Source organism: Patiria miniata, unplaced genomic scaffold (genome assembly GCF_015706575.1).
Source record: "Patiria miniata isolate m_02_andy unplaced genomic scaffold, ASM1570657v1 HiC_scaffold_3, whole genome shotgun sequence".
NCBI classification, from domain to species: Eukaryota; Metazoa; Echinodermata; class Asteroidea; order Valvatida; family Asterinidae; genus Patiria; species Patiria miniata.
Window position 1 is genome coordinate 2,517,951 of NW_024037069.1, and position 63,450 is coordinate 2,581,400.

Here is a 63,450-nt window from a genome sequence, read left to right on the forward strand (position 1 = left end):
ATGGAAGAAATATAAATAAATAAAGCCGGTCGTTTTCAAACATGGCTGATGCTCAGGTGAACAGAGCAAAGTTTCTTAAGTTTTGTGAAGAAAAGTTCCCGTTGACTAATTCAACGAGCAAAACAATCCACAGGGACAAGGGTAGGAAAGTTATAGACTACCTCATCAATGGTACAAAGGGCAGCAATTATGCAATGCCCTACTGGGTAAAGAGAAGGAAGCTCAGCGTTCAGCAGTTCCCAAGCTCGGGACTGCACGATGTGCTCTGTCAGGAAATCAATGAGGTAAGAAAAACAAACGATGGGGTAGCCTATGCCTAAAACAGAACTGAAACTGTAGGCCAAGTATTAGTACGTGTAGTATAATGTGGCCCTTTTGAAGGTGTTTTATGGTAACACCTCGGTCATGTTGGTGGTGGGTTTTAGTGACGTGACAACGTGCGCATTTGTAATGTATCGTATCTGCATACATGTATATTTTTTTTTCTGAAAAAGTAAGTCCTCCTTTTACTTTAGCAGTAACTAGGGCAGGGCCCGTCGAAAATGTGCCTGTTCGGAAGGGGCACACGATTCAATGGTGTTGTTTTCACATGTTGAAAGCAAAGGTTTAAGTATCCAGGGGGTCAGGAGGTCAACGCTCATGCATATATAATTCAGGGTTCAAAGGGTTAAGGGCTCAAGGCTAGATGGCACATCTGTCACGGTTGGTGATCTCAACCGACTGAGAGACGTCAAAGATGTATCCGGTGAATGTATGGATTTCTTTATGAGGTTAGTTTTAGGTTCACAAATTGCACAGATGTGCAAGCTGTGGTCAAGGCTTTGCCCAATGCTACTCTGTAGCTCTGGATGAAATGAACTTTATGGAATGCATGTGGGTTTTGGATCAAGGCTTATGGTTTACAAGTGCAACACAAAAATAGGTTTAATCTGACAACACAAGCATATATCTATTGATTTTCTCAATGATTGTCTTTTAAAAAGTTATGAGCACCTGAAACCAAAGAACAAGACACTACTCTGGCACCCAGTTCAAAGGCACGTGTGGGGAGGGATGCAGATTGCAAAGGGAGGGAAATCATAAAGTAAAATTAGGACAGTACAAATGGGAAACAGAATGAAAATTCATTTTTATAATTGGCTATATATGTACCTGGCTATATATGAACCTGCCAACCTGCAGCCTATAGAAAGAACATACTGTATGTGTTGTTGACATCATAAGTGTGCATGTTTGGATTTTTTTGCCTTGCACAGTACGGTGTACATGTACCAATACTTTTTGTCTCTTTATAGAAATTTGATGATCACCCTGGAGCCTGACAAGTTGCCATACTTTGTTGGACAAGTACATGTACCCGGTAGCTGGATGAACGCTCTAAGAGAGAGCAATGAGCTACAGCAACGTATGTCACAACATTCGCGGCATGGTTTAGGCATGTCCGCCTCTTGCGAGGATGGCAAAACTTGTATACCCGGTACTTATACCTGTTTGCATTCAGTAAGTCTGTGCCAAATATACATAATTCTTCAAAATTGCAGAAAATACATGTAAACTATTGGAAATTATACTATTGGAAATCATACTAAAGAATAACAAGTTCAGCTGGAACAGTGATGAAGCGATGAGCAATAACCTCCACAAGGTGTTGTGTGTTCTTGTTAGTTTCTATTGCCCAAATTCTCACAAGATAAAGTCCTAGGTGCTGATCAAGTACATGTACCTAGGCAGAGAGGCCAAGCGGGAAGCCTGACGGCTGGAGAGGAGAGAGAGAATGCAGAGAGTGTCTTTGGCTGACTGCCATGACTGCTCGAGACATAAGGGGATAAGACACCAACGTCTGCTCTCCTATAGCAATTTCATGGCAGGAGTCAAACTTCAGGTGAGACCTTGAGGGAGTTCTCCCTCACTCTTCAAGAAATCCTAGCAAGGTTCAGATCCCGAGGCCATTATCCATCCAGACAGACTCCTGCGAGATCGTTTTGTCACAGGCCTCATTGAATATGACATCCAGAAACCTCTCCCCCAACCCACACAAGAAGGATTCAGTTAATCCAATTTCAGATCAAGTCATTTCGTGGAGGCAAGATTTAAGAACACATAAACTCACACTCGAGGATTACAAGGAGGAATTGAGCAGTCACCTCGTCGGTGATAAACAAGATAAATTTATTTCGAGAATATTGGAAGGTAAAAAAAAGACATGTAATTGAAAACACAAATCATGAAGACACAAAACACGATCTACTTTTATGAGAGTGAAAATATCATCATGTGTGTGACATTTTGTGATTTAACTTGTACTTTTTCTCATTTATAATTCAAGGTGAAGCTTTGTTCCACATAGTGAAGCGTGTGAGCTTTTCAAAGCTATGGGCACAGTACTGCCCCTTTGTCCTAACCACTCGTCCCAAGACTGACCTTTGCTGGGTATGTCAGCGTAACAACAGCTTGGTCTACCAAAGTGCCAATCAGCTTGTGGAGGAGAAACTGCAGCAGCTACAGCGACAAGAGGAACACCTGAGGGTTGTGAACATGGAGCACACCCTGTACCGCTCAATGGTAGCAGACTGCAAGGAAACCGCAACAGGTGAACACCTCGGCCCCTACGAAGCAGCATCACGTCCAGGAATAGTGCACTATTCATTTGACTTTGCTCAACAAGTTCATTTTTCCCACAATCCCAACCAGCCAGGGCCAATGTACTTCCCTCGGAAGTGCGGCATTTTTGGAGCTTGTTGTGAGGGCATACCGGAACAGGTAAGTTACCTTGTAGATGTGGGTATGTCATCATCAAGGGGTTCGAATGCCGTCATCAGCTATTTGAACCACTTCTTCAAGAACTATGCACTTGGCAAGGAACATGTCCAAAAACACTGCGATAATTGTTCTGGACAAAATAAAGACAATTTCTGGACAAAATAAAGAAAACTATGTCATGTGGTATTTGGCGAACAGTTCATGGCTACCATCACAAGGTTTCGGTAAACTTTCTCATAGCCGGTCACACCAAGTTTGCACTGGATGGGTGTTTTGGGCTGCTAAAACAACGATCGCAAAATGTGTGGCCAGTTGCCTGAAGGACCTTGACAGTGTGGTCAGAACAAGCATGACCAGTATCCCAAAGCATGTTGGAGAGGAAGGCGGCAAGTCTTACGTGCCGATTGTATGACTGGCAGTCTTTCCTAAAACTGTACATCTGTACTCTGCCTGCCACCAAAGGATACCATCACATGAGGTGATTTTCTTTGATGATTTTTTGAGTGTGCAAATCTTTATCTGTAGTATTAAACGTTAAATGTAGGCAACCACCAACTGTTTTGCTGAGTAATGCTTGGTCTTTTAACTCTCTTTGGTTTAGGGAAGTGGAGTCTTCTTACCACAGTCAGTGCTGAACCGATGCAACAAGTCTGATTTTAAACGTCTTACACGGGATCTCATGTGCGCACTATTTTCTCAAGAGGAGATGAGTGTGTGCAGTGTATTTGGAAGGAAAGGGGTTGGAGCTGCTAGAGAGCTGCAACAACCTCTTGATAGTGACAAGGTCAAGGGTATTACGGGTAAGTTGCTCTTGAAATGTTGACGATGCATATTTGTCATACCTATTCAGAAAGTGCTTGTAACAAAGATCAAAGTGCTGTTCAAAACTTCCACTATATCAAAAGAATCACTTTGTATGAGCTACCGGTACAGTGACAGGAGGAACGCCTGAGGGTTGTGAACATGCAGACACCCTGTACCACTCAATGGTAGCAGACTGCAAGGAAACCGCAACAGGTGAACACCTCGGCCCCTACGAAGCAGCATTGCGTCCAGGAATAATGCAATATTCATTTGACTTTGCTCAACAAGTTCATTTTCCCCACAATCCCAACCAGCCAGGGCCAATGTACTTTCTTTGCCCTCGGAAGTGCGGCATTTTTGGAGCTTGTTGTGAGGGCATACCGGAACAGGTAAATTACCTTGTAGATGTGGGTATGTCATCATCAAGGGGTTCGAATGCCGTCATCAGCTATTTGAACCACTTCTTCAAGAACTATGCACTTGGCAAGGAACATGTCCAAAAACACTGCGATAATTGTTCTGGACAAAATAAAGACAATTTCTGGACAAAATAAAGAAAAGGTATTTGGCGAACAGTTCATGGCTACCATCACAAGGTTTCGGTAAACTTTCTCATAGCCGGTCACACCAAGTTTGCACTGGATGGGTGTTTTGGGCTGCTAAAACAACGATCGCAAAATGTGTGGCCAGTTGCCTGAAGGACCTTGACAGTGTGGTCAGAACAAGCACGACCAGTGGCGTCAATATCTCACAGCATGTTGGAGAGGAAGGCGGAAAGTCTTACGTGCCGATTGTATGACTGGCAGTCTTTCTTGAAACTGTACATCTGTACTCTGCCTGCCATCAAAGGATACCATCACATTAGGTGATTTTCTTTGATGATTTTTTGAGTGTGCAAATCTTTATCTGTAGTATTAAACGTTAAATGTAGGCAACCACCAACTGTTTTGCTGAGTAATGCTTGGTCTTTTAACTCTCTTTGGTTTAGGGAAGTGGAGTCTTCTTACCACAGTCAGTGCTGAACCGATGCAACAAGTCTGATTTTAAACGTCTTACACGGGATCTCATGTGCGCACTATTTTCTCAAGAGGAGATGAGTGTGTGCAGTGTATTTGGAAGGAAAGGGGTTGGAGCTGCTAGAGAGCTGCAACAACCTCTTGATAGTGACAAGGTCAAGGGTATTACGGGTAAGTTGCTCTTGAAATGTTGACGATGCATATTTGTCATACCTATTCAGAAAGTGCTTGTAACAAAGATCAAAGTGCTGTTCAAAACTTCCACTATATCAAAAGAATCACTTTGTATGAGCTACCGGTACAGTGACAGGAGGAACGCCTGAGGGTTGTGAACATGCAGACACCCTGTACCACTCAATGGTAGCAGACTGCAAGGAAACCGCAACAGGTGAACACCTCGGCCCCTACGTAGCAGCATTGCGTCCAGGAATAATGCAATATTCATTTGACTTTGCTCAACAAGTTCATTTTCCCCACAATCCCAACCAGCCAGGGCCAATGTACTTTCTTTGCCCTCGGAAGTGCGGCATTTTTGGAGCTTGTTGTGAGGGCATACCGGAACAGGTAAATTACCTTGTAGATGTGGGTATGTCATCATCAAGGGGTTCGAATGCCGTCATCAGCTATTTGAACCACTTCTTCAAGAACTATGCACTTGGCAAGGAACATGTCCAAAAACACTGCGATAATTGTTCTGGACAAAATAAAGACAATTTCTGGACAAAATAAAGAAAAGGTATTTGGCGAACAGTTCATGGCTACCATCACAAGGTTTCGGTAAACTTTCTCATAGCCGGTCACACCAAGTTTGCACTGGATGGGTGTTTTGGGCTGCTAAAACAACGATCGCAAAATGTGTGGCCAGTTGCCTGAAGGACCTTGACAGTGTGGTCAGAACAAGCACGACCAGTGGCGTCAATATCTCACAGCATGTTGGAGAGGAAGGCGGAAAGTCTTACGTGCCGATTGTATGACTGGCAGTCTTTCTTGAAACTGTACATCTGTACTCTGCCTGCCATCAAAGGATACCATCACATTAGGTGATTTTCTTTGATGATTTTTTGAGTGTGCAAATCTTTATCTGTAGTATTAAACGTTAAATGTAGGCAACCACCAACTGTTTTGCTGAGTAATGCTTGGTCTTTTAACTCTCTTTGGTTTAGGGAAGTGGAGTCTTCTTACCACAGTCAGTGCTGAACCGATGCAACAAGTCTGATTTTAAACGTCTTACACGGGATCTCATGGGCGCACTATTTTCTCAAGAGGAGATGAGTGTGTGCAGTGTATTTGGAAGGAAAGGGGTTGGAGCTGCTAGAGAGCTGCAACAACCTCTTGATAGTGACAAGGTCAAGGGTATTACGGGTAAGTTGCTCTTGAAATGTTGACGATGCATATTTGTCATACCTATTCAGAAAGTGCTTGTAACAAAGATCAAAGTGCTGTTCAAAACTTCCACTATATCAAAAGAATCACTTTGTACGAGTGCCCAAATCCACTCTCTGGGCACTTTCCACTGCAGTCAACTTGGGAGTAGCTACAACAGGTCCTCAATCAAAATGTTTGATCCAAAATAAACTACACTGTATACATGTACATGTTGCATCATTTCAATCTGTTGACATTGATCTACATGTACATGTACAATCACTCTGGAACTGAGTTGTCATTAACACAGGTCAAAAACTTCAATGTACAAATAAGCCTTGCCTTCATTGCCCCTTCATGTAAGACATCCAGCTTCCATATATTTTGTGACAAAAAAAAAGTTTTATTTTTATTTATGATGGAACCCTTTTCTACCATTTTTATTTCACTTTACCATTTTCTACTTTTTGCTCCCAGAATATGTGAGGATGACCTTTCCCTCCATGGAGACGAGCCAGATCACTCAGACAATGGCATACAAGCTGAAAGATGTGAGGACTGCTAGTGGAAAAAACAATGTAAATTTCAAGGTTGTATAATAAGCGCTGTCGATTACAATAATCAAAGTATCGAAAAACCAATATCAAGAATATTCGATCGGTAAACTCCGGCCAAGTCATCGTACAACTCACCCTATCGCTCGTCAGTCTCAAATGCATTTCCATTGACATTTTTCAGAATCATCGACCAGGCCCCTACTCGGTTTTAGACCAGACATTTTATTACTGCGGAACAAACTATTTTTCCCATTCATTAATATCTTTTTGTAAGCACCTTAGTTTTAGAAAGTAGAATAGATTGAAACGTCCACCGTGCAGCAAGTTCTCATTTTCAGTCCACCAGTAAGCCCGCAGTATTAAACACTCTATACTTGTACTTAATTGTCCACACTTTCATGGATTTCTTACTTTTCACTCCTCCTAACAAATGCATCACAGATATTACTATTTGCTTTCCATTTTGACTCCATACATCAGGTAATCGATGAGATGCTGCAGCTTGTCCTGGACAAGTCAAACTACTTGTACAACCAACAACTGCCAACATCACATCAACTATTCTCTTATGTTCTGGCCGAGCAATCACCTAAAGAGCCATCTCCTCAGCCCCGAGAAACATTTGAAGCATCACATTCCAAGAATTCCTCAATGCCAAATCACAGCTCACCTCTTACGGCAAGACGATCAAAGTCAAGATTCCCCACTCCCAACCAGTAAAGGTCTTCCTCAAAAAATCTCCTACAACCGTAGCAAAGTTCACCACCGTCGGACAAGACACATACCGGTACATGTACACCGCCAAATTCAACATGCTCACTTACTCGCACATCAGTGCCAACATCTTAAACAAGGTAAACGACCAATAACAACTGCTTGAGAACTTTTTTGACATTTGATTCTTTGCCCATTATGACGACACATGATGGTACTGCTATTTTTATGATTGTTTTGTTTAACGTCATGATAAAATCATGTACGAAGCGAGGCTGTTTTCTTAATTTGTTTGCAGCTATGGATTATTAGTGTGCTTAAGTTAAACACCAAAGCTGAAGCCACAAAACAACCAATGTTTTTGGTCACGCTGTACATGTACACTCTTAACTGTATGTATTAATTATATGTATTAAATTGTGAATGTTGCGTGAGCGTCTTAAGATTTTTAAATTGACCCTAAAGAATTTTCAGAGATATTTTTTGTCAGGTCACAGTTTTTATAGGTGCAACATTTGAAACTGTCAAGAATTTGGGCAGTTATTCTTCCCTGCTTTAATGTACATGTACTTCAATTGATTGTAGGTCTACTGTTCGCCACAATAAAACTGAAAAGGAATCTGGGGGACACTAAGATAAGTGCCCCTATTGGTTTCACCAATGTAAAGCTTCCCAGCATTTACATGTGATGCTTTACAATGGTGAAACCAAGTGTCGAATAGCCAATCGCTTCATGGAGCATCTTCGTAGCGTTCGGCTTAAACAACCTGGCCTACATGTAGCTGTCATGCAACACTTCAACGTTCCACCACACTCTACCAAGTAAATTGCCGTGTGCGTCATCACCATGGCATCGTCAGACACGCAGCGCCGATCCTTGGAACAGCATGTGATGTTCCAAATGGGCACTAAGCTCCAACCTGACAGGATGAGTGTGGACTTCACTGCATTTGTTCTACCAGACAACAAGCCTCCGATGTTGTATTAGCACAGCTCAGTGCTTTTGAGTGGTTATTAAAAAGACAGGCTGGCTCATGGATTGGAAAGTGTGCCAAGCAGAGTGTTTGAACTGCCACTTTAGCTCATTACATTTTAACCTACCATTTGCTTGCTGCCTTTACAAACTATCCGGTTCGTTAGTGTGACGTCACCTCCAGCACTTTCTGCACGATTGGAACCGGAAGTTAACGCAGCTTGAGCGTTTGTAGCCAATGGGCGCTAGTAATCAGTGGTGCGCGTGCGTGTATGACATTTTTACTAACGAACCGGATATTACTGAACCAGTTACGGTTTCTGTATTTTAATATACTGCTTACTGCTAGTACATGTATGTACATGTATACTGACTTCAACCTAACTTGATGCTTTATTTACCTGTATGTAGAATCAAGCAACTGACTTGCAGGAGATTGTGTCTCTTAAGCGACGAGTAAGAGAGTTGGAGAGCCAATTGCGTGACAAAGATCAAATTATTATGCAGCTGAAGTCGGATCAAGCGACTGCTCATTCTGGGCATCCTTTCAGCATTGGTAAGATTTCTAAGTTTTTAATTTTTTTTGTGCTTGTATAACCAACAGTTGGTCATATACGAAAGTACATAAATGAAATTGCACATTCTTAATTGTGGACACGGTTGTATGCCACAGCCCAAGGTAGTCGATCACGTTTTATATCATTTGTTATTTCTTCAATGCTACGTATTACGAAAATATACGGAAATTAATTAAAGTTTTACAATTACAATCAGTTATTGTCTTCTGTATTTTGTTGTGCAGACATCACTCCTAAGAAAATAAGACTGATGAAAGAGTTGACCAGTATGGTTGAAGGAACAGCAGCACCACCGCCACCCCCACCATCACCACTTCCACAGACAGCACCGCCACCGACAAAGACATCACCCAGGGAAACTTCACGAAATAAAAGGTACTTCATAATCTTTTTTTTTAATTCCCCCACCCCCCCAAAAAAAAAAATTTGTCCAATAAAGTAATTAACATTACAAACTATATTACTGAACCAGTTACAGTTTCTGTATTTTAATATACTGCTAACTGCTAGTACATGTATGTACATGTACATGTACATGTATACTGACTTCAACCTAACTTGATGCTTTATTTACCTGTATGTAGAATCAAGCAACTGACTTGCAGGAGATTGTGTCTTTTAAGCGACGAGAAAGAGAGTTGGAGAGCCAACTGCGTGACAAAGAACAAATTATTACGCAGCTGAAGTCGGATCAAGCGACTGCTCATTCTGGGCATCCTTTCAGCATTGGTAAGATTTCTAACTTTTTAATTTTTTTGTGCTTGTATAACCAACAGTTGGTCATACATACGAATGTACATAAATGAAATTGCAAATTGCACATTCTTAATTGTGGACACGGTTGTATGCCACAGCCCAAGGTAATCGATCACGTTTTATATCATTTGTTATTTCTTCAATGCTACTTGATGGTAGTGCCTGTAACCGCCGACTAACCCTCTGGTCTGATCACCTCCAGACAATCCCGCACAAGCTCTCCTTCAGCCCCAAGGAATCCCTAACAGCAGGCTCAAGTGAGAAATGGCCCACCTGGTCATGCCTTAACCGTCTGAGGACAGGGACCGGACGCTGCAAAGCCCTGATGCAGAAATGGGGATATAATGAGGATGGTGAAACCGTATGTGACTGTGGGGCTGAACAGTCCATGGAACACCTGCTGGTCTGCCCCCACCTGCCAGAACCCTGCACCCACGAGGACCTAGAGAAGTTCAGCCCCCAAGCGAGATCCTGTGCTCAACACTGGGAGGGAGTGGTGTGATGACTCGAGAAGAAGAAGAATTAAAGTTTTACAATTACAATCAGTTATTGTCTTCTGTATTTTGTTGTGCAGACATCACTCCTAAGAAAATAAGACTGATGAAAGAGTTGACCAGTATGGTTGAAGGAACAGCAGCACCACCGCCATGTACCCCCACCATCACCACTTCCACAGACAGCACCGCCACTGACTGCTGACAAAGACATCACCGCTGCCACCACAAACAGCAACGCCACCACAAACGGCACCGCTACCGCAAACGGCACCGCCACCACAAACAGCACTGCCATCCCCAAGGACATCACTGCCGCTACCGCCGCCACCGGCACCATGGACTGCTTCAGCAACCCCAGTGGTAGCTGCACAGCCACCACCAGTGTCTACCAGCCCAAGTTTCCCTGCCTTGTCCAATAGGGTATTACCCTTTGTAAAGTCTTTTTTATGCTGATTGAAAATTAATTTGATTGTATAAAGAATACATAAGGCTTTCCTATCAGCATTTTAGATGGGAACTGTTGGAAATTGTCACCTTATTCATTTACACACCCAACAACATATCACCAAATTAAATCTTGCCAAAGTCATAATTTCAATGTCACAAAGTGTAGCTAGTATAATAAATTGTACAAAATACTCTGTGGTTTACATATCCACACAATGTACTACTAAATCACATTTGTAAGATTTCATTGGATTGGACCCCACATTGGAAATGTATAAGCTACATGTAGTGAGTAAAAAATAATTTAAAAAAAATGAACACATAGCAATATGTTTTAAAGGGAATATACATCATTTGCTTTTGCTGTAATTTTCAGAAATGGATGGAATTGGGGGGGTTGGAAATATAAAGCAAATATAGTTACACTGACTTTTTGGAGGTTTTGGGTTCGAAAATGCTATAAAAACCAAGAAAAACGATCATTTTCCTGTAGTCTGGTTCCCTGACTCCATATAAGAAGAAACAGAGCAGTTTACATACATTTGGGAATTGTAAGGTCAGGGAACCAGTCTAGCTGGCTCGTACCCGTTCATAGGTTTGTAATCGATTGCAAACAAGTGCAATGGTCAATTGGGGTCAGTATTTGAAAAAAAAAGCCAGTTGTTTCCAACGCTGATCGGCCGATCAGCGTTGGAAATTGATACAAAAATACCACTTTTCTTGAAAATGACAGTATACCAGGTGCCATAATTTTACAGGATGCTTTAGACTGTCATTTACCAACATCCTATTAAGGTATTTCGCAAAAACTTGGTAGTTTTATTTTTCGATGTTTGCAAATGTTGTATATTCCCTTTAACAATGTATGCATACTAATCATCATGTTCCCAAGTTGATGTTTTTGAGTTTTGCCCACAGCTTTCACCACTCTACACTGGAGGGATTCCGGTGATAACCGAGAGGGCCAAGAGGCTAGCATTCAACAAGGGCAAGTGCAAGGAGAGTTTGCTGTACAGCCTATTTCATTCGCCGGCACAGGCTCACTGACGAGCCAGCCGGCAGCAATTCCCGTTTTTTATTTCTCATCATCAATTTCCATATTTTTTTGTAAGAGTAATCGACTGTAAATGATTTGACATAACATTTGTGGCCCTTTTATTATAGCTTTCGTAGTGCAAATGGAACTGGTTCAGAGCATTTTGATTACAATTTGGAGGCCTTACGAAATTGAACCGCTGCGGTTGCGGGTGCGGCTTATACGCCCATGCGGCTTATACGCCGACTTTAAATCTTAATTTGCAGATTTTTGCATGCTGCGGCTTATACGCCGCGCGGCTTATATTCCGAAAATTACGGTACTACATTTTTGTGTGTAAATCACATTTGTAAGATTTCATTGGATTGGACCCCACATTGGAAATGTATAAGCTACATGTAGTGAGTAAAAATAATTTAAACAAATGAACACATAGCAATATGTTTTAACAATGTATGCATACTAATCATCATGTTCCCAAGTTGATGTTTTTGAGTTTTACCCACAGCTTTCACCACTCTACACTGGAGGGATTCTGGTGATAACCGAGAGGGCCAAGAGGCTAGCATTCAACAAGGGCAAGTACAAGGAGAGTTTGCTGTACAGCCTATTGGTCGACGTCTTTGGAGAAGAACGGCTTGCCCGAGGAAATGCCTGTGGGTCTCGGCAAGCTGTCAACCGCAAGGACACTGAAGAGTCCCACCCTCTGGACCCAGAGAAACTTCACGAAATAAAAGGTACTTCATAATCTTTTTTTTTAAGTCCCCCACCCTCCCCCCAAAAATGTGTCCAATAAAATAATAAACATTGTTTCTCATGTATGTAACTCATTTAAAATCAATTCCATGTTAAATTACATCTTTTTAATGGGAGCCCTTTTTAACTCACGTAGCCTGATGCATCACATTTATTGTTACATGTATTGAAGTTTGTGTATCATGACATGGCATTTCTTTTCTTCATTTGTCGTTTTGTTTTCAGAGTGTGTTCTACAACGTTTCAGACTACCAACAGGCCAACCATGTTTGTCTCCTAAGGAGTTCAACGAAAAAATCAATCAAAAGTGCGCTACTGTCAGACGGGCACTGAAGAAAAGAAATAAGTACATGTAGTGATTAAACTGTATGCTATGAAGCCCGGGAAGGGACAGGGTAGAATTTTTTGTGTAATTTGCTAATTTGTTCCCACGAATTACTAATTCGTTCGCATGAATTGCTAATTCGTTCGCACAAATTAGCAATTCGTTCCCACGAATTGCAGTTTTTTCCGTTTGCTCTTATAACGCGGGTCCTTGTGGATTACACATGCACTTTGGAAACACTTGTGGAAATTAAATTAGGAACGGCTACTTGTTTTGGGAAAAGTTTTCTTCGCCACCTGTGTGTACTTTTCGCGGCAGTTTTGATCATTTCGGCTTGAGCTTGAAAGTTGAGTACACGCGACCGGGACCCGCGTATAGGCAAGATGCCACGGCCAAAACGACAGGTGCGTCGCCCGGCCCGTCTTGACTCAATGCACGCCACCAGCAGAGGAATTCAGCGGGGCCGGGGAGGTCGGTCTGCTCAGGGTAGGAAATCCCGGACGGCAACAAGAGCCACTCGAGGTCGGCCTGCCACAGCCGGTGTTAATGTTCAGCCTGCCCATCCAGAGGTTGTACGATCCGTCGGCGGTCCAGCGGTAACATCGACATCGATCAGGTCTCAACCCGCAACACAGGCCGGTATTTGGCCGGCGCATTAACAGCCAGCGGGTCACCAGGAGTTCGGCCATCACGGGAGCGCCATGGGTCAGTTTCACGCGGGAGGCGGATTCATTCAATTAGAGAATGCTCTCCTGGCCGGGGTTCAATGGGTTTCCCCCGCACAGTCCGCACCCATTTTGGGGCAATCTGCCGTGCACGCGCAGGCCGGAGGGCCACAACAAGGGCAGCTGGAGACCGGAGTCGTAGGACAGCAACCTCTGGCGTCTTCGAGCGGCATGGCTGGTGAGTTAAGTACATGTTCCAGTGCTAATTCACCATCTTGCCATGCAAATGGGGTTCAATTATCTGGTAATAGTAGCACTGAGCAGAGTCAGCCAAATGTTAGTCAGGCTAGTTGCACTATTAACGCGGGGGCCGGGGATAATACATGTACCGACAGTACAGTGTCTGTTACAATGCCCATCATTGGTTCAGTCATGCCAGGTCCTTGTACCGATTTGGCGGCAATTGATAGACCCACCCCGATACCTTCCCTTCAGTCCGTCCCGTTTCTTGGGTTACATCTGAAGAAATCTACCAACACCATATCGGGAGAATCCTCATGAAAATGACGTCGAGGAGCAGACGTAGAGGAAGTGACACAGTTTATCCATGTAAAGACAACAGTCCCCCAAGAGTACAACTAAGCACATGTTTAAGAAACCCTGACTATTCCCCTGATGTATCGTGGATGGAGAGGTAGGTGGCTGTGGGGGCCTCCTGGTAACTGTGGGCAGGGATGTAATTCACTTCATTGAGAAACTGAAAATAGGGAACAGTGGCAATTGTGAGGCATCTGGCTATATTGTCATACGTATTGGACAAAAGAGTATGCTTCAGTGCGGAAAATTCTGCGACAACCTAAAAAGTCCATGTCATGCAGACTTTTTGCAATAAGCTCTTTATGACACAACAGGATAAAAAGTACACAGCCTGCTGCACATGAAGCACCAGTGATACACCTTGCAAGGCCAAGTATCAGAGACATCAAAGAGAGACAAGTTTGGCAGGCAAGAAGTGCCAAGTAAAGTTCACCGTGCCATATGAAAATAGGATTGATGCCTGGGAGCTTGGATTGAATGCTGGTAACAGCTTCCATACGTGGCTACGTTTTGATAACCATCCTCATTACCGTTGCCTTCATTACCGTTGCCTTCATCACTGGCCTCCACACGACAATTTGCCTACCCAACGGACACAATCAACGACCCAATGTGTATCAACTGATCGTGGGTCCTCCTCAACCGGTAAAAGCCACGCCATCAAGGAGTTTGCAACAGACCCACCTCAAACCTTGTCCAAGAAAAAGATGTACCAAACCCCTTGCTACAGAAGTACACATCGTCCAGGCTTGGCAAGAAATTGTCTGAAAATAAGAGCTGCTTCGTCGTGAGCGCAAAGATAGCTGATTCTCTTTCCAGACTACTCAAACACGAGGACTCTGACCCAGCATTTCATGTGATTTTTATTCTGGAGAGAAGGTCACTTTCTCATATGCAACAAAGGAAGACAAATCAGTCATTTCAGATCTTCCGTTTTCAATAGCTGGTTGTGTATAAATGCAGCCAACTGCTTCACTTGTCTCCACGGTGAATAAAAGACAAGGGCTAACAGACCGATTTCTCCTTCTGGTACCTCTCTGTCTGAGACCCACAGCCGCTGTTACTACACCAGCCAAGAATGCAGTCAGCAAATGGCCATTTTCATTCAACGACATCATCTCCGCCAAGTATGACAGCCTCTAGACAAAAGATCACTTCACTTTCAGCCCAGAAGCAATAGAAAAAGTTGCAAGTGTTGGAAGACGACATCATCTGCAACATAAACTCAGCCATCTCATCAGGCACAATCCCTCCAAAATCCAAAACCTTCGACTTCGTTGTCAGATTGTTGCTGGCAATTCATGTTTTCACGTTCATCGTCACGACATGTTTCCTGGACAACACAGACGTACATTGTAACTGCAACCCCATTGGTTTCCAGCCTACAAGGAGCAATCTACATGACTCACCATGAAGCACAAAGAAGCATCTTCAAGCACGTAAGTTTCGGTACCCTCATTATTCATTCATCAAAACAGCCTTTTTTAATCCATTCAAATTAAGATTATCCACAAAAGAAAATAAAAAGTACCCCATTTTCAGCCTAAAATTAAGAGTAAGTATCCACAACTGTGTCTTAATATCATTTATTTCACCATTCAACAATATCAATACTTTTCTCTTTTGCAATTGCCTACAGTCCATACTTAACGGTCACAGGAAAACCTCATATGCATTTCTTTCCTTTATCTTCCTTGCATTCCTTATAGGTGAATGCGATCGTACAAACATTTACAAAAACGGCATCTTCACTTGTGCTTGTCCACACTTTCAAGGATTTGTTTTTCTTTTCACTTCTACTACAAGAATTACTGTCCTTTCTATCAAGAGGGAAACTTGTTAAAGCCAGCTTTTGAATTTTTAAAAATACCTTTTGAAAGTGTAACCTTGCTGAGGCTTTCACATATCAGTTTCGTTTCCATGTGTATGTGTATTGCATTCATACAGCTTCCCTGCAGCGATGAGCAGGCAACTGCCTCTACCTGTCGCCCAACCTCAGAGAACTTGCTAGTGCCAAGAGTCACCACCCCACCACTGCCACAACAACAACCACAACCCCACAGGTAGGGAAGATGATCATCAAGCTGTCAACTTGTTTAATCTGATGTGGGTGTCTTTAATGTTTATTACTCTTGATCTACTAACCTGTATGATTTTTTCCTTACATATGTGTATTTGCAGAACAATTACACAAATTGGTCTGCACTTTCGCAGCCAACGCCCACATACCCATCGTACATTTTCCCCGAGTACCGGCCTGATGGGTATTTTACCCAGCTCCTGGGGTAAAACGACTCGTACCAGGCCTACCAGGAATGCCTGGAAGAGAATGTAGATCTGCGGAGACAGATAGCCGAGCTGAAGAATGAGCTGGCGGAGTCCAAGGAGAGAAACATACAACTTCAGGAAATGTTGGGAGAGAACAAGTCAAGCCCTGGGCCTGCTCTGAGTAAGCATGTATTAATAATAATTACATGTGTATACATATTTATAGAGTGCTTTTTCGTAGATATACAAAACACTGCAGCACATCTTGCTGCCAACCAGAGATGCTGGGGGTAATCCCCTCTTTCACGATACGTGCAGTTGGGTTCTTTAAATTAATATAAACCGTACATGTACCAGCACACGGTCCCTCCATGCCATCTAAACGATGCGACCCCAGAGATGCTACATGGGCCGTCTATGGCTCAGACAAATGGCACAGGGATTCCCATCGGTTTCCCATCTAAGTATTCTGTTCAGTCAGTGAGTGACTGGGTCTTCTATTTATCTGGGGTGTGGACTACAATCAACACATCCTTACTAACAGTTTTTTGCAAAGTTGGCCTGCATGAGCATAAAAGTAATTTGTTGCATATGGATATGGTAATATCTCCCAAACCCATAATACATGTGCTGCCTTCTGGTGCTGTGCTGAACAAATTGCAGTACAATCTCTGCTTTTACATCTTCGAGCAATGACATTGGTATGTTTTCTTTTGGTATATTTTTACCTCTCAGATGTTAATTTTGATTACTTTCAGATGTGACACCAAGGAAGGTAAAATTCATGAAGAATTTAGTCTGCTTCTTGGAGGAAACGGGGGCTGATGCTATGGTATGTTTGATATTCATGTACTTAAAGACAATAGTTGAAAAACTTGGTTTTTAGTATTTTTCAGTCGACTTCAGTCAAGCTGTACCTCGATGCACTCAGCCCAGAGCCGTTGTGTTTTACTTGTTAGATTATACAAACAAAAATAAACATGAAAATGTATGTAAGGTTATTTGGCAGATGAAGACAGGCAATTTCTAGACTGTTATTCCTCACTACTTTGTAAGTGGGCAAATCGGATGAATTCAACACTGAATGATCTGATTATACATGTATCTTTGTTTTTTATTCAGCCCACAACAGTGTCCTCTGCACCACCGACGGACCTGTCCACACCTCCAGCAAACCCCATGCCACCGTCGGAGGCATCCACATCACTGGACAAAAGAAGATGGGAGGTGACTGAGGAAGCACCGAGCTTGACCCTGAATGGCAGTGGTGTAAGGAAACTGATGTACGTATTTTTTTTTCAATTTGTTTTTTCAGGTATTATTTTCCCCAAACTTTTGTTTGAAACCGGTTCTTATGAATCTGAGAGCAACACAGTACCGTTGATTTCAACTGAAGAGCGGCAGACCCCCATACCAACATTTTCTTTGTTTTCTTTCTTCAGAATTTACCATTTCATCTGAAAATGTTTTGACAGAAAAAAGTTGGACAATTTGAAAGGAATTTTTAACTTTAAATGTGTTTTACCGTACCAGTAATCTACCACCTGAGCTTTCCAGGCCTGCAGTTTCGTCCTCCCAAATAGCACCTTTGATTGGTCTGGGTTGCCAGTCACAATCCAAAACTCATGATTTGCTTTATAGAGGGGGGTCATACCCATTAAACAATGGAAAAAACAAGTTCTAACCAATCGAAGGAGCTACTGATATAACAGTAAATGATACATTGTTGTTTGACAGGCAACAATAATTTAAACTGACTGGGAATATTTTAAAATGAATTTGGCAATTGTGGAAATAAAATTTGACTAAACCAGGACTTAAACCTCTTGGGACCGAATCCCTGTTCCATCAATTTTTCTTTGTGCAAATTGAAAATGAAGTTTTGTTGGTGTAACTTCAATTTTTCTTTTCTTTATTTTGATCCTTCATTAGAGCTGTGGCATTCAAAAAAGTGCAACTCTATCCAGGAGTGTATGTCACTGCAAAACAACTGGATGCAGTGAAGCCATCACTGGGTGAAAAGGAAACAAAGGGACTTAAGGTCGTTGTGAGGAACCTCCTTTTGACGCTGTTCTCCAGGGAACAACTTTCCAAGTCATGCTGCAAGGGTCAGAGGGGCAAAGATGACAGCCGAGAGGCCCTACCAGAGAGTGCTGTTCAAGCTGTTAAAAGTATGTAACTGTTTGATATCTGGAGTACACTTACATCCCCTTTCTCAACAAGATGATACCTCAAGCTCATGCCTGGGCAATTATTTTTCTTTGCACTTTTGAGTACAAAAATACTTGATATATTGTCATGTGAGTCCTATGCAATAACAGGTAGTTGCAGTTTGGCAATCTCCAAAAACCACATGGCTTGTGGTCAACTACATACTTCAATTTTGCCAATTTTGACATGACAGATAAAACACGGATGCAGATGTTTTAAAATGTTTGCTCTCTCTCATGAAAACTTGTTTAATAGATTTTCTTTCATATTCATTTCTTTCTGTGAAGCATTTCACACATCCCCTTTAAAGATTTCCCACTCCCAACCAGTAAAGGTCTTCCTTAAAAAGTCTCGTACAAGCAACAGCTGAATTCACCACCGTCAACCAAGACACATACACCGCCAAATTCAATATGCCCACCCACTTGCGTATCTAAACATCTAAAACAAGTTAAAAGAAGAGATCAAAAGGATTCATCCCGTTCCGACGCAAGCGAATTCCAACAGCAAACGACCCATTACTGCTGCATGATCTGTCTTTCATCGCAGATTGTCAGTTCCAGCAGCACATTCTAGCCCAGAGTATTCTGATACTATCAGAACTGAATGGCCTTTCTAAGGATGTGGAACAGCTGCGAGCTGAAGTCCGGGAGCTCAAGGAAGAGAAACAGCGATCTCCCCACTCAGTGGTCGAGAGCCGAACTACTGTCAAACGGAGAACGAACAGGTGCTGGTAGGATCAAACGAACAATTGATGAGCAAAAGCGACTTTGACGACATATTCGTTAAGGTGAACAACACAAAGGACGTTATCATAAAACTGGTAGGGAAACTCATCCGGCCGGATGAGCTTGCATGGTCAAACTTCCACGGTGGAGATTTGTTCAATGGGAAGAGTTGGGTCAGGAAAGAAGCTCTGCGAAAGCATCTCATCTTCAAGGCCATCTTTGCACTTCCTGTGGGACTTTGATGATGCCGGTGTTAACAAAATCAGAGACAGCCTAAATGGAAAGTGCAGAAAGGTTGCTGCTACCTTACTTGTGTAGCGCATTTCAACAGAATACACGTAATAATAATAATTATCTTGTTTATATATATTTTTAACAATCACTATTATACATGTATTATCTGCTTTTATAACACTATTTTATACACGGTCAGTTTGATCCTTGACGAGAGGGACATTTTGTGTAAGTACATATTTTCGGCCGGTTTGATTTTCGTAATTTGATCTTACTATGACTACTATGTTATTTTGGCATACAGTCGAGAGGGACTTTTTGTGTAAATACCCCTGGAACATAGTTCTCGGCTAGTTTAATTTTCATAATTTGATCTCACCTTGACTTTTCCTTATGTTGGTACACAGTCAAGAGGGACTTTTTGCGTAAAACATGTATTTTGAGAATTAAATCACTCATTTTTCTCACATCACAACTCAATCGCCTGATTTCATGGTTTTTGTTTATATTTCACATCCGTTGTCATTGACCATTCATTATTGTTATTAGGCCATCTAAAATAGTTCATTTTATTGCATACACAATGAAATACATTATTCTCTGTAACCACACAGATGGGCTACAGCCCAAAGGCCTGGTGCCCTTGATTTGCATAGGCTTTAAGTACTTGAATCCCGATCTGCTGACCAATGGGACAGCGCAGGCAAATAGCTGAGATTCCAAGTACTGGACTTTAGGCGGCAAACCTTCACTTTGGTTAAGCTGACCACAGAGTCAACATTGTTTTTCAGTTTGCTCTTATATTAACGCCGGTCCATGTTGATTATACTTTGGAAAACACTAGTGGAAAATAACATCGTAACTGTTTGTTTTTCACATCCGCTTGAGTTTGAGGGAGGAGTACACACGACCGCGGTCCACGTCTAGGCAAGATGCAACGGCCGATATGACCGATGCGTCGCCCAGTCCACCTTGATTTGACGCACACCAACAGCAAGACCAGGGGAGGAATTCAGCAGGCAGGTCAGTCCGCTTGGGGTAGGACAACAACAAGAGCCACTGTCATTCGAGGTCGGCCTAGGCAGTGTTCAGCCTGCCCATCCAGCGGTCATGCAACCCGGCGGCGGTCTATCTGTAACATTGAGCAGTTCTCAATCTATAACATCAGAGGTCACAAAATACGCGTATATTGTGTCTGCCCTCACCCCCGAAATTGCTCAGGAAGTGCGCAATTTGCTACTCACCCCTCCTGCAGAGAACCTTTACAAAACTTTGAGAGAAGAACTGATCAAACGCACATCTGCAACTGAACAGAAACGCCTTTCAGATTAAGATTATCCACAAAAGAGATTAAATAGTATCGCATTTTAAGCTTTCACATGCTTCGCTCAAAATTAATTTCATTCGTGGCATTCACAATAATTCTATGTTGGATTCCTGGACTCCTGAGGACAGAGTAACTTACATTTTGTTGAAAGTGTACACCAAGCATGATGTGAGTGAAGCATCTAAGAAGAACATCAAAGAAAGACACCAGTACCACATACTCAAGGCAAAACCCACAACAAGTGATAATGCAAAGAGAAAGGCGGTTGTAATCGAGCGTCTATTCTACCGGCTTAAGTACACACTTCTTGTTCTGGACTTCTATACAAGTGTTTTGCCACTCCTTGAGAAGTACATTGTATGTCAAGACATTTGAAATGCAAAAACCAATGACACACAAATTGTATGATTACCAGAAGGAGCTGTTAATGGAATGCTTCAGTTGTTTTGTTACTCCAGAAGTCATATCAGAAGCAAGCAGAAACACTAAGAAACTACAGACCTTAGAACCCAAAGAGAATCTTGTCTCCTTAGATGACATGTTCATAGGATGCACTGCCGAGGAAGATGGTTCTCAAGTGCTGTTCTCACAGGTGACACATCAAAGGCGCACTTCCTTGCCAAGGTCAAGGAAGCATACTTGTGGTGAATTTATTTGCAAAGCAACATGCCCAGGAGGAATCCCGTACTGAAGTCGTCGTTAGCCTGTGATCCTGCTGCATTGGGAAATCATGCAACTACATGTAAATCAACAGCTTATGCTAAAATAGCCCCAAATTGTCACTAATGTCTTCGTAGACAATGAGGAAGATGCCTTCAAATTAGAAATTCGCAAGCTGCATGTCTCCTCTTCGCCGAACTTTCAAGAGACTGAGCGCGTTGATGACTGGTACACAGCCCATGTTTTCTCTACATGCATGTAAGCCATGTATCCATCTACAACAAAGATGTTGTCAGCAGTGCAGACTTATTTTCATGGACAAATGGTGAAAGGAGCTTTCAGTGTGATGGGGGGGGGGGCATACTTCAAGTCTTTGAATGATGACATTCAATGTGATTCAAAATGTGAAGTTCACCATGTTGGGGAAACGGAAAAGTGCCATAGAATATTACAGGAAAGCAGACCACCTCCACGACAAAATTGACCCACAATCAATTAAATGTCTGAAGTGCACATAAAGCTGAGTTGCAAAAGCTCAAAGAGGAAAAGTAATGAAGAACCGGTAATAGGATCTTTGTATTGTAAAGCAGAAGCTGCAGAGTAAGAAGAGAGAGGCAACTTGCTGCAAAAGTAGCCAAACAATCCAGAGCAAGAGCAAGGCCCTTGAAGTGGCTTCAAAAGAAGAGAAAACTTTAAAGGTCATGTATGTTGTTGAAGTCAGCGGTTTTTGCTGCATTTATACATATACATATACTTTTTAAAGCATGTGACCTGAAGTACCATTTCAATACATTCATATCAAAGAAACTTGCTTGAAGTTATTATGTACAGTGCTGTCCACCCTACTTTCGAAAATCCACCAAATATTTTGAGTATTCCCTGCATTATTTATTTATAATTTCACACTTCTTGTAGTATTACCTTTTCTGACATTTGTGTTTTATAACAGTTCCGTGAAATTCTAGCATTGACAACATCTTCTTTCGCAACCATTTGCAATGGCTCATGCAAAAATTGATCATCAGCAAGACGCAGCATGGTGTTCTCTACATTGCCGGTTCACGTCCATGCATTTTGATGTCACCAAGCTCACTAACACTGTAGCAAACTACATCTCAATACAGGCCACAAGTGTTAGTCATGTTAGTACTTGCAGTGGCTACGTTTTGGCAACCATCCTCACTACCGTTGCCTTCACATACTGGTCTCCACATGACGATTCCCCTTCAGGACACAAACAATGACCCAAATCAACTGATCGTGGGTCCTCCTTCAACCAGGAAAAGCCAGACCCCACCTCAAACCTCGTCCAAGAAAAAGATGTACCAAACCCCTTCCTACAGAAGTGCATATCGACCGGACTTGGCAAGAAATTGACAGAAAATAAGAACGGCTACATGTACATCATGAGAGCAGAGATATCTGATTCCCCTTCCAGACTACTCAAACACGAGGACACTGACCCAGTATTTCGTGTGATTTTTATTTTGGAGAGGTCACTTTCTTATGCAACAAGGGAAGACAAATCAATCATTTCAGATCTTCCGTTTTCAATTGCTGGCTGTGTACAAATGCAGCCAGCTGCTTCACTTCTCTCCCTGGTGACAAAAGGACAAGGGCTAATTGACCGATTTCTCCCCCGTATCTCTCTGTCTGAGACCCACAGCCTCTGCTACTACACACGTCACTTAAGGACACAGTCAACGAATGGCCATTTTCATTCAGCGACATCATCTTGTATTCAGTTGTATTTATCATTTAAGCCTTGTAGTTCCATTCATCAGGCACAGGCTGTGACTGCCATGGAGAATTGTATCAAAGATGAACGGCAGTGGATGTTACAGGATAGACTCATGATAAATGATACAAAAACAGAGTTTATCATCATTGGTTCCGGTACTAGACAACAATTATCTACGCTAACACTTTCTGACCTTACAGTAGGTGATGTCACAATATCCAAAACATGTCACGTACGGAATTTGGGATCCTGGTTCAATTCTCATTTATGTATGGATCAGCATGTCACAAAAACGTGTTCTGTGGCGTTTTATCACATTCATAACATCAGGCGTATACGTAAATACTTATCAAAGAATGCTTTGGTTGTCTTAGTTCATGCTTTTGTAACCAGCCGGCTTGACTATTGCAATAGTTTATTTTATGGTCTTCCGAATACACAACTGGCCAAACTGCAAAGAGTTCAGAATGCAGCTGCCAGGCTTGTACATGGGGCATCACGCTGGAACCACATAACACCATTACTTCATCAATTGCACTGGTTACCGATTTGTTTCCGTATTCAATTTAAAGTACTACTGCTTACATTCAAAGCTCTTCACGCCTTAGCACCTAACTACATTTTGTATTTTCCCCGCTAGACACACGTCCGGAACCCCCGCGGGTACCAGGGTGGAGGACTGACAATCAGGCCCAAGGACGACATAGTGCAAAAAGTGAAGGTACACAACCTTCAGTACCACTTCTTGAGGGCGGTAGGTTGCCGCAACAACAAGGAGATATCACCCATAACCTCGCGGGAGGGGAGAAACCTTTCTAGTTTACTATCGGGACCTCCTTGCGGAGATGACGAGCCGGCCAGAATTTCTCGGCAGGTACAGAAGAGAGGTGCGACTGGCAACGTGTATGCTCCAAGAGGCCATTCTCTTTTGCAATCACCTACAGTTTTACTTAACGGTCACAGGAAAATTTCATATGCATTTTAAACCGATGTAGTAGTCAGAATTCAAAAGAGTCCCCAACACAAACCTAAAGTCGTCCACACCAATTCACTGAAACCTTTTCACGGGGAAGTCGACCGGTCATGGTTTAGTCTTCCTCGGGGCGAAAGTGGACCACGTGAAAGCATTGAGCACGATCGGGAAACTGAATCACGTGAAAACATTGAGAATGATGGGGAAACTGAACCACGTGAAAACATTGAGATTGATGGGGAAACTGAACCACGTGAAAACATTGAGATTGATGGGGAAACTGAACCACGTGAAAACATTGAGATTGATGGGGAAACTGAACCACGTGAAAACATTGAGATTGATGGGGAAATCGAAACTGAACCAAGTGAAAACATTGAGGACAATGGGGAAACTGAACCACATGAGCATATGGAACCTGATAATCTAACCAAAGCAAAAGGGCTCGATGAGAAAAGGCCACCCCCAAACAGCACAAAAGACAAGCAGGAGTACTTTTCTGTCCACCCCCGACGGAAACGAAAACCCCCCCCCGACAGATTTGGGGAGTGGTGTATATAGTTAATGTTGCTATCTCCTTTTTGTTTTGTTTTTGTGTGCCTCAGGCCAAGGATGGGTCGGACTAGAAGTCGCAGCCCTACCAGACGATTTGAGTGTTGGGAGTGCCAGCGGCAGTTTACCAACCAAAACAGCTTGCGACGACACCTGGCAGACCAGCACGGTCTGAGGGAGAGGTTCAAGTGCCCCTACTCCAATTGTTCCCTGAGCTTCACGAGGAAGCACGATTTGGACCGCCATCTGAGGATGGCACATCAGGAGGTCACCCCGTCGGTTTCCCATGAGCAGGTAATGGTACCCCGCACTCCTGGCAGGGATCAAGCCCCGCCGGAAGACAGGTTCAGCCTCCATGCCTGGAATGTTGAGAGGAGAGTGATGGCAGCCTCCTTTTCGCCATCACCAGTTCCCGTGCCGCAGGAAGCCGCGCAGCGAAGGATCCAGGTTCCAGAGCAAGTCTCCATCGGCACACAGACGGACGCCCGGAGCGGTACCAGACACCACCGAGTCGTCCAGCGGACCATTCAAGAGCTGCTGGACAAGGCAGGAAGAATTACGACCCGGGTCGTACAGGAGAAATTTATTCAAGAATAGGGCAATGTTGTTATAGTTTTATTTGAATTGAATTGAATATCTGTATTATTTAACATGTTTTTGAGGATCAACAATTTTGTTATAATTTAAATTGACTTTAAAGTAAATGTTTTTGCTTACAGGTGTTTAATGTTTTTAAAGTTGTTTACTGTCCAGAATTTGGAAATTGATTTTGTCACATTGAAGTAACAAAATGTTTATTTTACAACAGCAGGGCAGAGTCTTTTGAAATGTGTGAAGGAAAAGGAGGAGATGACAAAGGAAACGCCGTCCGTTGACAGGAGCAAAGCCAAACACCGCCAGGCCCCGTCAGCGACTATGTCCTCTGCTAGCCAAGCTGAGGGTAATGCTCCACTGGATCTATCCGTTCGTGCTCCAGCCCAGATGCCAGCAGAGATCTCGTTGTCACCGTCTCCAATGTCGGTCTTTGGGGAGGCTAAAGAGGCGCCACGGCCATTCGTACGAGCTGGAGGCGGGAAGCCACGTGGAATGTTGGCCATGATGAAGGTCAACGAGGCTACAGATGGAGAATCTCTGGAGGTAGAGGCGACGTCCCCACCGGATGTGGTGCCGGCCAAACCCATACAGCTGTCAGCCATGAAGGGAAAAGTCAAGAAGGTCGTCTAGAACACCACAACCATCCGCTATGACACAGACGGGAGGAATGTGGAAGAGATCCGGCAGCATCGAGTATACCACGTGGAATTCGAGCATGACTTCCGGAGCGGCACCTCCTACAGTTTCTACTTTGAGTTGTTCAGTTTCTTAAAAGTTATCTAGCGTTTTATAAAGTTTCTATTCATCAAAAGTTTCTAAAAGTTTTGCATTTATCTAAAGGGTTGTTACGTTTTGTATTGATCTAAAAGTTGTTACGTTTAGTATTTATCCAAAGGTTTGTTAAGTTTTCGAAAAGGGACTTCACCTCATTTTGATTAAGTTAATGAGGAGGCGTCCGGTTTAGAGGCGCTTGAGGTGTTGTCCACTCGATGTCTTAAATTTGGAGGCGTTTATGTAACTTAGTTGATGCGCCATTATGTATGTACCTTGAACCTCACCAGATAATTTTCGCATTTGCTTAGTTTGTTATTTAGCTTTTTGACCGGGACGGTCAAAGCAATAAGGAGGCTTTGTGATGCAAATGAGCGAGATTTGCTATGCGATGCGAGCGCCAGCAAGAAATCAGAGTCTAACTATAGAGGGTGCTAGAGCGCTACTGCGCTAGTTGCACACATTCAGCGCGAGCGGCAGTGCGTGTTCCTACATCGTCGGCAGCGGACGTGTGGAGTGCTGAGCTCAGGTATTGGAGGCTACAGTGTGCGCTACCTCGATTTGAGCGTGGGCCACTGTTAGGAATACTTGAGTGGGACTGCGGTGGGATGCTGATAAGGAAACTAAGGATTAGTTTCTGGTCCGTATACTAGGGGAAGGGAGTTAACTTACCTTTGGAAACCCTAGGGGGAGGCACTTGTAGCCTCGAGAGGCTACAACGGGAGGATCACAGCAATCACTTAATTTTTGAGGGTACAGTTTAATCGACGATAACTGGGAGGTTCAAGCAGCAGTAATTGAGTGATAAATAAAGGAGGTCACATCATCATTATTTCCTTGTCCCATTTACTCTTGACCCGTGTCCTGTCTGTCCCCGAGGAGGTTTACTGAGGGTCCAATCAAAAATATTGCAGCGACGTAGCTTTCGATATCATTGCGACATCTTAACAACGTGATGGAATCCAATACTAGTAGTAAAAAGCTGCTAAATGTTCTCTAGTTTATTTGTTTGTTTTTTTATTCTTCTTCCCCCAAGCCACATGCTCGTCCCATCTCCAAACCATTTCTGATGAAATAGTCTCTACTGCACATATTTTTTTTAAGCATAAGCCTCTTGATCACTTTCACCCTGTTTTATAACCCTACAGAATTCACAGACCATCTCAGCTCCTTTGGAAATACATGTATAAGTAAAACCTACTTTATGTTACACCTGTTTTACGAAACAGGTTTTTTTTAGGTCACATAATAGTGACATGCGGCAAATTGGTCTTTTCTGTACTGAACGTTAATTTCTACTTAACCAGGTTTTGCGGGGATTATTTTGACAAGAACGGAATGAGGAATGAGATTTTTTTTCATTCGACCTTATTAAAGCCAGTTGGTTTGAAGCCATCACCCTCGGGCAGCACACTCATATTTTGGGGATTCGCTCACTGTGAGCGGGTCGCTGACAGATATTTCTGGCCTCGCTCCCTGCGTGTTTATCCGTCATCCGTTCCAAATACCGCAAAACCTTTGCAGGTATAGGCCTACATGTCATCCGGCGCGAATTGGTTAAATGTGGGTAATGTAGAAGTGTTAACCTTAAGAGGAGAATGCAAAATTAAACAGGCAGTGACTCAAAGTTTACCTTGAAGGCTTGGCGAGGTTTAACAGGGTTTTCTGGGTTACTTCAGGGTAAAATCTTGGGTTACCGCCTCTTCAATTTTGCACTCTTCCCTTACTATTTCATTTGGGTAGAGAAATATTATACTGATGCTTCAGTGTTTGTTTCGCCTGTCGGTTGCCTCTTGGCATGACGTTAGAATACATATTGGCATGAGGTCAGAATGCACATTGTATACAGCTCAATGCAGCCATTTCGGTTCACACTGCAAAAACCAGCCCATTCATCATCCCATTCAGGGATGGGAATACAGAACTTGTGACAAAACACCCTGCCCATGGACACATACATTTACACTGTAACTCCTCAAGCTGGGAACTCATTACCCTACTCACATATCTTGAATGCCACACTCCAGACGAAGCACTTGACTTATTTTACAAGCCAATAGAACACATAGGTTGCCCCTGCTACGTAGTGGCTGGCATAGTCCAGGTGAGACCATTTCTTAAGAGTGTGATGCATTTCATATCCCTGTAAAATAGAAGGAAAACAATGCATGTATCTCAATCACTTAACTTGATGAATGAGCAAAGTAGTTACATGTAATGGTGGGACGTTCTGGCAAAATGTGACAGAACTGGGCAGAGGTTGAAATGAGGGTTGGCAAGTATTTAGAAAAGAGAATAATATTCTCCCTACAATACTGGGCACAATTGCAGAATAGCCCGCCACTCGATCTATGCACCTCGTAGCCGGCTACGGAGTCACGGTTGATTGCCCTCAAGAAACCATCTCAGTGCTACCTGTATGTACTATGTACGTCATGCTCCAGTGCACTCCCCCTCCGTATCCGCGTAGCCAGCAACAGTGTAGTTGTTTTGGACTAAGAATTTTTTTCAGCAACCCCCATTCCTTTTGTGTTGCTTCGTTCTCAAGGGGACCCCCACTCAGTATCCGCGTAGCTGGCAACAGATTTGAATGGTTTTGTTTCCAGTGATTCCAACCGCGTAGCCAGAGATTTTAGGGGTATATTTCCAAGTGGCGTGGTATTCTGCAATTACCCCCAATATCAATAGGTCTGAAAATTGAAAAAACATCAGGGCCATTTTTTTCTTCATTTTTTCCTCGTGGCCGGTGCCCAGTTCTGTCTGTTTTTTTTCGCCAGAATGAATCACAATTTCATTTTTCACCAACAAATTCTCAGTAAAGTAGTTGTTTAATGACCTGATATACGGTACATGTACTCCATAGCATTTTCAATGACTTGACTTGACTCCAAACAACACAACTCAGCAGAAGTAAATGCGAAGTAAATGACCGATTTAAAACTTGATTAAAACCTCCAAATCAAAACTTGACTAAAACCTCCCAATCAAAACTTGATTAAAACCTCCAATTCAAAACTTGACTAAAACCTCCAAATCAAAACTTGACTAAAACCTCAAAATCAAAACTTGACTAAAACCTCCAAATCAAAACTTGACTAAAAACCTTAGTAAAAGATTCAAATGAATTTAGATACTTGAAACCTAAGCCAGTTTACCAATTCACATGGGTGGTTTTAAACCGTCAGTAAAACGCTGCTGCGTTCTGCGGTAAAACGCTGTGCGCGCCAATTTCCATATAAGGAGATTTTTTAGCACAATTTTTAGCGTGAGGCACGTACCATAGACATGGCCAGAGGGATGCTTCACAAAACTTGAAGTAAATTGTTGAACAAATCGTTGGAAATTTGTATTCTTCTGGCTTGGTTTTGGCTTGCATTGTATGGACCGAAAGGTATTTATGAATGGGAATATAAATATGTGTTTGGCCAGTTTTAGACAAGTACATTTAAAACTGGCTAGGGGCGTGGATGCTGATAATTGCCCTGGCCTTCGGCTTGGGCCATTATCAACGAACAGGGCCCAATTTCACAGCGCTGCTATATAAGCACACGATTATCTGCTAACAGAGCCTCCGTCTATTTCATTGAGACCGTAAGCATAAGCACAGCAAAAGGCACGCTTACTTCGGAGGAGAAATTTGTTTAACTTAGCGACGTAACAATAGAAATCACCATGCGCGCGACCGTTAGCACATTCGCGCCGTGAAATAGTGCTTAAAGTTAGCACTATTTTTCTGCTATGCTAAGCACAACTTTTCTGTTAACTGTCAAGCAGCAACGTGAAATTGGGCCCAGGCCCCTATTCAGTTTTAAACATATTTCTCTAACACCGGTCATGCACATATTTATGTCCTTAGTTCAGAATGACTGAATGGAAAATTTTACATCAATCTTGTCCGTCTGAGACTGAATTCTAAATGGGGCTGGTCAAAGTCACCCAAGTACGTTTTGGTTCAACACCACTCTGGAGTGCCAGATTAAAACAGTTGTCATGATCATAACTCACTTTTTCCTGAAGCTCTGATGAATCTGAGCTAAACATGACCCCAAGGTACGCAAGATGGAACATGGCTAGGAGACCGAAGCAGATATTGGTCAACAGCACCAATGGATTGGCCTGCAAGCAAGAAACATGATCTCAAGATTCAATATTTGAACAGTTCTACTGGGTATCCTCTGTGTTCTAATAATAATAATATAAATGAATATTAATTAAGCGCACACATCCACCTTATAATAATAGGCGCTCATGGCGCTACAAAATTTAACAGAGATTCCATGACTTGTGATTGAGTTTGTGATAAGTTGCAGAAACTACTGGAACTCTGCAACAGAACATGCCTAATGGACAATAACTTTCTGGTTTGCAAAAAAAACCATGTAGTTCTTTACCACCAACAAATGGCATGCCATAAGGCTAGATACCACTTCTTTGTCACCTTATCTATGTTGAGCAGGTACATGTAATGCAGAGTCGGTTGTAACAAGATTATTACTTACACTCTGGTACGAATGCTGGCAATCGGGTTTGCACCTTCTAGCAAGAATACATGCGTTGAATATTGTCGCCAGCTTCTGACGTAAAACTATGAACAGGTATGAAGAACACAGAAAACAAATTATGAAAAGTAGTTTGTAATACATGTACAGGGTGACCCAAAAAAATGCAACCCTGAAAATTTGCCATTTTTTTCTGTGAATGTTCATGTTTTGGATATCAGATTAAAGCTTATAGTTTTTTTCTTTCAAATACTGAACAAAAATCATGAAAATAGCACATCTGGTTGCTGAGAAAATGCCAATTTTGTAAAAGAAGTGATTTTTCATCCTTTCCAATAGTGCTTCGAACAGTGAAACATGTTACTGTAAGCCCACTGTGCAACTGTCTTTCATTTGTGCAATATCTTTAACATTTTGACATATTTATGATGCTGAAAAGGTTTAAAACAGCACTAAAAAGGATAAGATACCTGTTCAGGTGTAAAATAAAAGGTATTTCCAGGTGGAAAATAAAAGGTATTTCCATCAAATTCATTTGTACTCTTGTCATATTGTGTGCGTGTTGTTTGTAAGGATACGGACATAATGCATTTCATGCACAAATAGATACAGTGTACCGGTACATTGTATCCCTTAACTGTGGTAATGCCATTGGAATGGACCAAAAAGAAGTTGTGTTACATAATTGGCATTTTCTCAGCAACCCAATGCCCTGTTTTCATGATTTTTATTTTCAGTATTTGAAAGAAAAACCTCTCAGCTTTAATCTGATATCGAAAACATAAAAATTCACACATCACGTTTGTGACAAAAGGCACATGTTTCAGGGGTCACCCTGTATATTCATAAAATGAAGAGTACCGGTATATTTCCAAACATATCCATTTGAAAGAATAAAAACAGTATGGCAGCTGTTTATATACTCCATTTTTCAGCATATTGTATTCTTAACTGTGTTCAAGTATTTAACAACTGTCGAAATTGCTTTTGGGCAGCCAGGATAGAGAGCAGGATTCTAAAAAGGGAACAAAATAGCATATATTCTGTTTTGGAATCTTTAAATCTTTTTCAATGGCATCTCTCACTGTCTCTGAATTTGGTCATAAAAACAATTATTGTTTCTGTATCCATGAGCACTTTTATCATCCCAATTTAACATTCTCTGTCATCTCTTCACAAGCTTCTCCAGGTTTTGCAGCTATGCAGCATCCCCCTGTGGACAGTTTCTTCCTAACATTCTCCAGACAGTGTACTCACCATGCTCAACATAGGAATAAAAACCCAAGGAAAGTAGAACAGCTGCTAGCTGGAAATTCAAACCCTGAAATAAAAAGGAAGCAATTCATACATGGTATGCATGCTCTTAATCATTATATCTATAAAGTGTGTATATTTTATCTCTCGGCTGGCTGACAGCATATCACCCTAAGATGCTCTTTTTATTTTACTTTTACATGTTTTTTTACTATTTTGCATTACTGTGTTACCCTTTCCTTACCAAATTGTTTATTGACTTGGCTCTCCCCAGGACCAAATTGTTTGCTCAGTCATGCGCAAATCACTAAAGCGTGAAAAATGGACCACAAGTTGAAAACTCACTTTTTTTTCAACTCTGATTTTCACTGCCAAGGAGTGATTAAAGTCAAAGGTGTTGTGTGTAAACTTTGTTCCTTGAACTTTAGTCTTTCATGTGATGTTAAAATTAAGGCCATATGTGCAAAAACAAGAAAATTATGCCTGTTTGTTGGTCTGGCCCCAGTTATCAGACTGCAAGCCATTTCACCACATGACCAAATGGCACTCCATATACATGTACCTGAAATTGTGCATGGCTACTTCTGAAGCACTTTTCGTACATTTTTGTAATGGTAATAACACTATGAATAAACTACACCGTTAGAACGATCCGAAAACACTCTTTCAGCTGGTATATGTTTGATGTATGGATGGCCAAACATACTAACATGCCAGCTTTCTGAAAAGCAGTGATTAAATCTGTGTTGTGGGTTTTCCGTGTGAGGTTTCCTGGTCAACTAAAGTTGCCTGTGGTAAGCAGCAGGGGTAGATCCTTGTCGACAAAAGTCGCCCATGGAAATGAAAGGGTAAGGACACTAGTAATTTCATTGGTCATCAACTTGTAACTTAACAGCACAAAATAATATGCAAATAGTGATTGTTTATGAGTGCAGGGTAAGTATATTTCCATGAGGTGTCAGATGGAATGTACCATTCCATGAGGCACCTCGTGGAATGGAATATTCAATTTGTCACCAAAGGAATTTGTTCTTTCCATTGCACAAATATAAAACATACACCATTTGTTTCATACAACACCTGAATAAATGCTTGACCTCTGATTGGTTAGGGCCACCTATCGTGTGACCGTGCAATCAAACTTCTATTACCATTAAAATGGAACTTGTTTTGTCGCGTTGGGACAAATAACTCAATGACTTGTGATCAAGACCCACCAACCAGATGACAGGGGTTTATTCAGGCCTTGTATAGTATGTATTGTGACTCACATGAAGCAAAGAGCTGGCAGCATATGTTAGAAGAACAGCAGCAAAGTTTCCAAGCTTCCTGCTGGTTTTGAATACATCTACCGTAGGAAGAAATATAGTAAAAAGCATAAATATAGTAAAAAGCATAATTAAGTATAATTTTTAAGTAAATGCAGTGAAATCTTGATAAGTCAAACTCTGATAACTCAAAACACCTGTTAAGTCATATAATTAAAGGGAATATACAACATTTGCAAACATCAAAAAATAAAACTACCAAGTTTTTACGAAATACCCTACTAGGATGTTGGTAAATGACAGTCTAAAGCATCCTGTAAAATTATGGCACCTGGTGTCAAGTCATTTTCAAGAAAATGGTAATTTTGTATACATTTCCAACAGTGGTCGGCCGACCACCGTTGGAAAAACCTAACTATTTTTCAACTACTGCTCCAAATTTACAATTTTTTTTCAGTCCAAATTTAGTTTGCTATTGGTTACATGTTCATGAATGGGTGCAGGCCAGCTAGACTGGTTCCCTTACCTTACAATTTTCCGACATCTATAAATTGATCCATTTTATCTTTGGTGGAGTCAGGGAACCAGACTACTTAAACAATTTTTGTTTTTCTTGGTTTTTCAAGCATTTTCAAACACAAAACTTCAAACATGTCACTTAAACAATATTTGATCTATTATACTAACCCCTCAAATAGTTCATTTCTGAAAATTACAGCAAAAGCCAATGATGTACATTCCCTTTAAGAATCCATTTCCTTCATACAGTAGTACAATGTATAACAATGATATACAACCCTGCTTAACTCAGAACTCTGCTTAAGTCAAATTTTGAACCTGTTCCCTTGAGGTTTGACTTATCAAGATTTCACTGTAGTCACTGTACTGGTACCACCCCCAATCGTCCTGCCAATTACTCCCTGTACTGCCCCAAGCACTCTGTGGTTTTATGGATCCATCAGGGAATAAATACAATGTAATACCATGTAGAACAGAAGCTGGTGGGTTAATCGTCCATCAATTTGGTTTTTTTTAAATATATTTTCTGCTTTACAGCCACATGCACATGACACTAGACCTAAGCTACAAACAGTACCAACTAGAGTGAACTCCACGCACTACGCACATACCAGGTAGTAATAGATCAGGGCAGAGTGACATTATCCAATGAAAAATCTATTCATGTCCACACCAGTTTTCATCGGTTGCTGTGCGTTTTCATCATCAGACTCAAGAACCACTAAGTTTCAAGAACATAGGTCTGGGAGCTAGATATAGATGCAGAAAATTCCCGGATGTCCGCGCCCATCCATACAATGTCAGGAAAGCCCAAACATTGTTTTTATAACAGCTTGTTCTACCGTGTCTACTCACATGTTTTCAGCCACATGTGCATAGGGAGATTCCAGTTGGTGACGACTTGAACAAGAGAACGGGGCAGCTCAATGTGCCAGGGCCTGGCTACGCTCAGTTCCCTGTGTCCAAACACAATCAAGAAAAGATATCATTCAAGATACATATGTACAGCCCATTCAGCTCCTCAGCTGGAAATACATTATGAATTATGTTCACAGTTTAATGTAACTAGTCCCCACCCCTCCCCCACCCAGACTGTACACTGTTGACGCTCCCTTACGTGGCATGACTCCTAACACGGCACACTTTGATTTTTGGCCTCTTGTGCCTTGAATTTTACCTCAAATTTTGTACTAAGTAAAATTTCAGCAAGCTCTTAATACTCCCGTTCCTAAACCTCGAGTTTACTGACCCATTACATGACGACAGAGAATTTTTCTGATTTTGTTTTACGTGCATAGTGAACCATTTAAAAATGCGCCCCAAAATAAAATAAAAACTTCCTAACACACATTTGGTTGGATATTGGAGTAAAGATAATAATAGTTTATCTTAGTTTAACTTTAAAGAAATTCTTCAATTTTCACTTGGGAATTTTTGAGATTTAGACAAGTGTGCTACATTCGGGCATTCATTTTCCACAAGGATTCTTATCTTACCAGTGTTTATTTCCACCTTCTTTGGGGGCACCGAGGCCCAATGCTAATGATGTGGACTCTGAAACAAAGCTGACAAAGTAATGACTGAACCGGAACGACATGGCGTCTTTGTATGCATCCAACCACCTGTAGAGGGAAAATAAATTGTTTAATTCCTGGGCAAACTATTCCCAAATACATATTGTTTTGCATTTTTTTTTTGCATTCAAAGTTGTAGACGCAAGCAATTATTACTTGGCATCAGACTTGACGTTTCAGGTACAATATAATGTGACAATGGGCAGTTTTCCCATAATTTTATCGTGTGCTTGGATACTGTAATTGCATTGGTCGAGAACGGCCACATGTCCAGTCTGTAAAATTGCATATGATGGTTAACCTCATATACAATGCACGTTGCACGTGTACGTGTAGAACCTGCACGCGCGCTCGTGACTGAGAAATGCTTGCAGTGCGCAACCGCTCAGTCTCATGTCTGGCAGGAATACCTGCAGTTATCAAGGGTTACACTGCTCTGATTTAATTTTAATGCAAAGTAATTTACAACCATTTTATCGTTTTGACTTAGTGGCACGATATAACACACCAACTGGTGACTGCTGTGATATGGGATATGCCCTTTTTAGTTGCTGTTTTCATTTTTCAACATTTCCTAAGTGTCTCAAAATGATAAAATTGGCATATTGCCCATTTGAACAGTGCTTGCTATTGACTGGGAAAGCAATAAGTTCAGTATTATGAGAGTGGACCATCCACAAAGATACCGTGAAATTAAAATTAAAGGTGCGATATGCTAGATACACATGTACATACATATATAGGACACTAGGTCTTCATAAAAAAAATATCGGAATGACTGGACTCAGACTTGACATGCACATAAGAAACTCAAATGTGCATTCTAATCCATTGGCAAGTCTGAATTAGAGTTTGCCACACATATTTCAAATTGTTCAGACATATTTCAGACATTTTCCGACTATTGGGGATTTTAGGACATGTTAGGGTCATGGTGTCAACAAGGCAGTGTTGTAGTCCATCACAAGTCCTCCAGTCTCAGGTCACAAACTGTTCAATGAGCGATGATAAAGGCATTCTTTTCTTATTGTTTAGCCCCTTTTTTCTTGTACCAGACTTGTGAATTTACCTCTAATTTACTTGTGATCGCACTTGTGATCATACTTGTGATAGACACCACAACAATACTGCTACAACATGTAGGGTAATAAGATTTTGTATTGATGACATCACACTTTGTTTACATGTGTTTTTTCTTATGGGAGCCTTCTCGCTACTTCTGTTTCGCAGCCCCATAGAAAAGCGCACAAGTAAACAAAGTGTGACGTCATCAGTGCAGAGGCTTATTGTCACTTCTCACTTTTGATCAAATCCCAGAAAAAGGACCGGTGCCAGACAGGTGGAAATCAGCAGACACAGCAATGACTGCAGGAACTTGAAGAATGTTGTCACTAGCCAACGTAGATCCTGTCAATGGGGGAAACAAGTTTTAAACAGACACAGATGAAAATTTCATCAATGGACCGATTTGGTCTGCTGTTTATACTGCGCTGACGAGTCAGAATGTTGATTTATTGTGCGGTATATTGGGAAAATATGTCACTTCTAAGCAAAGTAACTTTTTCGCTCTTATCTTGTGGAACGTTTGCACTCAGTGTCAACCATCCCATTGAATCCACTGATCTTTAGAGATCAGTGATTAACCACATTGCGCCGGCATTATTTTTGGCGAAAGTTTCGATTTTTGCAAAAGGCAAAATTGTCCTGCCAACTTCTGATATACAGCCAAACGCCACAACTACTGATTCGCAAGAGTCATTTCAACAGTATTTGTTCGATGTTTCTTGCCGAAACCTCATAAGTTTCAATACTCCGTGGTGTGCACTGAAGCAATAGGTTGTGCACAATGGCCAATTCAAGTGAACACAGTCCGTCTCCACAGACTTCACAAACTGTGTGTGTGTGTGCAAAAGGTATGAGGGATTAGCATGTTTAGACGTCACCCGGAGGCGAGTCGAGGCAATCTTGATGTTTTAACCCGTCGGCCGTGGTTGTGTATAAAAACATCCAGTGCTTGTTATCACGTCCAATGACACAAACGGATTAAAACCAGCACATTCTAATTTTTTGCCCACGCAGAACCGCCAACAGTGTAAATCAGCCGTTTGTCAGGAAAACACGTCCAAAGGATATATTTTAACTACATAAGTCTCACTTACTATATCTCCACCAGGTTGAAGCAGACGAATATAACTCGAGTAGCTGATCCAGGGGCCAAATATGACAGTAGCCAGGTTGAATGTGTAGCCCAGATACTCCACGAATTCTGGAATCTCAGCTACAACCCCTTGGTCGAGGTCAAAGGCCAAGGAGATGACCTTCATAACCAAAATCATCTGGGGTCCTTGAGCAATGAGTGAAACAACAAAAACAATAATATTCACACAATTTTACAGTGTACTGGCCTTGCTTTTTTAAGTTCCCCACCCAACCCCTTAGACAATGTTAGAAATGTTCACAGAAGGTATTCACCTTTGAATGAGACATCCGGCATGTGGAGTCAGGTTGGTGTACATGGTGTAGCGGTACGTTCCTTGCCTTCCACCGCTGTGACCCAAGTTTGAATCCTGCCTGGGCCAACATGTGGATTGGGTTTTCAGTCCCTGCCTGATTCCGCGGGTTTTTCCCAGAATATTCTTCTGGGGTTTTCGTCCCACCTCTAAAAGTGTCATTTCTTCTTATTGTATTCTCTCTACAGGTTTCTTCAGGCCTAGCGGTACAATACCTAGGGCGCGTTTGAGGAATCCTTAGTTTCATCAACAGAAATAAATGCCGGTAATAACAATAATAATTAACATGAATCCCGCAATAGGGCGACAAGTTGTGCGGGACTTCCACTACATTAGGGCGACACACCGCAATAGGGCGACAATTTTGGTGTCGCCCTATTGAGGTAACTACCCTTCAGCGAAGGAATTTTACTGTCGCAAATGGGCTAGATCGTTTGCTCTTGGTCCAAAACGTACACATACCAAACTTGGTTGGGATCGGATAAGGAAAAATTGGGTTAGGTCACATTAAAGTTTGAAAAAAAATTGTGCACGTTTCTATGGAAGTGTCTCCCTGTTCTGCAATCCAGAGTTATTACATAATAATAATGATGTTTAGTTATGGAAAAATTTTGAACTATTACTTCAAAATTTTGAATTATTGCATTTGTGGCCCACCAATAATGCAGTTCATGCAGGGTAGACTGGTTCCCGCCTCCAATAGGATTGAACATGAAGAGACACGGAGACATTCTTCTCACAAAAATTGCTCAATTTTTAGGTTTTTTAACTAAATCTCAAAACATAATTACCCTCACCTCTAATTTTGTTCCATGCCACAGGATCTGCGAAAAATAGTTCCCTGTAAAAAAAAAAAAAAGAAAGAAAATTAATTATGCACAAATATACACCATGGATATGAAGAGGTAGCGCAGAAAAGTGTTTTTCATTAAAACAGCGAGAGATTTAATAGGGGTGTGCATTTACGGGTAGAAGAGGGTACCCAATTGAAAAGAAAACACGGAAACCCTGGCACCCGTAAAAGAAACCCAACTCCAATATTAAAAATCCCAGAAGTTGCTGTTCAGATTGTTCACAAAGTCCATACGATAATACTACCACATCTGTGTGTAGATACAAGAAGATACAAGTGTGTACAGTGAGCTTTATAGCTTTATGGTGTAAACTGCAAATTCCACAAGCATCATAAACGTGAAATATGTTTCCACAATTCCACGATTCCACAATCTGGAACCGTTTCCTGTCATCAACAGTTCTGTACTTGGGTACCCGGTTCCGATGCACAGCCCTACCAGAGATAGAACCACTCGTCATTTAGAATGATTCCCTTCTCATGTTATAGCTGCAGACTTCTCCAAGGTAGTCTATAAATGTTGCATTACTAAATTAACTGCAATCCAAAAATAAATGACAAAGTCACATATTTGTTTTTGCATTCTTAAATTTCAATCAAGCTCCAAGCAATCAAGGACAAGCTCCAAGCTACATCTGCCACCTGCTCCTTCAATACCAACCTGCAGGAGCACTCCGGTCATCTCATCAGGGACTCCTCCCTACAACAACACCCAGAACCAACCAACTACTCTCAAATCTCATCTATTTTATCAGGCTTATGACCTCACATAGCAATTTTGTTTCTAGCATTGTTTGTTTTTTGTAAAGCGCATCGAGATTTCCTTCGGTAATGTTTTGCACTGTATAAGTTTGATCTTATTATTATTATTAACCCTAACCCACCTCACTCCTCCAAAATCCTCCTGGCGGTTTTGGAGGATTCTAGAGGATTGAGGATGAATGGGGATTGAATCAAATGAGGATTCTGGAGGATTGAGGATGAATGGTAATTGAAGCACATGAGGATTTTGGAGGATTGAGGATGAATGGTGATTGAAGCACAAGAGGATTTTGGAGGATTGAGGATGAATGCATTTTGAGGCAGGACTGTCTGATGATTTTGAAGGATTTGGCGTTGGTTATCCTTCATTTAAATACGAGTGCAAAGTTTTGGGATGAGGAGGATTTTGGAGGATTGAGGATGAATGCATTTTGAGGCAGGACCGTCTGACAATTTTGAAAAATTTAGGCAGAGTTGCAAAATTTTGGAGGATTTTGGAGGATTGAGGATGGTTGTAAGCAACAAGGGCCTAGGGGGTTAGGGTTAATCAGCCTTAAGCCTTAAGCTTAAGCAGAATCTTTTTCAACACTGACCACTACCAATTGTAGTCGAGTCTTAATCCTCACAAGTCCATCGCAAGTCCATGACAAGTTCTCCAGTCCAAAGTCAACGCACAAGCTCCTCAAACAAACTGTTAGTGCTCATCCACTGTTACTTGTGACTGGACTTGTGAAAGGATGTATGTGATTGACTTTCGAAGGGACTTGTCATGGACTCGACTGTGGCACTGACTGATGCCCCTACTTACCAAGGCACCAGAACCATCACATAGACCGCGGCAATGACCGGCCCCTTGTAGTTGATGCCTGTGGCCTGGCAAGCCTGGAGGAGGAAGTAGCCCAGTAGGCCTAGGGCCACGACCTGAATGATGAGACCCTCAAAGAAATAGGACAATGCCAGTAGGCCTACTGCCAGAGATAGTAGATGGTAGATCAATGAGGGCACACCTGTCAGAAAATTATTTGAAAAATAAAATTCAGGCTCATGAAATGGTAACTTTTAATAGTCAAGATCTGCCTGCTCGTTAACCCCACAGCCTCAGCACTCTATCATGTCTGTGAAGGATTCTTCAGGGAAAACTAAGATACCATGTGACACAAGATACCATGCGACTAGAATATTTATTTGTTAGCACCTTCATTACAGACACTAATTCCCTTATAAATCCATTACATTAGGGCCCTGTCACACTTCTGCGTATCCTAATTCCTTATGAGTTGCGCATTGACATTTTTTTCATACGCAGTCGTACGCACAATAAGCACCTCATATGCATCTCTATCGTTTTGTGTAAGTTTTATGTACGCAGGAATACGCATGGTACGGCCCAGTACGCCGGATAGTTTTGGGCATGCACAAAACTACGCTGCGTACGCTGTTACGCAGGTCATAAGTTATAAATAAGCAGCGCATCGGTCCCGCATCGGTCGAGCGTGGTACGAGTACGCTATGTGTTCGTGGGGGATAAGCGGTTCATACGCGGTAATACGCTGACCTCCCGGCACGCACCCCGAGCCGTCTATATTGGCGTTCTTGCATCGCAGATACAACGCACGCTGAACGAACTCATAGCGAATGCCGACGTATTGCACGAATTAGTACCACTCATCCTGCGAGCGGGAAGCGCATTGTACTTATTCGCAACTTATGAGAAACAGCGTACTTGCCGAACTCATACGCATCTCATACGCAATGGGTGCGCTGAATTCGTTACTTGTACGCTAGATGTGCATCGCACATAAGTCTTGAGTTTCATAAGTTTTGAGCGTACGGCTGCGTATTGAAAAATTTGGATAAGGAACTCATAAGGAATTAGGATATGCAAAAGTGTGACAGGGGCTTTAGTGTTGAGGTGGCCTGATATGGTACAGGTACATACCGGTTTATAGCTACAGGCAGGTTGTGTTTCTTGGTTGTTGTTTTGGGGTTTTTTTGGGGGGGTGGGGGGTGCAGAGACTGATGCGTTTAAGTGTCGCTTATTGGGAATGTGTTTACGTGAATTACTAATGCTCTGGCCTACACCGCGTTATGGGGAAGTTTTTTAGTGTTAGGTTAATTAGGACCAAGTTGTGGGGACTTTCTGCTGTCCCCACAGCGTTTTTGGTCCCCACAAATACCTTGTACAGACGAGTGTATGTCCCCACAACTACGGAGTGTACATACAATTACATGTACACTCCGAGGACAGACAAGCACATGGAGAACAACAGATTCCTTGTTGGCCTCAAGAGTTCATCTTTGTTAAATGGTCCTCGATCGTGCGTTGGTGTGCTTAGTTTATGGGAGAGTGTTATAGGGACAAATGGAAAGATGATGCTTGTCCTCAGTAGTTGGGTAAAAAAGGACTGTGCATGTGTGTGGGTAGGCCGTCACCTCATGATTGGGAAGTTTTTTTATTGTTAGGCAAATTAGGACTGAGTTATGGGGACTTTCTGCTGTCCCCGCAGTGTCTTTGGTCCCCATAAGTACCATGGGACAACTTGTGTGTAGTCCCCACAACTACAGAACAAGTATGCATGAGTATGTAAACACCGGCAATCGTGGACTAGGGACAAAATGGATAGGGCACAAACAAAGGGTCCACAATTGACCGACAGTCCACAATTGAAATACCTGTACAAAACCAATGGGAGCTGTTGCTAAAACGTTTGAGTACAAACAAAGGAATGAGAATAAGGGACCATAGGGGGTCCACGATTGCCGGTGTTTACGAAGATGTGTGTGTGGTGTGTGGGTTTCTGGTGTTTTTTCTTTTCTAATAGCATTAATTTTGATATGTTTGTCAGTCAGACACTACTGTAGCTGTACACCTGCAAAAACCTTTGACTTTGTGCATATTCGGACCACACTGGTCATGTGTACTTTGAGACATACGTTTATACATGTGAGTGTACAACATGCATGTTTTGTGTCCGGCACAGAGTAGCCACATTGCATCATCCTCATTCATGTACAGGGTCCGTACTTGTGGCCAATAAGAAACCCACTGAGTCATATCGGACATTGAACACTAAAGTGCCACATAACTTGCCAGTGTTAAATGTAAAACCCAAATATGAAACCAAACATATTCCGCATTACCCATCAGTGAGACTGTCCTCATTGCCATGCACCCGCACACCAGTGGGGTAATAATCTGAATGCCTTGCATCAGCGTCGGCACTACGCAGTTGCCAAAGTGCTCCGTGTAGGAGAAGACCGGTGGCGGGGGCTCCTCGAAGCCAAACTCCCCACCGCTGTAGTAATCTTGATACTGCTGCATCATCTGCTGCAAGACCTCCTCTGGTATGTCATCGTAATCCTGCCAGGGGAATTCGGCGTCCATCATGTCAGCGTCTGCGTCCATCATGCCAAGGTCCATCTTAATGTCTGCAAGTAAGAACAATCATATTCAAATTCTTAGTAAGAGTTTTTCAATTTTTGTGAAATTTCATGTTGAAGTTTTGATAGGCAAACGTGTGCCAACGAATCTGGAAATTTCACGAAAAATAGACATCTGAAAAAGGCAGCAATTTCTGATTAGCCTATGAAGAGGGTGAGTATGCTTCTAAAGCAAAAATAAACTACAACCTAAGCCTAAATGTGAAAATTTTTGACAAAGTTCACCATGTTTTTGTACATGGTGGAAGTGTGGCCTTTATGTACGGAGGTAGTCCAGTAAATTTGCCACATTTATGTGTTGCTTCGTTTCTCAAGGGGCCTCCACTCTGTTCCTTGCTAATTCTACCACCATGCTGTGACTCAGTATCTGCGTAGCTGGCAACAACGGACCAATCCAGTAAGCCCCGCCCACTGCGCACTGGGCAAATGAACACTTGCTCCTCTCCAATGCCACACTGCATTTTCCTGTCGAATGCATCATACGCGAGTGCACGCATGTCGGACATTTGTGCACGCACGTCGGACATAAACCACGGCTGTGATTGGTCAGAACACCATGGGGCAGTGCTTACTGGATCAGTCCATTGGTTTGGACTTGAATTGCTTCTTTCCCAGCGATTCCAACCGCGTAGCCAGATGACTTTAGAGGTGTATTTCCGAGTGTCCGGGAAATCTGCAATTACTCCTCCGATTTAATAATAATACAGTCGTTTTCCTAGTCATGCTAGTTCCGGATTTTTTCTAGTTCCAGATAGCTTTAAAAAAAAACTACCTCTTTTTGATTAGCCTCCAATAATTTTTTTTTGCTGACGAAGTGCATTTTGAAAAGAAAAATGTAAGCTCCTTGATACGCAAAGATCTTTCCGATAAAATCTTTAGAAGAGAAATTCCGACTCGCACTTCGACATGTTCAGTACATCACTTGTACCATGTGATTTTGAATATTTTGTTCATACACTACAGTCGTATAAACTCTTCCATCGAACGCTGGTTGAGTCAAAATAAGTTGTAGAGTCTCTAATTTATTTAATTTCGCCAACGACTGACTGCATGCTTTTGCCTAGTTCCGGACAGCGCGGGCACTTACAACTCAACTACACGGGCACTAATCTGTTTTGTGTGGCATAAGTCTCAGTGGCTGGGCGAAAGATTTTCGGTCCGTGCGTAAGTTCGAGGCTAATCAGAAAGTGCTGCCTTTTTCAGATGTCCATTTTTCGTGAAATTTCCAGAAACATTTGCACACGTTTGCGTATCAAAATTTTAACATGAAATTTCACAAAAATTAAACATCTGAAAAAGGCAGCACTTTCTGATTAGCCTATATAGAGGGTGAGAATGTTTCTAAAGCAAAAAAAACCTACAAAGTAAGCCTAAATGTGAAAATCAAAATTTGGCAAAGTCGACACGTTTTTTGTACATGTGTACAAAATGTGGATGTGGATGTGGATGTGTGGCCTATGTTTACGGAGGCAGTCCAGTAAAAAGGCCACATTTATGGGGCTACCCACTCACCAGAGTCACTGCAGTGCACCGACTGTGCTATACAAATTTGATGGGAATTTAATAAATGTTATAATTGAGCCCTATCTTAAAGAGTACAGCGCCCTCTGTTGATATGGATTACCGCCGGCAAACCTTTAGTAAACGTTAGTTTGCCGGCGTTACCTCCGGCAAAATATCCACTATCATTAATAAATCGTTCGTACGTACATTTTAGTAATTCGTACGTACGGTTAGGTAATTCGTACGTACAGTGTGGTAATTCGTACGTACGGTTTGGTAATTCGTAGGTACGAATAAGATTTATTTTTAACCATGTCCTGGACTCCTATTTCACATTATCTACACTTCCATGCATATCCACTTTTTAATTTAAAAAATAACAGGTTGGCACCTTCGCCCGCATGGATCACCATAAATAATATTATCTTACCTTCCCTTTAAGGCTTTATTATAATTACCAATTAGACTTTTCTAGTGTTGACTGTTCAGTGTGGTGCTAGTGCCAACTGAAATGGCACAGATTTCAGTATCAAATTTCAGCTACCTCGAATTAGAGCTGTAGAGCAAGCAGCATGTTCAGTTTTTGATCTTTTTCTAGGCTAAGGCCGCCCTCAAGTGACCAAAAATAATCAACCTTTTCCACGTTGAAGAGGCTACATGCCAACCTCGTCCCCAGTGCTTACTTTATTTCCAACGGCGTTTCCAATAGTAAACCCTGGATAGGAAACTTTCTTCCTGTATCCTGATTGGATACCGCAATTGGCTAGTAATGGATTTTTATCGTATACTTGGTGCTATATATTCACAACGTGCAGTACGTGTTTTCGCGATCATTCGTCCACGCCTTCTCGAAAATACTAATTTCCTTTCCAATTTGCTCATATTAATATGAAATATGATACTGCATGTTGTCTCGATAAGATCGTAACAGTTTGATTTCAAAAATCGTGTTTTCGTAACTCACGCCGTGCTCGCGCCGCTACGAATTGACTCTGTTTTTACCCCAGACACCGCATACAAAAACAAACGCTAATGTGTAACGCATATCCAGGCACCTGACTGTTCCTCATTTGCATACGTGTGCAAAAATCTTGCACATGCAAATGATCCAATACCAGGTTGAGAGAGCAGGTAGTGGTGGGCGCGTACTGCTCGACACCCTGGAGAGAGCAGATAGTGGTGGGCGCGTACTGCTCGACACCCTGGGGACGAGGTTGGCTACATGCCAACCTCGTCCCCAGTATGGCGTGTCAAACGTTGCAATATTCAATATTTTGCAATATATATGTTGGATGTGTATAATGTGTTTGTTATCTTTTACATTTATGTGCGATGTTCAATATAAGTGTGCGATGTTTTTCATTATTTGAGCGATGTTTAATATATTTGTGCGATGTTTTACAATATATGTGCGATGTTCAACATATGTGTGCGATGTTTTACATTTATATGCGATTTTCAATTTATATGTGCGATGTTTTTGAATATATACATGTGCGATGTTTTCAATATTATGTTCGATTTTTTTGCATTAAATGTGCGATGTTTTTTCGATACAATTGTGTGTGTTGTTTTACAATATATTTGCGATATTCTCAAATATGTGAGCAATGTTTTACACATATGTTTGACAACTCGAGCTATTTGTATTCGATGTTTCATCGGTATGTTTGCATTCGATCTTTTGCAAATGTTTCCCTTTTCATTCAATGTTTCGTTAAGAGTCAAAGTCTGGTTACTAGACCGCGAAAGTCTGACTATTTCGCCTAAAGTCAGTGTATGAGACGTCAGGGGATCGCGTGAAGTAATTAGAGCCAGACCTAAACGGTAAACACCGGAATTGTGGGTAATTCTTTAAGCATACGCAATGCGTTCATCATACCCCCAGCTGTGCCTGTACTACCCATAGTGTTATGTGCATCATCTATGCATTGAGGAGTGCATGACACATGGTCTGAGCTCCAGGGCCGATGTGCACCTGTCCCGTTTAATGATCCAGTTACCTGATAATTTGTTAGCATAAGCTGATGTACAATTGGGCTAAATTAGATGTTTATGAAAAAAAATCAAATTGTAAGGGGTTAACCTTGCATTTTTTTGCAAAATCGGGAAAAATCAGATGTTTCTGGAAAATTGCAGATTGTATGGGTTAGATGTTTATGAAACATTTCATATTGTAAGGGGTGAACATTGCATATTTTTTAGCGAAATTGGGCAAAATCAGATGTTTTTCCGAAAAAATTCAGATGTAAGGGATTAACCTTGCTTTTTTAGTGAAATTTTGCAAGGTTAGATGTTGCGAAAAATTTCAAATTGAAAGGGGTTAACCTCGCATTTTTAAAGCGAAAATGGGGAAAAAATTAAATGTTTCTGGAAAATTGCAGATTGTAAGGGGTTAACCTTGCTTTTTGAATAAGATTGGGAAAAATTAGATGTTCGTGAAAAAAATTCAAATTGTAAGGGGTTGACCTTGCATTTTTTTTAGCAAAATAGGACACAATCAGATGATTCTGCAAAATTGAAGATTGTTAGGGCTTAACCTTGTATTTCTAGCAAAATTGGGCAAAAAGAAATGTTTATGAAAAATTTTAAATTGAAAGAGGTGTACCTTGTATATTTAGTGAAATTTGGCAAAATCAGATTTGTATGAAAAATCTAAAATTTTGCCCAATTTTAGTAAAATATGCTCCAAATTTTGCTTAAAAAGCAAGGTTAACCCCTTACCATTTTAGATTTTTCATACGAATCTGATTTTGCCAAATTTAACAAAATATACAAGGTACACCTCTTACGATTTAAAATTTTTCATAATCATTTCTTCAAGGTTAAGGCCTAACAATCTGCAAATTTCCAGAATCAACTGATTGTGTCCTATTTTGCTAAAAAAAAATGCAAGGTTAACTCCTTACAATTTGATTTTTTTCATGAACATCTAATTTTTCCCAACCTTATTCAAAAGGCAAGGATAATCCCTTACAATCTGCAATTTTCCAGAAACATTTGATTTTTTTCCCATTTTCGCTTTAAAAAATGCGAGGTTAACCCCTTTCAATTTGAAATTTTTCGTAACATCTAAGGGGCCATTCAGAATTTTCAATGTTTTAAAATTTCTACTATTTTTCCAAATTGTGGGTGGGTGGGTCAAGCTAACTAATTGAAAATCGAAATTCTCTTTTCATGGAAAAAAAGATCCAAGTCTTTCCGAAAGGACACGCAACCCGCACAGGCCCGCCAGTGGGATGTAATGATGTACATGCAAGTGCATGTACATGTACATGTACATACTGCGTAACAAATCAGTTTTTTTATAAATCGAAATTAGGGGTGGGTGGGTGGGTCAAAATAATTTGGAAATAAAGTCGAAATTTTAAAACATTGAAAATTCTGAATGGCCCCTTAGTAGTAGTATTTTTATTTTTTTTTTTTTTTTTGGGGGGGGGCGCTATTTTTTGACGTTGGTGGCGCCACTTACACCCCTTTTATATTACTCGAAAATAGGCCACATACATATCACCAAGTTTAAATCTTGGAACTAAAAATAAAATACCAAAAAAAATACCAAAAACCTCTCTTTTCAGAAAAAAACTCGACATTTTGAAAATACACGTAGACTCTTTATACCAACTTTTATAAAAATGTCATACTTCGTGACAATTTGTCAGTGACGATGCAGTAGGCTATTTCGATGATCTCTAAAAAAAAAAATAGATGCTGCGTTGTTTCAAAAGCGCCACCTACTGTCCGACACTGTCCATAAGTTTTAACAGTGCCCCTATGGCCATACAATAAACTGCCATAGACCCCAATGATAAATGCCCCCACTTCAGAAAGTCAGGAAAAAATGCTTACAATTTTTAATACTCTCCATTGAGGTGTTCAAGACACACATGCAAATTAAAGTTTGTTTTATCAACTTTCTTTGTCTTTTCAATTGTTGAGTGAGGGTAATCTGATGACTTTTGGGAGAAATTTCCTCCGAATGATTACCCCTTAAAATAGTCCTGAAGCCCATCGCCATTTTGAAAAACGATGCCTACACTCCTTTGCAAACTAGGGCGCTTTTAGGGCCTCAATTTCATCCAAATTGTACAGAAATACAAGCTCAAGTTCCAGTGCACGGCTTCCACTCATAGTTTGTAGGAACCCTCAAGTTCGTGGCCCACAATACGCTCAAATAATGAAGAATATTTTTTGACGTTGGTGGCGCCACTTACACCCCTTTTATATTACTCGAAAATAGGCCACATACATATCACCAAGTTTAAATCTTGGAACTAAAAATAAAATACCAAAAAAAATACCAAAAACCTCTCTTTTCAGAAAAAAACTCGACATTTTGAAAATACACGTAGACTCTTTATACCAACTTTTATAAAAATGTCATACTTCGTGACAATTTGTCAGTGACGATGCAGTAGGCTATTTCGATGATCTCTAAAAAAAAAAATAGATGCTGCGTTGTTTCAAAAGCGCCACCTACTGTCCGACACTGTCCATAAGTTTTAACAGTGCCCCTATGGCCATACAATAAACTGCCATAGACCCCAATGATAAATGCCCCCACTTCAGAAAGTCAGGAAAAAATGCTTACAATTTTTAATACTCTCCATTGAGGTGTTCAAGACACACATGCAAATTAAAGTTTGTTTTATCAACTTTCTTTGTCTTTTCAATTGTTGAGTGAGGGTAATCTGATGACTTTTGGGAGAAATTTCCTCCGAATGATTACCCCTTAAAATAGTCCTGAAGCCCATCGCCATTTTGAAAAACGATGCCTACACTCCTTTGCAAACTAGGGCGCTTTTAGGGCCTCAATTTCATCCAAATTGTACAGAAATACAAGCTCAAGTTCCAGTGCACGGCTTCCACTCATAGTTTGTAGGAACCCTCAAGTTCGTGGCCCACAATACGCTCAAATAATGAAGAATTTAAGGGCATTCAAATCCTGATTTGGCCGGCGTAGGCAATTTCGGACCGATTTACTGGCCTCCACCTAGACTGCCTCGCGGTGTAGCCTGAATATCAGACTCCATGAAATATGGACTCGTATATTGGTAATATTGCGCATGCACATAAGTGCGATTATTATGTTATTTTAAGGACCATTATGGGAGAGGGACCTTTCACTTGCGAGTGATCAACCAATAAATAGGGGAAAAGAGTCTGATTTTCATTGGAGTCCGATTTTCATAATTATGACACCGGCCAAGCGACTTAGGCCCTATTTGCAGGGCGGGGGTACGAGCGAAGCGCTATCATAAAGGATGCACATCGGTATCGTGAACAGCGCCCCTAGTGCAATGTGGTGTCCTGGTGTAGGGTTGTTTTTGTTTACATTTCAATATTCGTATTTTGAGAGTTAAGGATGAAAACTTGCTCTTCACATTATTTTGCACGAAAATAATGTCTGATCACAGGCTGATGAAGGATTGGAAAGCGAACGCAATACAGGCCTGATTTAAACTGTTTTTAAAAAATCTGTCAACACAATTATCGTTTCCTTTTTAAAAAATGTCCGCACAATACTAAAGTAGTAGTGGCGGAGTTGAGAATCCGTATCTGCCCTGTCCAAAATACAAAGAATAGAAGTCAGGCGCGGATCCAGAGCAGGGGTCGAACCCCCCCCCCCCCATCCCGCCCCGCCAATCCCGCTCTGACACACACTAATAATGTATAGGCTATACAATTATGAAAAATGATAAGATCGTATAAAAACATCTAACGGGCCTGACTCCTTCCCCCCAGTCCGCCAAAATTTCGAGATCCGCCCCTAATACCTGTTTCAGGCTACATAATAATAGTGTTCATTGTCGCGTAACGACAAGACATGTTTAGCACACGGCCTACGACTAATGAGGCTGCCGTATACAATTTTCCAAACAAAACAGTTGATTCATTATTGCCCGAAATATCGACTTCGATTCTGTTCGCCCATGGAGCCAAAACAGATGCACACAGCAATGCTCCGGGTTTCTCCGCCTATTATTAAGACAAATTGTTTTTGAGGAGAATTCCAAGGAAGCCTGATGGCCGAGTGGTTAGATTCGTCCTCCACGAATCGCGGAGCCCGGTATCGAATCCCGTCGGTGTCTTTTTGCTTTTCAACGCACGCGTTCTATTCAGTCATTATAAGATGTTTAATTTCCCGTCGTAAATTACCAACGGTACCTTAGCTTAATCGGTAAGCTCTGCGGCTGGTACTGTCCGTGAGTTCCAGGTTGGCGCCTTTGTATAGGTTCAGGGCATGTGGTCCACTCGGAGGATCAGGGCTTAGGGGCCGCCCTGTTCCTCCCTTAGCTCTTGCTTTTACATGGTGCCTGGCCCTCCGGGGTTATATGGATGGACAGGGAAGGAAGTGTGTATTGGCCGGGACACCCGAGAGCCCAGAAGAGAACTAAGGGGCGGGCTGGGGCATTGTTATGGCTCAGACCGACCCCTGAAAGCTTGGCTAGCACATAACTTTTTGATTTTTTTTTTATCTCTATTTTTTTCAACTTTTGGTTAAGTTTGATATTTACAGCCGCTCGGCAGGTCTACGGTAGTCCAAAACTAAACCAAGGTCTGTGTCATGAATCAATAAATATTTAGCAACTGACTATTGTCCTAATCAAAACGAAGTTTCGTTCGATCACTATGACAATACCATTATTCATGGCTCTATTTCCAATTGACGTAAGAAACGCCATGCAATAACATACCGGGGAAAATAAGGATGTACATTGTAATATATATATTAGGGGCCATTCAGAATTTTCAATGTTTTAAAATTTCGACTATTTTTCCAAATTGTGGGTGGGTGGGTCAAGCTAAATAATTGAAAATCGAAATTCACTTTTCATGGAAAAAAAGATCCAAGTCTTTCCGAAAGTACACGCAACCCGCACAGGCCCGCCAGTGGGATGTAATGATGTACATGTAAGTGCATGTACATGTACATGTACATGTACATGTACATGTACATGTACATGTACATGTTTTGTTTTTTAATACTGCGTAACAAATCAGTTTTTTTATAAATCGAAATTAGGGGTGGGTGGGTGGGTCAAAATAATTTGGAAATAAAGTCGAAATTTTAAAACGTTGAAAATTCTGAATGGCCCCTTAGTAGTAGTATTTTTTTTTTTATTTTTTTTATTTTTTGGGGGGGGGGGGAGGCGCTATTTTTTGACGTTGGTGGCGCCACTTACACCCCTTTTATACTACTCGAAAATAGGCCACATACATATCACCAAGTTTAAATCTTGGAACTAAAAATAAAATACCAAAAAAAAATACCAAAACCTCTCTTTTCAGAAAAAAACTCGACATTTTGAAAATACACGTAGGCTCTTTATACCAACTTTTATAAAAATGTCATACTTCGTGACAATTTGTCAGTGACGATGCAGAAGGCTATTTCGATGATCTCTAAAAAAAAAAAAAAAAGATGCTGCGTTGTTTGAAAAGCGCCACCTACTGTCCGACACTGTCCATAAGTTTTAACAGTGCCCCTATGGCCATACAATAAACTGCCATAGACCCCAATGATAAATGCCCCCACTTCAGAAAGTCAGGAAAAAATGCCCACAATTTTTAATACTCTCCATTGAGGTGTTCGAGACACACATGAAAATTAAAGCTTATTTTATCAACTTTCTTTGTCTTTTCAATTGTTGAGTGAGGGTAATCTGATGACTTTTGGGAGAAATTTCCTCCGAATGATTACCCCTTAAAATAGCCCTGAAGCCCATCGCCATTTTGAAAAACGATGCCTACACTCTTTTGCAAACTAGGGCGCTTTTAGGGCCTCAATTTCATCCAAATTGTACAGAAATACAAGCTCAAGTTCCAGTGCACGGCTTCCACTCATAGTTTGTAGGAACCCTCAAGTTCGTGGCCCACAATACGCTCAATAGAAGTCAGGCGCGGATCCAGAGCAGGGGTCGAACCCCCCCACCCCTCCCCATCCCGCCCCGCCAATCCCGCTCTGACACACACTAATAATGTATAGGCTATACAATTATGAAAAATGATAAGATCGGATAAAAAAATCTAACGGGCCTGACTCCTTCCCCCCAGTCCGCCAAAATTTCGAGATCCGCCCCTAATACCTGTTTCAGGCTACATAATAATAGTGTTCATTGTCGCGTAACGACAAGACATGTTTAGCACACGGCCTACGACTAATGAGGCTGCCGTATACAATTTTCCAAACAAAACAGTTGATTCATTATTGCCCGAAATATCGACTTCGATTCTGTTCGCCCATGGAGCCAAAACAGATGCACACAGCAATGCTCCGGGTTTCTCCGCCTATTATTAAGACAAATTGTTTTTGAGGAGAATTCCAAGGAAGCCTGATGGCCGAGTGGTTAGATTCGTCCTCCACGAATCGCGGAGCCCGGTATCGAATCCCGTCGGTGTCTTTTTGCTTTTCAACGCACGCGTTCTATTCAGTCATTATAAGATGTTTAATTTCCCGTCGTAAATTACCAACGGTACCTTAGCTTAATCGGTAAGCTCTGCGGCTGGTACTGTCCGTGAGTTCCAGGTTGGCGCCTTCGTATAGGTTCAGGGCATGTGGTCCACTCGGAGGATCAGGGCTTAGGGGCCGCCCTGTTCCTCCCTTAGCTCTTGCTTTTACATGGTGCCTGGCCCTCCGGGGTTATATGGATGGACAGGGAAGGAAGTGTGTATTGGCCGGGACACCCGAGAGCCCAGAAGAGAACTAAGGGGCGGGCTGGGGCATTGTTATGGCTCAGACCGACCCCTGAAAGCTTGGCTAGCACATAACTTTTTGATTTTTTTTTTATCTCTATTTTTTTCAACTTTTGGTTAAGTTTGATATTTACAGCCGCTCGGCAGGTCTACGGTAGTCCAAAACTAAACCAAGGTCTGTGTCATGAATCAATAAATATTTAGCAACTGACTATTGTCCTAATCAAAACGAAGTTTCGTTCGATCACTATGACAATACCATTATTCATGGCTCTATTTCCAATTGACGTAAGAAACGCCATGCAATAACATACCGGGGAAAATAAGGATGTACATTGTAATATATATATTAGGGGCCATTCAGAATTTTCAATGTTTTAAAATTTCGACTATTTTTCCAAATTGTGGGTGGGTGGGTCAAGCTAAATAATTGAAAATCGAAATTCACTTTTCATGGAAAAAAAGATCCAAGTCTTTCCGAAAGTACACGCAACCCGCACAGGCCCGCCAGTGGGATGTAATGATGTACATGTAAGTGCATGTACATGTACATGTACATGTACATGTACATGTACATGTACATGTTTTGTTTTTTAATACTGCGTAACAAATCAGTTTTTTTATAAATCGAAATTAGGGGTGGGTGGGTGGGTCAAAATAATTTGGAAATAAAGTCGAAATTTTAAAACGTTGAAAATTCTGAATGGCCCCTTAGTAGTAGTATTTTTTTTTTTTATTTTTTTTATTTTTTTTGGGGGGGGAGGCGCTATTTTTTGACGTTGGTGGCGCCACTTACACCCCTTTTATACTACTCGAAAATAGGCCACATACATATCACCAAGTTTAAATCTTGGAACTAAAAATAAAATACCAAACAAAATACCAAAAACCTCTCTTTTCAGAAAAAAACTGGACATTTTGAAAATACACGTAGGCTCTTTATACCAACTTTTATAAAAATGTCATACTTCGTGACAATTTGTCAGTGACGATGCAGAAGGCTATTTCGATGATCTCTAAAAAAAAAAAAAAAAGATGCTGCGTTGTTTGAAAAGCGCCACCTACTGTCCGACACTGTCCATAAGTTTTAACAGTGCCCCTATGGCCATACAATAAACTGCCATAGACCCCAATGATAAATGCCCCCACTTCAGAAAGTCAGGAAAAAATGCCCACAATTTTTAATACTCTCCATTGAGGTGTTCGAGACACACATGAAAATTAAAGCTTATTTTATCAACTTTCTTTGTCTTTTCAATTGTTGAGTGAGGGTAATCTGATGACTTTTGGGAGAAATTTCCTCCGAATGATTACCCCTTAAAATAGCCCTGAAGCCCATCGCCATTTTGAAAAACGATGCCTACACTCTTTTGCAAACTAGGGCGCTTTTAGGGCCTCAATTTCATCCAAATTGTACAGAAATACAAGCTCAAGTTCCAGTGCACGGCTTCCACTCATAGTTTGTAGGAACCCTCAAGTTCGTGGCCCACAATACGCTCAATAGAAGTCAGGCGCGGATCCAGAGCAGGGGTCGAACCCCCCCCCCCTCCCCATCCCGCCCCGCCAATCCCGCTCTGACACACACTAATAATGTATAGGCTATACAATTATGAAAAATGATAAGATCGGATAAAAAAATCTAACGGGCCTGACTCCTTCCCCCCAGTCCGCCAAAATTTCGAGATCCGCCCCTAATACCTGTTTCAGGCTACATAATAATAGTGTTCATTGTCGCGTAACGACAAGACATGTTTAGCACACGGCCTACGACTAATGAGGCTGCCGTATACAATTTTCCAAACAAAACAGTTGATTCATTATTGCCCGAAATATCGACTTCGATTCTGTTCGCCCATGGAGCCAAAACAGATGCACACAGCAATGCTCCGGGTTTCTCCGCCTATTATTAAGACAAATTGTTTTTGAGGAGAATTCCAAGGAAGCCTGATGGCCGAGTGGTTAGATTCGTCCTCCACGAATCGCGGAGCCCGGTATCGAATCCCGTCGGTGTCTTTTTGCTTTTCAACGCACGCGTTCTATTCAGTCATTATAAGATGTTTAATTTCCCGTCGTAAATTACCAACGGTACCTTAGCTTAATCGGTAAGCTCTGCGGCTGGTACTGTCCGTGAGTTCCAGGTTGGCGCCTTCGTATAGGTTCAGGGCATGTGGTCCACTCGGAGGATCAGGGCTTAGGGGCCGCCCTGTTCCTCCCTTAGCTCTTGCTTTTACATGGTGCCTGGCCCTCCGGGGTTATATGGATGGACAGGGAAGGAAGTGTGTATTGGCCGGGACACCCGAGAGCCCAGAAGAGAACTAAGGGGCGGGCTGGGGCATTGTTATGGCTCAGACCGACCCCTGAAAGCTTGGCTAGCACATAACTTTTTGATTTTTTTTTTATCTCTATTTTTTTCAACTTTTGGTTAAGTTTGATATTTACAGCCGCTCGGCAGGTCTACGGTAGTCCAAAACTAAACCAAGGTCTGTGTCATGAATCAATAAATATTTAGCAACTGACTATTGTCCTAATCAAAACGAAGTTTCGTTCGATCACTATGACAATACCATTATTCATGGCTCTATTTCCAATTGACGTAAGAAACGCCATGCAATAACATACCGGGGAAAATAAGGATGTACATTGTAATATATATATTAGGGGCCATTCAGAATTTTCAATGTTTTAAAATTTCGACTATTTTTCCAAATTGTGGGTGGGTGGGTCAAGCTAAATAATTGAAAATCGAAATTCACTTTTCATGGAAAAAAAGATCCAAGTCTTTCCGAAAGTACACGCAACCCGCACAGGCCCGCCAGTGGGATGTAATGATGTACATGTAAGTGCATGTACATGTACATGTACATGTACATGTACATGTTTTGTTTTTTAATACTGCGTAACAAATCAGTTTTTTTATAAATCGAAATTAGGGGTGGGTGGGTGGGTCAAAATAATTTGGAAATAAAGTCGAAATTTTAAAACGTTGAAAATTCTGAATGGCCCCTTAGTAGTAGTATTTTTTTTTTTTTTTTTTTTTATTTTTTTTTTGGGGGGGAGGCGCTATTTTTTGACGTTGGTGGCGCCACTTACACCCCTTTTATACTACTCGAAAATAGGCCACATACATATCACCAAGTTTAAATCTTGGAACTAAAAATAAAATACCAAAAAAAATACCAAAAACCTCTCTTTTCAGAAAAAAACTGGACATTTTGAAAATACACGTAGGCTCTTTATACCAACTTTTATAAAAATGTCATACTTCGTGACAATTTGTCAGTGACGATGCAGAAGGCTATTTCGATGATCTCTAAAAAAAAAAAAAAAGATGCTGCGTTGTTTGAAAAGCGCCACCTACTGTCCGACACTGTCCATAAGTTTTAACAGTGCCCCTATGGCCATACAATAAACTGCCATAGACCCCAATGATAAATGCCCCCACTTCAGAAAGTCAGGAAAAAATGCCCACAATTTTTAATACTCTCCATTGAGGTGTTCGAGACACACATGAAAATTAAAGCTTATTTTATCAACTTTCTTTGTCTTTTCAATTGTTGAGTGAGGGTAATCTGATGACTTTTGGGAGAAATTTCCTCCGAATGATTACCCCTTAAAATAGCCCTGAAGCCCATCGCCATTTTGAAAAACGATGCCTACACTCTTTTGCAAACTAGGGCGCTTTTAGGGCCTCAATTTCATCCAAATTGTACAGAAATACAAGCTCAAGTTCCAGTGCACGGCTTCCACTCATAGTTTGTAGGAACCCTCAAGTTCGTGGCCCACAATACGCTCAATAGAAGTCAGGCGCGGATCCAGAGCAGGGGTCGAACCCCCCCACCCCTCCCCATCCCGCCCCGCCAATCCCGCTCTGACACACACTAATAATGTATAGGCTATACAATTATGAAAAATGATAAGATCGGATAAAAAAATCTAACGGGCCTGACTCCTTCCCCCCAGTCCGCCAAAATTTCGAGATCCGCCCCTAATACCTGTTTCAGGCTACATAATAATAGTGTTCATTGTCGCGTAACGACAAGACATGTTTAGCACACGGCCTACGACTAATGAGGCTGCCGTTTACAATTTTCCAAACAAAACAGTTGATTCATTATTGCCCGAAATATCGACTTCGATTCTGTTCGCCCATGGAGCCAAAACAGATGCACACAGCAATGCTCCGGTTTTCTCCGCCTATTATTAAGACAAATTGTTTTTGAGGAGAATTCCAAGGAAGCCTGATGGCCGAGTGGTTAGATTCGTCCTCCACGAATCGCGGAGCCCGGTATCGAATCCCGTCGGTGTCTTTTTGCTTTTCAACGCACGCGTTCTATTCAGTCATTATAAGATGTTTAATTTCCCGTCGTAAATTACCAACGGTACCTTAGCTTAATCGGTAAGCTCTGCGGCTGGTACTGTCCGTGAGTTCCAGGTTGGCGCCTTCGTATAGGTTCAGGGCATGTGGTCCACTCGGAGGATCAGGGCTTAGGGGCCGCCCTGTTCCTCCCTTAGCTCTTGCTTTTACATGGTGCCTGGCCCTCCGGGGTTATATGGATGGACAGGGAAGGAAGTGTGTATTGGCCGGGACACCCGAGAGCCCAGAAGAGAACTAAGGGGCGGGCTGGGGCATTGTTATGGCTCAGACCGACCCCTGAAAGCTTGGCTAGCACATAACTTTTTGATTTTTTTTTATCTCTATTTTTTTTCAACTTTTGGTTAAGTTTGATATTTACAGCCGCTCGGCAGGTCTACGGTAGTCCAAAACTAAACCAAGGTCTGTGTCATAAATCAATAAATATTTAGCAACTGACTATTGTCCTAATCAAAACGAAGTTTCGTTCGATCACTATGACTATACCATTATTCATGGCTCTATTTCCAATTGACGTAAGAAACGCCATGCAATAACATACCGGGGAAAATAAGGATGTACATTGTAATATATATATTAGGGGCCATTCAGAATTTTCAATGTTTTAAAATTTCGACTATTTTTCCAAATTGTGGGTGGGTGGGTCAAGCTAAATAATTGAAAATCGAAATTCACTTTTCATGGAAAAAAAGATCCAAGTCTTTCCGAAAGTACACGCAACCCGCACAGGCCCGCCAGTGGGATGTAATGATGTACATGCAAGTGCAGGTACATGTACATGCACATGTACATGTACATGTACATGTACATGTTTTGTTTTTTAATACTGCGTAACAAATCAGTTTTTTTATAAATCGAAATTAGGGGTGGGTGGGTGGGTCAAAATAATTTGGAAATAAAGTCGAAATTTTAAAACATTGAAAATTCTGAATGGCCCCTTAGTAGTAGTATTTTTTTTTTTATTTATTTATTTTTTTTTTTTTTTGGGGGGGCGCTATTTTTTGACGTTGGTGGCGCCTCTTACACCCCTTTTATACTACTCGAAAATAGGCCACATACATATCACCAAGTTTAAATCTTGGAACTAAAAATAAAATACCAAAAAAATACCAAAACCTCTCTTTTCAGAAAAAAACTGGACATTTTGAAAATACACGTAGGCTCTTTATACCAACTTTTATAAAAATGTCATACTTCGTGACAATTTGTCAGTGACGATGCAGTAGGCTATTTCGATGATCTCTAAAAAAAAAAAAAAAGATGCTGCGTTGTTTGAAAAGCGCCACATACTGTCCGACACTGTCCATAAGTTTTAACAGTGCCCCTATGGCCATACAATAAACTGCCATAGACCCCAATGATAAATGCCCCCACTTCAGAAAGTCAGGAAAAAATGCCCACAATTTTTAATACTCTCCATTGAGGTGTTCGAGACACACATGAAAATTAAAGCTTATTTTATCAACTTTCTTTGTCTTTTCAATTGTTGAGTGAGGGTAATCTGATGACTTTTGGGAGAAATTTCCTCCGAATGATTACCCCTTAAAATAGCCCTGAAGCCCATCGCCATTTTGAAAAACGATGCCTACACTCCTTTGCAAACTAGGGCGCTTTTAGGGCCTCAATTTCATCCAAATTGTACAGAAATACAAGCTCAAGTTCCAGTGCACGGCTTCCACTCATAGTTTGTAGGAACCCTCAAGTTCGTGGCCCACAATACGCTCAATAGAAGTCAGGCGCGGATCCAGAGCAGGGGTCGAACCCCCCCACCCCTCCCCATCCCGCCCCGCCAATCCCGCTCTGACACACACTAATAATGTATAGGCTATACAATTATGAAAAATGATAAGATCGGATAAAAAAATCTAACGGGCCTGACTCCTTCCCCCCAGTCCGCCAAAATTTCGAGATCCGCCCCTAATACCTGTTTCAGGCTACATAATAATAGTGTTCATTGTCGCGTAACGACAAGACATGTTTAGCACACGGCCTACGACTAATGAGGCTGCCGTATACAATTTTCCAAACAAAACAGTTGATTCATTATTGCCCGAAATATCGACTTCGATTCTGTTCGCCCATGGAGCCAAAACAGATGCACACAGCAATGCTCCGGGTTTCTCCGCCTATTATTAAGACAAATTGTTTTTGAGGAGAATTCCAAGGAAGCCTGATGGCCGAGTGGTTAGATTCGTCCTCCACGAATCGCGGAGCCCGGTATCGAATCCCGTCGGTGTCTTTTTGCTTTTCAACGCACGCGTTCTATTCAGTCATTATAAGATGTTTAATTTCCCGTCGTAAATTACCAACGGTACCTTAGCTTAATCGGTAAGCTCTGCGGCTGGTACTGTCCGTGAGTTCCAGGTTGGCGCCTTCGTATAGGTTCAGGGCATGTGGTCCACTCGGAGGATCAGGGCTTAGGGGCCGCCCTGTTCCTCCCTTAGCTCTTGCTTTTACATGGTGCCTGGCCCTCCGGGGTTATATGGATGGACAGGGAAGGAAGTGTGTATTGGCCGGGACACCCGAGAGCCCAGAAGAGAACTAAGGGGCGGGCTGGGGCATTGTTATGGCTCAGACCGACCCCTGAAAGCTTGGCTAGCACATAACTTTTTGATTTTTTTTTATCTCTATTTTTTTCAACTTTTGGTTAAGTTTGATATTTACAGCCGCTCGGCAGGTCTACGGTAGTCCAAAACTAAACCAAGGTCTGTGTCATAAATCAATAAATATTTAGCAACTGACTATTGTCCTAACCAAAACGAAGTTTCGTTCGATCACTATGACTATACCATTATTCATGGCTCTATTTCCAATTGACGTAAGAAACGCCATGCAATAACATACCGGGGAAAATAAGGATGTACATTGTAATATATATATTAGGGGCCATTCAGAATTTTCAATGTTTTAAAATTTCGACTATTTTTCCAAATTGTGGGTGGGTGGGTCAAGCTAAATAATTGAAAATCGAAATTCACTTTTCATGGAAAAAAAGATCCAAGTCTTTCCGAAAGTACACGCAACCCGCACAGGCCCGCCACTGGGATGTAATGATGTACATGCAAGTGCATGTACATGTACATGTACATGTTTTGTTTTTTAATACTGCGTAACAAATCAGTTTTTTTATAAATCGAAATTAGGGGTGGGTGGGTGGGTCAAAATAATTTGGAAATAAAGTCGAAATTTTAAAACATTGAAAAATCTGAATGGCCCCTTAGTAGTAGTATTTTTTTTTTTTATTTATTTATTTATTTTTTTGGGGGGGGGCGCTATTTTTTGACGTTGGTGGCGCCACTTACACCCCTTTTATACTACTCGAAAATAGGCCACATACATATCACCAAGTTTAAATCTTGGAACTAAAAATAAAATACCCAAAAAATACCAAAAACCTCTCTTTTCAGAAAAAAACTCGACATTTTGAAAATACACGTAGGCTCTTTATACCAACTTTTATAAAAATGTCATACTTCGTGACAATTTGTCAGTGACGATGCAGTAGGCTATTTCGATGATCTCTAAAAAAAAAAAAAAGATGCTGCGTTGTTTGAAAAGCGCCACCTACTGTCCGACACTGTCCATAAGTTTTAACAGTGCCCCTATGGCCATACAATAAACTGCCATAGACCCCAATGATAAATGCCCCCACTTCAGAAAGTCAGGAAAAAATGCCCACAATTTTTAATACTCTCCATTGAGGTGTTCGAGACACACATGAAAATTAAAGCTTATTTTATCAACTTTCTTTGTCTTTTCAATTGTTGAGTGAGGGTAATCTGATGACTTTTGGGAGAAATTTCCTCCGAATGATTACCCCTTAAAATAGCCCTGAAGCCCATCGCCATTTTGAAAAACGATGCCTACACTCCTTTGCAAACTAGGGCGCTTTTAGGGCCTCAATTTCATCCAAATTGTACAGAAATACAAGCTCAAGTTCCAGTGCACGGCTTCCACTCATAGTTTGTAGGAACCCTCAAGTTCGTGGCCCACAATACGCTCAATAGAAGTCAGGCGCGGATCCAGAGCAGGGGTCGAATCCCCCCCCCCCCCCCTCCCCATCCCGCCCCGCCAATCCCGCTCTGACACACACTAATAATGTATAGGCTATACAATTATGAAAAATGATAAGATCGGATAAAAAAATCGAACGGGCCTGACTCCTTCCCCCCAGTCCGCCAAAATTTCGAGATCCGCCCCTAATACCTGTTTCAGGCTACATAATAATAGTGTTCATTGTCGCGTAACGACAAGACATGTTTAGCACACGGCCTAGGACTAATGAGGCTGCCGTATACAATTTTCCAAACAAAACAGTTGATTCATTATTTCCCGAAATATCGACTTCGATTCTGTTCGCCCATGGAGCCAAAACAGATGCACACAGCAGTGCTCCGGGTTTCTCCGCCTATTATTAAGACAAATTGTTTTTGAGGAGAATTCCAAGGAAGCCTGATGGCCGAGTGGTTAGATTCGTCCTCCACGAATCGCGGAGCCCGGTATCGAATCCCGTCGGTGTCTTTTTGCTTTTCAACGCACGCGTTCTATTCAGTCATTATAAGATGTTTAATTTCCCGTCGTAAATTACCAACGGTACCTTAGCTTAATCGGTAAGCTCTGCGGCTGGTACTGTCCGTGAGTTCCAGGTTGGCGCCTTCGTATAGGTTCAGGGCATGTGGTCCACTCGGAGGATCAGGGCTTAGGGGCCGCCCTGTTCCTCCCTTAGCTCTTGCTTTTACATGGTGCCTGGCCCTCCGGGGTTATATGGATGGACAGGGAAGGAAGTGTGTATTGGCCGGGACACCCGAGAGCCCAGAAGAGAACTAAGGGGCGGGCTGGGGCATTGTTATGGCTCAGACCGACCCCTGAAAGCTTGGCTAGCACATAACTTTTTGATTTTTTTTATCTCTATTTTTTTCAACTTTTGGTTAAGTTTGATATTTACAGCCGCTCGGCAGGTCTACGGTAGTATCCAAAACTAAACCAAGGTCTGTGTCATGAATCAATAAATATTTAGCAACTGACTATTGTCCTAATCAAAACGAAGTTTCGTTCGATCACTATGACTATACCATTATTCATGGCTCTATTTCCAATTGACGTAAGAAACGCCATGCAATAACATACCGGGGAAAATAAGGATGTACATTGTAATATATATATTAGGGGCCATTCAGAATTTTCAATGTTTTAAAATTTCGACTATTTTTCCAAATTGTGGGTGGGTGGGTCAAGCTAAATAATTGAAAATCGAAATTCACTTTTCATGGAAAAAAAGATCCAAGTCTTTCCGAAAGTACACGCAACCCGCACAGGCCCGCCAGTGGGATGTAATGATGTACATGCAAGTGCATGTACATGTACATGTACATGTACATGTACATGTACATGTACATGTACATGTTTTGTTTTTTTAATACTGCGTAACAAATCAGTTTTTTTATAAATCGAAATTAGGGGTGGGTGGGTGGGTCAAAATAATTTGGAAATAAAGTCGAAATTTTAAAACATTGAAAATTCTGAATGGCCCCTTAGTAGTAGTTTTTTTTTTTATTTTTTATTTTTTTTATTTTTTTTTTGGGGGGGGGCGCTATTTTTTGACGTTGGTGGCGCCACTTACACCCCTTTTATACTACTCGAAAATAGGCCACATACATATCACCAAGTTTAAATCTTGGAACTAAAAATAAAATACCCAAAAAATACCAAAAACCTCTCTTTTCAGAAAAAAACTCGACATTTTGAAAATACACGTAGGCTCTTTATACCAACTTTTATAAAAATATCATACTTCGTGACAATTTGTCAGTGACGATGCAGTAGGCTATTTCGATGATCTCTAAAAAAAAAAAAAAAAAAGATGCTGCGTTGTTTGAAAAGCGCCACCTACTGTCCGACACTGTCCATAAGTTTTAACAGTGCCCCTATGGCCATACAATAAACTGCCATAGACCCCAATGATAAATGCCCCCACTTCAGAAAGTCAGGAAAAAATGCCCACAATTTTTAATACTCTCCATTGAGGTGTTCGAGACACACATGAAAATTAAAGCTTATTTTATCAACTTTCTTTGTCTTTTCAATTGTTGAGTGAGGGTAATCTGATGACTTTTGGGAGAAATTTCCTCCGAATGATTACCCCTTAAAATAGCCCTGAAGCCCATCGCCATTTTGAAAAACGATGCCTACACTCCTTTGCAAACTAGGGCGCTTTTAGGGCCTCAATTTCATCCAAATTGTACAGAAATACAAGCTCAAGTTCCAGTGCACGGCTTCCACTCATAGTTTGTAGG

The 63,450-nt window shown here is 41.5% G+C and overlaps 1 protein-coding gene across 1 annotated transcript; it reads right to left on the reverse strand.

Annotated features, from left to right (window-relative positions):
• Nucleotides 1-27,377: 27,377 nt before the first annotated feature.
• On the reverse strand, nt 27,378-44,572 carry LOC119736388 (protein-serine O-palmitoleoyltransferase porcupine-like). The gene is made up of 13 exons (XM_038210404.1): nt 44,519-44,572; nt 42,286-42,573; nt 39,953-40,151; nt 38,327-38,370; nt 37,179-37,363; nt 36,320-36,426; nt 34,942-35,067; nt 34,301-34,401; nt 32,930-33,006; nt 31,662-31,725; nt 30,405-30,490; nt 29,911-30,021; nt 27,378-28,048 (listed from the first exon to the last, which is right to left on the reverse strand). Exons 2-13 carry the CDS (start codon nt 42,563-42,565, stop codon nt 27,947-27,949), a joined length of 1,482 nt encoding a protein of 493 aa, XP_038066332.1. The 5' UTR covers nt 42,566-42,573; nt 44,519-44,572; the 3' UTR covers nt 27,378-27,946.
• Nucleotides 44,573-63,450: the final 18,878 nt, after the last annotated feature.

Excerpts from the sequence above, each read along its gene's own strand:
- LOC119736388 (XM_038210404.1), bottom strand. The coding sequence starts at position 42,565 with ATGGACCTTGGCATGATGGACGCAGACGCTGACATGATGGACGCCGAA. Across the intron at positions 37,364-38,326 it reads GGCATGGAACAAAATTAGAG|GACCCCAGATGATTTTGGTT; the intron begins GTGAGGGTAATT and ends TCATTGCTCAAG. Across the intron at positions 30,022-30,404 it reads GCCAGCATTCGTACCAGAGT|GCCAATCCATTGGTGCTGTT; the intron begins GTAAGTAATAAT and ends TCTTGCTTGCAG.